The sequence below is a fragment of the Betta splendens genome, chromosome 9 (assembly GCF_900634795.4).
Source record: "Betta splendens chromosome 9, fBetSpl5.4, whole genome shotgun sequence".
Classification (NCBI taxonomy): Eukaryota; Metazoa; Chordata; class Actinopteri; order Anabantiformes; family Osphronemidae; genus Betta; species Betta splendens.
This window is the reverse complement of record NC_040889.2, coordinates 30088371-30152581: the sequence shown is the minus strand read 5'-3', so window position 1 is coordinate 30152581 and position 64211 is coordinate 30088371. Positions and strand designations below refer to the sequence as shown.

Genomic DNA, 64211 nt, shown 5'->3' with positions numbered 1-64211 from the left:
ACGCTGATTAAGCTGCTGACGTCAAAAAGTTGACTACGGCCAAAACGATGAAAACGATGATGAAAACGAGAAAACGTTGACAAAGATTAAAACGATGACAAAAGATGGCGATTAAAAGATGATGATAAAAAGATGACCAAGGTCATACTATGACAATATTAAAGAGATGACAATGATTCAAAGTTGACCACGTTTAAAATATTAAAAAGTTGACCAAGGTGCATTGTTGACAATCATAAATAAGCTGACTATCTTTTTGATTTGAAGAAAGTATTTGTAAATAATTACCTACTGTGTAATAGTTTAATAACTAGTAGAAATTTACCAGTCAGAAACAAAAATCTTGCCATTTAAGGTAATAAATTACATTGGTGCTTTTATTTTGAAAGGATTTAGAGGTTGTGTGTGGGCGATTACTAAACTATAAAATAGTCATTAGATAGTCATAGTTTATCATTCAATAGCAAGAATAGCCCTATTAAAGCAAAAGATTTAGATTTAGCCCTTTCAGAATAAAAGCACCCTAATAAGTTTGAGTGTCTATTTACTGAACTCTAAAGTAGTCTCCATATAACGATTGGTAAGTATTCAGAACCACAAATTTTCTAATCAATCTTGCCATTAAAGGTAATAAATTGTAATTGGTGCTTTTATTTTGAAAGGATTTAGAGGAAATGTGTGGGGGTAATAGCATAACTGTCAATTAGTCTTTAATTACCCATTAATAATCATAATTACCCATTCAAAGGCAAAAACAGTGCAGTTAAAGCTAATAATTGGCATTGGTGCTTTTATTTTGAAAGGATTTAGAGGAAGCACGTGTGGGTAATTACTAAACTGTTAATCTATCTTTAAATAGTCATAATTACCCATCTAAAAGTTGAAATATTGCTATTAAAGCTAATTATTTGGCTTGGTGCTTTTATTTTGAAAGGATTTAGAGGAAGTGTGTGCTTAATTACTACACAATCCAATAGTGTAGTTGAGTAATCAGTAACAAGCATGGAACTGCTGTCTACACTGAGCATCAGCAGTTTGACCTGTCAGTGAAAATCTGCAGCTGCGCCGTCGCCATGGAGACGAAAGGCGGGAAAATCAGGCTCACTCTGCTCTGTAAAAGCAGAGTTTCACCCTGTATAAACAGGCTTGTTCCAGCTAAACCATGATAGTTATCACAAAAATTATTTCATTTTACGAGTCCCAAGGCTTCAATGAGCAAATGGTGTGAATTTTATGTTTGAGGATAAAAGCTTGTAGCCACAGTGGCAATTTCAAAATATGTCTCCTCTGTTTTTCTCCCCAGACGTCTGCCGAAAATTATCATTAGAGTCTATGGGAGAATTTCGGGATCTCTCTGCGCTTTGAGGTTGATAGCGACTAAAGTATAGGTCTGAGGGTATATCCAGACACATCATTAGAAAGAAGACAAGTATGACTACGATTTAGTGAAGTAATTATGTTGATAGAGTAAAAATTGTGGCTGTAGTGACGAGTTAGAGACAGAAGTTCTGTCTTAAAAAAGCGCACCTTCTCACTGTAGCTGTGACATCACACACTCTAACTGACCCAATACACACTAATGGAAAAGCTGAAAATTTAACAAAAACCACACCATATTTAAACGCTCACAAGTCGAAAACTATAAAAGATACGAGGACGCTGATTTACACGGAGAACGCTTTTGACGTTGAAATGACGTTTCTACGCCAAAGTATGACGATGACAGAAGCTGACGAAAAGAGGCAAGTTGACAAAAAGTTGAACGATGATTCCCATAGACGACCATTATAAAAAAACGACGAAAAACGTTGAATAACGTTAAAAGTTGAAAAGCTGAAAATGTGAAAAGTAATAGCCCCCATCCCCTAAAGACGACACACATTTAGAAAGTTGAACGGCGATTCTACGACGAAGCGTTGAGACGATGAAAGCGACCGAAAAACGGGGCGAAATAATAAGAATAATAACTAGAAAAAGTAATTTCTCGAGAAATTACGTGGGAGAGCTGATCTGCTGCCGCAACGATGACAAACGCTGATTAAGCTGCTGACGTCAAAAAGTTGAGTACGTCCAAAAGTTGACTACGGCAAAGTGATGAAAACGAGAAAACGTTGACAAAGAATAAAACGATGACAAAAGATGGCGATTAAAAAGATGATTAAAAAGATGACCAATGTCATACTAAGACAAGATTAAAATATGACAATGATTCAAAAGTTGACCAAGGTAAAAAATATATCAAAGATTAAAAAGTTGACCAGAGTGCATTGTTGACAATCATAAATAAGCTGACTAGCTTTTTAATTTGAAGAAAGTATTTGTAAATAATTACCTGTGTAATAGTTTAATAACTAGTAAAAATTTACCAGTCAGAAACAAAAATCTTGCCATTTAAGGTAATAAATTACATTGGTGCTTTTATTTTGAAAGGATTTAGAGGTTGTGTGTGGGCGATTACTAAACTATAAAATAGTATTAGATAGTCATAATTTATCATTCAATAGCAAGAATAGCCCTATTAAAGCAAAAGATTTAGATTTGGCCCTTTCAGAATAAAAGCACCCTAATAAGTTTGAGTGGCTATTTACTGAACTCTAAAGTAGTCTCTATAACGTTTGGCAAGTATTCAGAACCACAAATTTTCTAATCAATCTTGCCATTAAAGGTAATAAATTGTAATTGGTGCTTTTATTTTGAAAGGATTTAGAGGAAATGTGTGGGGGTAATAGCGTAACTGTCAATTAGTCTTTAAATAATCATAATTACCCATTCAAAGGCAAAAACAGTGCAGTTAAAGCTAATAATTGGCATTGGTGCTTTTATTTTGAAAGGATGTAGAGGAAGCACGTGTGGGTAATTACTAAACTGTTAATCTATCTTTAAATAGTCATAATTACCCATCTAAAAGTTGAAATATTGCTATTAAAGCTAATTATTTGGCTTGGTGCTTTTATTTTGAAAGGATTTAGAGGAAGTGTGTGCTTAATTACTACACAATCCAATAGTGTAGTTGAGTAATCAGTAATAAGCATGGAACTGCTGTCTACACTGAGCATCAGCAGTTTGACCTGTCAGTGACATCTGCAGCTGCGCCGTCGCCATGGAGACGAAAGGCGGGAAAATCAGGCTCACTCTGCTCTGTAAAAGCAGAGTTTCACCCTGTATAAACAGGCTTGTTCCAGCTAAACCATGATAGTTATCACAAAGATTATTTCATTTTACGAGTCCCAAGGCTTCAATGAGCAAATGGTGTGAATTTTATGTTTGAGGATAAAAGCTTGTAGCCACAGTGGCAATTTCAAAATATGTCTCCTGTGTTTTTCTCCCCAGACGTCTGCCAAAAATTATCATTAGAGTCAATGGGAGAATTTCGGGATCTCTCTGCGCTTTGAGGTTGATAGCGACTAAAGTATAGGTCTGAGGGTATATCCAGACACATCATTAGAAAGAAGACAAGTATGACTACGATTTAGTGAAGTAATTATGTTGATAGAGTAAAAATTGTGGCTGTAGTGACGAGTTAGAGACAGAAGTTCTGTCTTAAAAAAGCGCACCTTCTCACTGTAGCTGTGACATCACGCACTCTAACTGACCCAACACACACTAATGGAAAAGCTGAAAATTTAACAAAAACCACACGATATTTAAACGCTCACAAGTCGAAAACTATAAAAGATACGAGGACGCTGATTTACACGGAGAACGTTGAAAGATGATAGACGCTTTTGACGTTGAAATGACGTTTTCTACGCCAAAGTATGACGATGATAGACGCTGATGAAAAGAGGGAAGTTGACAGAAAGTTGAACGATGATTCCCATAGACGACCATTATAAAAAAACGACGGAAAACGTTGAATAACGTTAAAAGTTGAAAAGCTGAAAACGTGAAAAGTAATAGCCTGCATCGTCTAACGATTACGCACGTTTAGAACGTTGAACGATGATTCTGCGATGAAGCGTTGAGAAGTAGATAGCGACCGAAAAACCGGGCGAAATAATAAGAATAATAATAACTAGAAAAAGTAATTTCTCGAGAAATTACGTGGAAGAGCTGATCTGCTGCCGCAACGATGACAAACGCTGATTAAGCTGCTGACGTCAAAAAGTTGACTACGGCAAAACGATGAAAACGATGAAAACGAGAAAACGTTGACAAAGATTAAAACGATGACAAAAGATGGCGATTAAAAAGATGATGATTAAAAAGATGACCAAGGTCATACTATGACAATATTAAAGAGATGACAATGATTCAAAAGTTGACCAAGGTTAAAAGATGTCAAAGATTAAAAGGTTGACCAATGTGCATTGTTGACAATCATAAATAAGCTGACTATCTTTTTGATTTGAAGAAAGTATTTGTAAATAATTACCTAACTGTGTAATATTTTAATAACTAGTAGAAATTTACCAGTCAGAAAACAAAATCTTGCCATTTAAGGTAATAAATTACATTGGTGCTTTTATTTTGAAAGGATTTAGAGGTTGTGTGTGGGCGATTACTAAACTATAAAATAGTCATTAGATAGTCATAATTTATCATTCAATAGCAAGAATAGCCCTATTAAAGCAAAAGATTTAGATTTAGCCCTTTCAGAATAAAAGCACCCTAATAAGTTTGAGTGGCTATTTACTGAACTCTAAAGTAGTCCCATTAACGATTGGTAAGTATTCAGAACCACAAATTTTTTTAATTATTCTTGCCATTAAAGGTAATAAATTGTAATTGGTGCTTTTATTTTGAAAGGATTTAGAGGAAATGTGTGGGGGTAATAGCGTAACTGTCAATTAGTCTTTAATTACCCATTCAAAGGCAAAAACAGTGCAGTTAAAGCTAATAATTGGCATTGGTGCTTTTATTTTGAAAGGATGTAGAGGAAGCACGTGTGGGTAATTACTAAACTGTTAATCTATCTTTAAATAGCCATAATTACCCATCTAAAAGTTGAAATATTGCTATTAAAGCTAATTATTTGGCTTGGTGCTTTTATTTTGAAAGGATTTATAGGAAGTGTGTGCTTAATTACTACACAATCCAATAGTGTAGTTGAGTAATCAGTAATAAGCATGGAACTGCTGTCTACACTGAGCATCAGCAGTTTGACCTGTCAGTGAAATCTGCAGCTGCGCCGTTGCCATGGAGACGAAAGGCGGGAAAATCAGGCTCACTCTGCTCTGTAAAAGCAGAGTTTCACCCTGTATAAACAGGCTTGTTCCAGCTAAACCATGATAGTTATCACAAAAATTATTTCATTTTACGAGTCCCAAGGCTTCAATTAGCAAATGGTGTGAATTTTATGTTTGAGGATAAAAGCTTGTAGCCACAGTGGCAATTTCAAAATATGTCTCCTCTGTTTTTCTCCCCAGACGTCTGCCGAAAATTATCATTAGTGTCTATGGGAGAATTTCGGGAACTCTCTGCGCTTTGAGGTTGATAGCGACTAAAGTATAGGTCTGAGGGTATTTCCAGACACATCATTAGAAAGAAGACAAGTATGACTACGATTTAGTGAAGTAATTATGTTGATAGAGTAAAAATTGTGGCTGTAGTGACGAGTTAGAGACAGAAGTTCTGTCTTAAAAAGGCGCACCTTCTCACTGTAGCTGTGACATCACGCACTCTAACTGACCCAACACACACTAATGGAAAAGCTGAAAATTTAACAAAAACCACACCATATTTAAACGCTCACAAGTCAAAAACTATAAAAGATACGAGGACGCTGATTTACACGGAGAACGCTGAAAGATGATAGACGCTTTTGACGTTAAAATGACGTTTCTACGCCAAAGTATGACGATGATAGACGCTGATGAAAAGAGGCAAGTTGACAAAAAGTTGAACGATGATTCCCATAGACGACCATTATAAAAAAACGACGGAAAATGATGAATAACGTTAAAAGTTGAAAAGCTGAAAACGTGAAAAGTAATAGCCTGCATCGTCTAACGATGACGCACGTTTAGAACGTTGAACGATGATTCTGCGATGAAGCGTTGAGAAGTAGATAGCGACCGAAAAACGGGGCGAAATAATAAGAATAATAATAACTAGAAAAAGTAATTTCTCGAGAAATTACGTGGGAGAGCTGATCTGCTGCCGCAACGATGACAAACGCTGATTAAGCTGCTGACGTCCAAAAGTTGACTACGGCAAAACGATGAAAACGATGAAAACAAGAAAACGTTGACAAAGATTAAAACGATGACAAAAGATGGCAATCAAAAAGATGATGATTAAAAAGATGACCATGGTCACACTAAGACAAGATTAAAAATATGACAATGATTCAAAAGTTGACCAAGGTAAAAAGATGTCAAATATTAAAAAGTTGACAATCATGAATTAGCTAACTAGCTTTTTAATTTGAAGAAAGTATTTGTAAATAATTAAATAATAAATAAAAATAAAATAATAGCAAATAAAAAATAATAGTTTAATAACTATTAAAAATTTACCAGTCAGAAACAAAAATCTTGCCATTTAGGGTAATAAATTACATTGTTGCTTTTATTTTGAAAGGATTTAGAGGTTGTGTGTGAGTGATTACTAAACTATAAAATAGTCATTAGATAGTCATAATTTATCATTCACTAGCAAGAATAGCCCTATTAAAGCAAAAAATTTAGATTAAGCCCTTTCAGAATAAAAGCACCCTAATAAGTGTGAGTGGTTATTTGCTGAACTCTTAAATAGTCTCATTAAAAATTGGTAAGTATTCAGAACCAGAAATGTTCTAATCAATCTTGCCATTAAAAGGTAATAAATTGTAATTGGTGCTTTTATTTTGAAAGGATTTAGAGGAAATGTGTGGGGGTAATAGCGTACCTGTTAATTAGTCTTTAAATAATCATAATTAACCATTCAAAGGCAAAAACAGTGCAGCTAAAGCTAATAAATTGCATTGGTGCTTTTATTTTGAAAGGACGTATAGGAAGCATGTGTGGGTAATTACTAAACTGTTAATGTATCTTTAAATAGTCATAATTACCCATCTAAAAGCAGAAATATTGCTATTAAAGCTAATTATTTGGCTTGGTGCTTTTATTTTGAAAGGATTTAGAGGAAGTGTGTGCTTAATTACTACACAATCCAATAGTGTAGTTGAGTAATCAGTAATAAGCATGAAACTGCTGCCTACACTGAGCATCAGGAGTTTGACCTGTCAGTGAAATCTGCAGCTGCGCCGTCGCCATGGAGACGAAAGGCGGGAAAATCAGGCTCACTCTGCTCTGTAAAAGCAGAGTTTCACCCTGTATAAACAGGCTTGTTCCAGCTAAACCATGATAGTTATCACAAAAATTATTTCATTTTACGAGTCCCAAGGCTTCAATGAGCAAATGGTGTGAATTTTATGTTTGAGGACAAACGTTTGTAGCCACAGTCGCAATTTCAAAATATGTCTCCTCCTTTTTTTTCTCCAGACGTCTGCCAAAAATTATCATTAGAGTCTATGGGAGAATTTCAGGATCTCTCTGTGCTTTGAGGTCGATAGCGACTAAAGTATAAGTCTGAGGGTAAAGCCAGACACATCATTAGAAAGAAGACAAGTATGACTACGATTTAGTGAAATAATTACGTTGATAGAGTAAAAATTGTGGCTGTAGTGACAAGTTAGAGACAGAAGTTCTGTCTTAAAAAAGCGCACATTCTCACTGTAGCTGTGACATCACGCACTCTAACTGACCCAATACACACTAATGGAAAAGCTGAAAATTTAACAAAAACCACACCATATTTAAACGTTCACGAGTCAAAAAGTATAGAAGATACGACAACGCTGATTTACGAGGAGAAAGTTGAGCGATGATGGACGCTTTTGAAGTTGAAATGACGTTTCTACGCCAAAGTATGACGATGATAGACGCTGATGAAAAGAGGGAAGTTGACAAAAAGTTGAACGATGATTCCCATAGACGACCATTATAAAAAAACGATGAAAAAAGTTGAATAACATTAAAAGTTGAAAAGCTGAAAACATAAAAAGTAATAGCCCACATCTCCTAAAGATGACACACGTTTAGAAAGTTGAACGACGATTCTACGATGAAGCGTTAAAAAGTAGATAGCAATCAAAAAAAGGGCGGAATAAGTAGAAGAAGAATAATAATAATAATAAAGACCGAAGATAACAATAGTGTGAGAGCTGTTCAGCTCTCCCACTAATAAAGAGCGAAGATCTCAATAGTGCGAGAGCTGTTCAGCTCTCCCACTAATAAAGAGCGAAGATCTCAATAGTGTGAGAGCTGTTCAGCTCTCCCACTAATAAAGAGCGAAGATATCAATAGTGTGAGAGCTGTTCAGCTCTCCCACTAATAAAGAGCGAAGATATCAATAGTGTGAGAGCTGTTCAGCTCTCCCACTAATAATAATAAAGCTTAGAAAAACAATACAGTGAATGCTTTGCAGCATTCACTGTGATAATAAAGCTTAGAAAAACAATACAGTGAATGCTTTGCAGCATTCACTGTGATAAAGCTTAGAAAAACAATACAGTGAATGCTTTGCAGCATTCACTGTGATAAAGCTTAGAAAAACAATACAGTGAATGCTTTGCAGCATTCACTGTGATAAAGCTTAGAAAAACAATACAGTGCTTTGCAGCATTCACTGTGATAAAGAGCGAAGATCTCAATAGTGTGAGAGCTGTTCAGCTCTCCCACTAATTAAAGACTAAAACTACATTTTGACAAGTCGCAATTCCAATATGATATCTTTATTAGTCAGACATCAGTGCCGTGCAAACGGCTCCTCTCTAAAGCTGGAGAGGTGGTGAGAATGTGATTAAAGTCATGTTCTGTGGAAAAATAAAATGAAATAAAGGTCTTTGATTAAACTAACGGACAAACATGTCTCCTCAATGTATTAATAAAGGCAAAGTTGCCGAAGAACAAATACAGCTCTAATAACATCGGACATCAAACATATTTGCCACATCAAGGCTACTTATACATTATTATCCAGAGAGAAACACAATTACACACCTTTGAATAATTAAGTTTTATTTGACAATAAAACATGGACTGTGATCCTGAACAACCACGTATCAGAGAGGGTTTGATGGTCAGTCTGCTCAAGCAGTTCTCACGCACAACCAGCAGATGTCGCTGTTCTGACTGTGTCGTGATGGTGTCGAGCAATGTGTCGATTTCAGTACTACTGTGTCATAGTTGCTCAGTGATTCATGAGGCTTCGATTTCGCCATCTCCACAACCACCTAGAGCGCTTGGTTACTACCACGGAGTACACCAGAACAGGAAGGCGGAACATCTTTCTCTTTTAATTTACTGGCTGGAGGCGAGCACCGCCCAACCAGAGCTATAGCTTACAAACGGCAGGCATTCCAATGATAGAAAAATTACAATCATAATTAAAATAAGAAGAGCATATTAATACAATATCATAAGGTCACCAGATAAGCGTTATAGGATATGTGGACACGTGTGGTCATTATATTTCGACAAAAGAAATACCCTTCAATGTAAAAGAACATGTTTCCTCAGCAGATAAAGCATTAAACAACCCCAAAAGACATGTAAAACCAAACATTAGACATAAACTACTAAAGCCTAATTTTCTGTGTTCCCCTTTCTGTGTGTTTCCTGTGTAAGTGGCATACAGTATGTAATGGTACCATAATAAATATTCAGTTATCGTTTAGATTCCTCCTGCTTAATCTCAGCAGAACTTTATTTTGTTAACCATTGTTTTTTTTAGCACAACAGAATTCGTCCACACGGTGTCGCTAATGAATCGCGTCTGCGCACTCCCGAAATGCCCGGATGTTATTGTAGCTAGCTGTTTTAGCAAATCGGCTAGCCGCTGCGACGCCGCGGACATCTGCCGCATCGGGTACTTAAGGCTCTTTTGACTCCCATTCCCCATAAAAACTGGTTTTAAACGTCGGTATCTTGACGGTTGTTATTTATGATGATAGAATTTAATTAAACATCTAACTATTTTTAGGTCTTATAATAAAAATTTCAACCGATTTGGCGGGACTAGATCGGGTTAACAATACGACGAGCTAGAGGCTAAAGCAGCGAGACACAGGCTAGTTTGTTTTTTCAGGTAGCTAACTTAGCTTAGCAGGCCACAGCGGCTGTCATGGAAGACAAATCTTTTACTAAAGAATTAGACCAATGGATCGAACAGCTAAATGAGTGTAAGCAGTTATCGGAAAACCAAGTCAGGACGCTCTGTGAGAAGGTAAGTGATTTACAAAAACTACAATTTAATTATGAGTCAATCGACCTCGATCTCTATGTGGCCTATGTCGAGAAAGCGGCCCCGACTAATTTCTGCAACGAGGCAATGGCAACGCGGCTATTATTTGCCCCATTTTTGATCAGTCACCCTAAGGTCGCTTGGCTTTGACACCAAGGCCGTTTGTAAATCTCGTACGTTTGGCCGGGCCCCAGTTCCACCCTTCTAAGCCGCGTTTCTGTCTTTAGTTCCCAGGGAGTCCGTGGTTTCTGGGCGAACAGGCCTATGCTTCGCAGCTCTCGCTACTTTACTAGCAAATAGACGAGGCCCATTTTATAGCCTGCTTATGTACTATTGATTTCCGAGCACAGACCAGCATGTCACATATTCAGATCTGGCGTTCATGTCGTTTGTTTAGAGGGTAAACACAAGTGGTGATGCACTGCTTTGCACCGCACCCTTTATTGATCGATCCGGTTTTTATTGCATAAACCTGTCAGACGTCACTTCAGGTGTGCCTCAGCCTTTAAAGTAACTCGTACGGAACATTTTGCTCACTATTGACCTTCAGTGTTGTTATAACGCGTCTTTACATAAAAGGCCAAAAGCACATTACCGAAGAACTGCACATCCCCCTTTCTGTGAGAAGGAAACGAAGAACCGCCGGTCTGTGAGCAAAACCCAGAGAACGACGTTGAATATGTGACCAGTGAAATATGGACGACTGTTAAAGATCGGAGTAGACGCTTTAATGTAGGAATGGGCTTCATGGAGCAACACAGCCTAACATAACGATTATTAGTGGAACCCATGACGTTTAGCTGCTCCTAACGAGTAACCGTGATTTATCCTGCTGGTCTCGTTATAAAACTCGAACACATTAAACCGAAAAACATGTAGAGAATCTTTAATAGACCGCCGACCATATTTCTCATTGCGGTAGATTTTTCAAGCTGCAGGCCTCAACACGTTAAAGTAATCTATCTAGCTCACGGGGTTAAAACATTTGCACTTTGTCATGTCACTTGATCGGTTTATCTGAGATGTAGTAGGAAAAAAGATGTCAGATCAATAAAATTAAACGATCTTTGTTTTTTCCCTTAGGCCAAGGAGATTCTGACCAAGGAGTCAAATGTTCAGGAGGTGAGATTTCTTCTTGCCATCTGAGTCGTCTTTGTCACCACAAACCTATAATAATTAGTTTCCAGCCACGCACAGCTGTTATGTCGGGTGCCACAGTATCAAATGTGTAAAGGAAACAGAGAATTGGATTAAGATCACATTTAGTGTTTTTGCTGGAACAATTACTTATCGTTAGTAAAACATAGCTTTCGCCAGTGTTATTTCAGGTAATGCATGAGGTATTGTTACGTAAGTAAGCAACACTAAAAACTGGTTTGTGTTCTGTCAGAATTGGGTTACCACAAATGAAGACCTGCCGGTGCAGGTTGTTATAAATAAGATCCATAGTCGATGAAGACATTAGTGCTTAGTCACAAACCAAAGTGTATCTTAAAGAAAAGATTGTTTCACTTGAACAAAGTGTGTTTGTTTCCACATTTTGGAGAAGAATCAAGGGTGTGTGTATTTTCAGTGTTTTTCCTTCGGGTGTGTGTGGAAGTGAAAATGTCTCCACAGTCTGAACAAAATCACACCCTGTTTACACTGCAAACTGCGTCTGCTGAGCTCGCACACTTTCTTCTTTACAAGCAGTTCTTAACTCTATGTGCTGATGAAATTTGGTTCATTGTTTTTGTAGTTCAGCACAAGTGTTTTTTTCTATGCAATTTCCATTGCATAGACATTTAGTGTAACTCTGTGGTGGTTGACTGTGTTTATTAAGTGTAGTGAGACAACAAGTATAAGTCTAAGAAAAAGTATAAGAATTGTTTTTCTTTTCAGATTGATATTTGCCTTAGTTGACGAATATTAGAAGCCAATGTCAAATGATTGTGGTAATTGTACAGACACAATATTGTGTTGTTGTAAGTTCAGTATAATCATGTAATGGAATGAAAAGTATTACATTTTGAAATATTACTGGAATTTTTAATCCTATAAAACTGTGCCAGTCCAGTTTTCTTGCCCGCAACATTTACCTCTTAATAATTACACTGGCAGCAAACAATCCATAGGGGGATGCTTTATAGTTCCTATTACTGCTGCTGTTACCTCCCTCTGCACAATCACCTTATGGTCTGTCAAAGTTGTCTCAACCCACAAGTGAACCAAACGGAACAAGCATTGTAAATAACTATAAATGAAATATATTGAGGGCTTTAAAGGAATACTTTACAGCTAAAAAGCAAGTTGTTTTATGAAAATTGGATATTTTCTTAGCCAAAAGGTGCAAAAACGTTTACTGTGGTTGATCTGTGTCTAGAGAAAAGTGGAAAAAACAGCAGTATTGTGTTGTGGCTGAAAATGGTCAAATCCTACAACACACAGAATGCGCTAAGACGAGCCTCCCAACCTTCATTGATTGGAACATACCTGACTGCAGGGCTTGTAACTCCTCCAGCTTACAGACAAACGTTGGGACATTGCTTTATGCTTTTGACAAAAGGTTATATCTTAAGTGTGTTTGAATAAAGACATCGTTTCTAAGTCATTCAGCAGCTTTTTATTTCGAATCAAAGCAGACAGTTGTTAGAAAGCCACAGATTGTTCAATTAGCCAAAACCCTCTTCTTTTCTTCATCTGCTGTTAGTGGCTGGAACAACAAGACATTTGTCACTCCCAACGGTCTCTGTGACGATACGCGACCGGCGGATATTACCTACAAAAGGATGAAATGAATTATTAAATTAGTATTAGAGTTGCTGCCACCCAAATTAATGCACAGGCTAATATTAGCAATGTAAGCTAGCTCTGCACTCTGGCCCATACAAGTAACCACGAATATCAGACTGTACTAATACACTGTAGAACTCGCTGCATCCTGAACAATCCTAAGGCCATTAAATATCGGTGTTGTATGTGAGGAAAAACAATGGCTGGCACCAGTTGCGCTCCAGCTGGGGCAGATACGGAGGAAACCAGGAAGCACTAGTTGTAGTCTGTGAGCCCCCGGAAAGTGGCCAGAGCAGTTGAGAATGTTGTGTTTTACATCATCTTCAACTGACCTGGTGACTTAATGCAGAGGAATAAATCATCATTTTTCTGCGTAGAAATTATAGAGTAAGCTGAGTGTTCCTTCATTCTTAAATATGGGTCATCGCTCACTGAAAATTGAGCATTGAGTATTCCTTTAACCACGGTGCAGCAGACCCTGTTTTCAAAGTTGACATCTGAGGATCAGCATCTTTTTTTCAGAGCTTTAGCCACCATGCCTGATCATATATTAGTTATCTATAATTAAAAGACACCCTGTTCTGTTTATTAAGAGCAGCTGTGATACAGTGAAATAATCTATACAAATAATGAAACATAGAAATCAGTAATGTGCAGCATGTTTTCGTGTCTTTATTGAAATGATAACTTCACCTTTTTTATAATCTACTTTTGGCCTCCTACAGGTCACGTTTAGTTTATTTATTGTTAAGAATAACAAATACAAATATGACAAACGTATGAAAAGTGCAGGATGTTTAGGTCTTGACCTCATTCTTCATGCTTATTCTTCTGTATGAGCTTCTATTTACAGTTTGTTTTTCTATTCAGAAGAATAGTCAGAGCTGAGTTAAAGCCTTACAGGCTAATTTTACGTTTGTGGTTCTTTCCCACTGTTGAGCTGCTGTGTCTGTTCAGTGGCGATGACCCTGTGCTGATGTTGCCTGTCTCCTCAGGTGCGATGCCCGGTGACGGTGTGTGGCGATGTTCATGGTCAGTTCCACGACCTGATGGAGCTCTTCAAGATTGGAGGCAAATCTCCTGACACCAACTACCTGTTCATGGGAGACTATGTTGACAGAGGCTACTACTCTGTGGAGACAGTCACGCTGCTCGTCACGTTAAAGGTAAACGCTGTTTGTTAACTGTAATGCCTCAGTGGGTTTTTATAAAGGCTTTAAATCAATTAGCCAGTCTCATGTATCCTGTCCCGTCCCAGTGACATCAGCCAAAATCCATCTAGTATGAGGATGGTTGTCCTTAGACAAAGTACAAAGTTGAGCTATAATGCTTTGATTACAGTAGATTGTCTGTCAGGTAAAAGCAACGCAGATGAAGCTGTTGCTGAAACTCCCTGTAAAGAATGCACCAGTTATGTTCTTCTGTGAAATGTGAGTGGCTCAGCCTAAAAACGCCTACACCCGACAGAGGCCTGCAGGGCTCCTCCGCTACAGCTTGTGGTTTTAACACGCTTGTGTCACACAAGTAGCTTTATTTTTGGTCACTTCAGCCACTCGAACATTATTGTTTATCTTGGCTGTGGTTTAATACACACTAGGGCAGCTAACGATTATTTTGATAATCAATTAATCTGTCGATTATTTGTTTGAATCATCGAAAAAACAAAAGTAATATTACTTTTGTGTTTTCTAGCAAAACGTCAAATATTTGATGTTTTACTTATTCTAAATTTGAACTCCTTAAATTTCAAAACACAAAGGCGGGTGTTCGAATATTAAGACTTAAAATCCAAAATATAAATAAACAAACAAAGCATAGAGTTTTGTTGTTTTCTTGTGACAATCTGCAGCAGCTCCATTCACCTGACTGTGGGAGAAGACACGGGAACAGACACCTGTAAACTGCAGTGACTGCTCGGCTCCTTTTGGCTCTGAGGCAACCGTGACAACCACTAAAAACCATGTCGTCATATTTTAATGCTGCTGTTACATTTAGTGTCTGCACTGTTTTAAGTTGCACTTTTCTGTGGTGGCGCCGTTCATCACTATGGAGCCAGCTCATTATGCGAACTAATTTTTTACACAGAAAATGGATTAACTGTCAGCAGGAGTAAGGCTGCACCCTACAGTAGTTTCGTCATCTGAGCAATAAATATTAAACAAAGACAATGTTAACCTGCGAATAATGCAAGGTTCAAGTTCAAGTACTACAGCGACAGGAGCAACTAATAAAGTGTCGTCACGTGACGGATACATAGCGTTTGTTACAGCTGCTACATCCAGGACATTGTTTTCTTCTACTGTGCTTTACAAACCACGAGTTCTGCATAACTTGCAGGTTACTGTTAAGGTTGCAGGTTAATATTTAATGCAGATGAAGAATTAGGACCCAGCCTTTTTCTAGTTGCTTGATTATTTGATCCATTTTCACTGCCATTTTGCCAGCGTCTGCGTCATTTTGTCGTCACGCTGCACCATAAAATGAGAAGCCCTGATAATGGAAAATTATTATCGATTATATTGATTTGTTGTTGCAGCCTTCCATCCTTTGAAAAGCGTCCACCCGAGTTGTGCTTTAGGTTCTCTTGTCCTGCTATGGTCAGTGAGCTGCGTGGGGCTGCTATTGAATTGAGTACACGATGATGTCTGCGGATTATTGACGCCAGAGGCCGGTGTTTAAGTGGAGACAGTTGGTTAAAGCTTTAGATGAATTCATTACTAAACCCCAGATTTGCTACATTTCCAGTTCAATTTCTTTGTAATTCTAATTGCTCTTGTCCGTCAGGTTCGGTTCCAGGAGAGAATCACCATCCTGCGAGGGAACCATGAGTCACGGCAGATCACACAGGTCTATGGCTTCTATGACGAATGCCTGAGGAAGTACGGCAACGCCAATGTCTGGAAGTACTTCACAGACCTGTTTGACTACCTGCCGCTCACTGCACTGGTCGATGGACAGGTGGGAGGATCAGTCAGTTTGTTTGTGTTGACATACTATCGCTGACCTGTGGGTGTCGTTGGCAGCAGCCTCGTGTTTGGTTACTGTTCCTCTGTTAATACTTCATTAACTGTCAGCTTGTCAACCACGGAAATAGATACAGTACCTTGTCAAAGTATTCAACCCCCTTGGCATTTTGCGCGTTTTGGTGCCTCACAACCTGGAGTTAACATGGATTGTGAATTGAGTATTTGCATAATATAATTTACAGAATATGCCCACAACTTTGAAGATGTTTTTATTTTTTTATTGTGAAGCAAACAACAAGTAGTGCAAAACTGCTCCAGCTCCATCAGGTAGGATGGTTTGTGCTTGTGAATAGCAATCTTTTCACTGTGGGGATGGTGTTCTTTGGGTGATATGTTGGGTTTGTGCTAGGCATTGTTTTCTTTGATGGCTGATAAGTTCAATTTTAGTCTCATCAAACCAGAGCACCTTTCTTCATACATCCTGCGAGTCTCCCACATGCAAATTCAAAATGTGCCATGTTGTTTTTTGAAAGTAATAGCTTTTTTTTCTGGCCACTCTGCCATAAAGCCCAATGCTATGGAGTGTACGGCTTATTGTTGTCTTATGGACAGACACCACAGTCTCTGCTGTGGAACCCCGCAGCTCCTCTAGCGTTACCTTTGGTCTCAGTGCTGCCTCTGATTAATGCCCTCTTTGCCGGTCAGGGAGTTTTGGTGGGCAGCCGTCTCTGTGCAATGTTCCTTCCATTTGTTTATGATAGATTTGATGGTGCTCCTGGGGATCAAGATTTGGATATATTTTTTTAATAATATAACCCTGAGTTGCACTTCTTAACATTATCCCTATTTTGTTTCAGATCTTCTGTCTCCATGGAGGCTTGTCTCCCTCCATAGACACTCTGGATCATATACGAGCTTTGGACCGTCTGCAAGAAGTTCCACATGAGGTACTCCCACGCACAGCACAACTTGTTGGAATGCTTTGCGAGCTAGCTTTTATAGTCTGTCTGTGACTAGTTCAAATGATTTCAAGCAGAATCCTTCCTTCACTCTGACCTGTACATGAAAGTGAAGCTACATGGCTCATTTGATGTATAATGTTAAATTACTACATCTATGGCTGAGAGCTTTTGAGTGTGACTGTGCTGCCCTGGTACTTAGGGCCCAATGTGCGACCTGCTGTGGTCGGACCCAGATGATCGTGGCGGGTGGGGGATCTCTCCTCGAGGTGCTGGATACACCTTTGGACAGGACATCTCTGAAACCTTCAACCACGCCAATGGCCTCACCCTGGTGTCCCGTGCCCATCAGCTGGTCATGGAGGTTAGCTGTCAAATCTAAAGAATGTGGTGATATTTGTAGATACAGATGGAGGGTCTTAAAGCAGCCCAGTTTTTTCATGACAATGTAGTACAATAAAGCGCAAATTGATCACGCTATGGTTCAGATGGTGTTCAACTGAAGCCAATGCTACCACTCTTACTGTCTGACCTGTCATGACCTGAAGTCTTAAGTATTTGATGTGGTATTTTATTGCATGTCATGCTGACTTGTGTACTTGTGTACTACTGAAATCACCTGATGCATGTTGTGTACTCAGGGCTACAACTGGGGCCATGACAAGAACGTGGTGACCATCTTTAGTGCTCCAAACTACTGCTACCGCTGTGGAAACCAGGCAGCCATAATGGAACTGGACGACACTCTGAAATACTCTTTGTAAGTTCTGTTCAAGATGTTAAAATGTCAGGTTGAGTTATTTACTGATTGTATCAAATAACAGTTTGTGTGCAACATGAAAAATAAAGAGTTCCGCTGCCTTAAAGCTGAAGGTCTAGTGCGCAGACTTTAACAGCTGCAGTTAAGCAGCTCCGCTGCTTCCACTTCATTTTCCCCTTAGCCATGTAGAACACGTGGTCTTTATTGTATTACATTCAGTATTGAAGGGCAGAGGGTGCGTTCATACTGTATCTTTGAAATGTTTTGTGATGGAGCAATAGACGTCTCACTGTAACCAACCTTGTATGCCTCACCAGCCTTCAGTTTGACCCCGCTCCTCGCCGCGGTGAGCCCCACGTGACCAGACGCACTCCTGACTACTTCCTGTGAATGTTGATGCCATCCCGTCAGTCATCCACGAAGCTCCACCCTCTCTGCACCCCCTGCCCCACCTTCTCATTTGGATGGAAAAAGAGATATTATTGATGATACTGTACCAGGAAGAATAGAAATAATTGGCTGATAAGATTTGAATAAAAAGAGAAGCTTAAAGTGGCCCCTAAACAGTTGTTTTCAATATGTTGTCATTAATGCTGTGCTTCTTGGAAAACAACTCCCGCAATTATAGTCTGTTTTTTTTTTTTGTTTTTGTTTTTTTGTTTATTACCTGTTTGAAGATGAGATAATAAAACTACCAACGTGGACCAAATGTGCCATATTCTTATCCTTTTACAACTTGTACAACGTGCAAAGTTTCTTTTTCTGTTGATTGTTTTTTTTTTATTTCTTTAGAACAGCACTAAAACCCGACCTACCTGACATCACACATCTCATGCATACAGTACCTGCTTTTTCTGTTGCAAGATCATTTTTAAAAATCGAGGGGGAAAAAGTTTGCTTCAAGTAGTACAGCTGTGAGTTTTAGCTGCCAATGGCCGCAGCCGGTGGTCATCTCGGCAAGTATATTACTGTAATTTGAATAAAGACAACAGACGTGAAATAAAATATCGCATTGACGAACTACTGGGCTGCGTCTGTCTCATTGGTTTGATTATTGCTTCAAGGATGCTTGAAATGCTGCTGTTCAAGTCGGTTGAAATGTAATTTTTGTTTTGTTTTTTCTAGTAGCTGTTACATCGCGATTGAAATGGAAGAAGGCCAGAGCTCAGTTTCTCAAAGTAATTAAGTAGTATTTTTTTTATTTAAATTAGTAAATCCAATGAAAAGGTACGTTTTTCGCGGATTTTAACTGAACTATCGCGATAATTGTCGGAAAGCGTTCAACGAAGTGTTTTGTGCACTCCGCTACTTGGAAATTCTGCCGTTACCGTTGTCAGCTGGTGGGAGGTTCGGTTTTGGGGTGTCTTAGGCAGGTTCGGCCCTTCATTATCTGGTAGATTCACATTTAACTGCTGGCCCATATTTTTGTTAGTGCACGCTCAGTTAGCGGTTAGCTTAGCTCGCTAACTAGCACAGTAAGCTAAAAACATCAGCTAGAGACAGGTTCCCAAACCCTTATATGAAACACGGGTATTAATTATCGAACTGTAACAGACGAATGGTAAAGTATAAGCATACATTTGTTTTTGTAAAGTAGCCTGTGTCTCCAGAACAATTATAATATTCACGCTCATGTAGCATCAGGCTACTGCTGCTTTTCCATCCGTAACATGAGCCGGTGGAGGAATCAAAAGCACTTTATGCCTCGTGTTATGTTGCAGAATCATATTCACCTCTTTGGTGAAGCAAGATAATCTTGACACAGCGTTATATCATAATAATAACGTGATATATTAATAACGCATCGACTAGCTTTGAACCTACTTGTCTGTAAATATAATCCATAGTTAGAGTGAAGTGATGAAACTACGGCCCACAGACTGGACTTCCCAGGAGCTGTTGCCCATCAGGTTCATCTGACGCCATGAGGGCAGTGGTGCTGCCTGTCTGATCTCCGTTGGCCTCTATGGATGATGTGGTTCTGCACTGTCGGCCTGGATCAGCTTCTAGGCTCAGCTTTCTGCTGGAGACTGCAGAGAAGGTTCTGGAGCCATTCTCATGTCGGACTTCTCCAGTCTTCACCTCCTGGTTTCCTACCTCCGCTGACCACCAGCTGCCCATTAGACCTGCCAGACCAGCTCCTGTCGTCACCTCCTCCACGGACAAATTAACTTTTGAACCAATCACCAGTGCCTCTGTAAAGACACAGCAAAGCAAAGATGCCATGCGTGGCTCCGAAACCCTGGACAAACTCCTACCATTTTCACACTTCAATAAACCCCGGGGTCGGACCAGACTGTCTCCTGGGAAACAGCCAGAGAAAGATAAAGATGGCCACACTGCTACAGACTGTCCGATCAAACGGTCCTGGAGCGTGTTTTCACAGAGAGGAGTTCTGCTGCAGAGCTCCCAGTCTTTGTCCAAACAGTTCACCCACGTGGTGTCCATCCACAGCCTCCACCTCCGCCAGAGGGCCAAGTGGGCGATCAGTGAGGTCAACTGTGGGGCGGCCACCAGCATCGAACAGGTCAGTGCTTGGCTGTGGCTCTTACTTGAGTGTGACCTGGTGCATTTTGTTTTCTTCCATAGAGACACTTCTTGGTTAATCAAACAATTCTAAACATTTGAAGGACTCATCTCTGTTGTGGATACTTGCTGGTTTTACCCTTAGTAATAAACCACATACTGATCAGGCCCAGTCAGTCATCTCCCAATTATGGCTCCTGTTAGTGGAGACCAAACCATTACCGTTACCATTATCAGCTGACTATTAATAAAAACCTCCGAGCTTTATTGTAAACACTGAACGCACAGTTTACGACTCCGGGTCTTTTTCCACTGAGGGTACTGTCAGTATTCTGACACCTTCATCTCATCAACACAGTCTCAGCAACAAGGTGTCATTATAACTGACATGGAGTACACAGATATATGCTCCAGAGTTCATGAGCGCCTTCATTTCTTGCAGAGGCTCAGACTATTGTGTGTGTGTAAAAAGATCATGTTGATCTTCTACAAAGCAGCTATTGAATCTGAGGTATGGTATCACTAGCTTTGGGAATTTAACGGTTAAATCAGGCACGCAAATCCTTGGCCTTGTCAAATTGACAGGGACAATTATGGTCACACCTGCCTGTCATAGTCCACAGAAACTGAGCAGGCCCTGTATAGACAAGCCAAGAATATTGTATCTGATGTGACACATGTACTGTACTCTGAATATCATCTTATGAATTCAGGGAGGAGATACAAGGTTCCTCTGTGTAGACTAAACAGGTATAAACACCTTTGTTCTACTGTCAATCGAAATACTGTAATGTATGTTGCGACTATATTTGTGTTATGAGGTGTGGCACATTCTCTATCGAAAGAAAGAATTCTCTCTTGAGAGACAAATGAAGGGCCTTTGAACTTGTGCCCTCACCCTCCACATCTTCTATATCTTTTCCTCCAGCCCTTGGTACTTCTTGATCTTCTCGTGCTGCTTCTTCCTGATGTTGCTATCACCTGGGATCTATCACTACAGCCTTGTTTTCTTGTTTGTCCACCACTACTGTGTCTGGTTGGTTGGCCATTACCAGCTTGTCAGTCTGTACCTGGAAGTCCCACAGGATCTTAGCTCTGTTTGGCAGAACAGCAAACAGTTTGGGTTTTAGATGCAGTTGTAAGTAAGGAAACAATCATTGTGTGAGTGTTTAACCAGGTGAAAAGGTTTGGGGCCTCCACACGTGGTTCCATTCCTGGATTACAGTTTTTTCTGTGACAGAAAGGACATTTGAGAATTTCTAAACATCCTTCCTCTCTCGTCCTTTTCTCCTTTTGACATTCCTTCACCTCGCTAACCTCACCATCGTCGGTTCTCCTCGCTGCAGGTGTGGCGGAATCTGACCCGATTTATCCAAAGAGCCAAGCTGCCAACATGCAACGCCAACATCCAGAGGGAGCGGGCCGAGATCTGGGTGTTCTGTGATGTTCTCCATGCTGAGCAAGTCGGGCATTTTCTGAAGGAACAGCTGCAGCTGTCGGGCAGGATCAGCCTGTCCGTGCACAGACTGGGGAACATCTTTAGCTTGTAGAGCTGGAGTCATTCATGGGTTGATGACATGCCCAGCTATTGAAACACTGCAAATGCATTTTTTTCATGTCTAAATAAAAAACAAACATTTCGGAAAAACCTCTTGAGTGAGGTTCCCATAATTCACTCCTACTTCTGATGATATTTACACTTTAACATGTACCACAATAAACCTGATTATTCAGCGCAGGCCGCTTAATGTAACTGTGTATGTAACAATATTTGACCAAAGTACCAAACCTTAATTGTGCTTAAGAATTTACCTCATTATTTAATAAAGTGAATCAAAGCCACAAACACAATTGTCCCCTTGAGTTTAATCCCAGTCTGTGTTGTGTATCCATGCAAGTTGGTGACAGAAGGATGTTACATCCATCATGGAGAACCCCTCCATGTTACTGTTGTTTTTTGTTTTTCATGCTGTCACACTGCTGCTACGAAACAGAAATTTCCACATTTTCCCCAGAGTCGTAAAGTCGTATCGTATACAGATGTTCACATTAATGTGTGATGTACATAAATGAATAGAATATTTTAATGAAGACTTTTTAATAATAAATGAAATTTTAGTCGCGTTTGCACCTTGTTAACGGTAAGTAAGATCTGACTGAATGAGGGCAGCTCACAGCACAAACCGATCATCATCACCACCATCATTGTCATAACCTTTATCACCATAATCATCAACATCACTGTCATTATTAGCACAATCATCATAATCATCACTATTGTCATCACCACAAGGATGTTCTTTTACTTCCATTCAGGGCCGAACCTGGGCAAGTTTGCGCCCTAGGCGAGACCATGATTTAGCAATAGCATATTAATTTGAAAGCAATCAGTACTTAGTTGTGTAGAGCCATTGTGTAAAACCTTGCATTACAAACGGTGCTGCTAATAACTAACCATGTGCTATAAATAACACGAAGTGATCCCACTAAAGAGAGAGATAACTCCTGAAAATTTAGTGTTTAATTTGCTGGCGGTCCCGACGTGACAAAGAGTCTTATTTTGACAGATCTTGCCGGAAGCGCTTTTAGTCTTTGGATGACGCACACTTTACGCTGTTTGGTCTTGGACGGATGAACAACGTCTGTGTTCATCTTGAAAACAAGCCTGAAAACAACGGGTTATTTCTGGTTCGGACTACATTTGGACCTCGTGTATGCTGACTACTCAATGATGGCGGCCACTGTTTGCTCTGCCGAAAGCGTTTGTTGGTGAAAATTAGACAAAGGTGAGCCGAAGCAGCGTCTGGCTAAGCTAACAGCTAAGCTAACTGACACAGACCGTCATTGTCGTTTCCGGTTTCCTGGAGGAATTCACGGTCTGATCATGTTTGGTCGCGTATCACGATGTTTACAGTGCTAATGTGTTCCGGGTTAAAATGTATTTGTATCACTCGTAGAAGGTTGTATTCGAGGAATGACGTGAAACGAACATCGATGCGTTATCATTACTAAACTTACCGATTTATAGACCTAACATGATCCAATGAAGGAGGAGGATAATGGTGATGAACGTCATCAAATCAATCAAGTCCGTTTAACGTGGACTGAAAACTACCAGAACTGTTGTTGGCTGTTCATTTGAACATAGGAGTCTGTAAGGACATTAGCCCGACTCGTTTCTGCGTTTGGAACGAGGGCGGACGCCTCAGCTGAAACAAGCACCAGTAACTGATGGAATCAGGATGTGTAACTTGGCATTTATTAAAACTAAGCTGTTATTAAAAGTATTAAAATAGGTTGTCTGGCGCGTGATCTGCGAACTGCTTTTATCATGAGATGCTTTCGGACGCGTGGGGCTCAGCAGCTTCCTGGGGGAAGCCCTGCACCGCAGCTCAGACTTCTTCTGGGTTTAAAATAAAACATTAGGACTTCCAAAGTTTTTTTGATTCGTTCACTCAGACTTGATTATCTACTATAGCGCCACATAGTTCAGTCAGTAGTGTATTTCACGTTTCTTCACTGTTTTTTGAATGATCCTGTTTGTTTTCATGAATCACCTTGTGCTGCTGACGCCCTTTGCAGCCCCTTCCCCTCACTGCTAAACCTCGACCTCCTCTCTCCTCCCAGGTTGATCCACCACCTCCCCAGATGTGGCCTCCACCTTTGCTTAGACTCCTGTTCATGAATGGCGTGGACAAATTGATTGAGCGGCTGTGGCTCGGATTGGAGGGATGACATGGAGACAGGGGAGACACAGGCTGATGGAATATTTACCTAGTGTAGTGTCTCCACACCAGATCCCTTTAGAAGAGTAAAAAGTATTTTTTTATATATATATATTTCAATTCCGAGCTGTGTTTATTAGTAATTGTGAAGCCATAATCAGCTGACAGCAGCAGACGTCAAGATGAGCTCTGAGGGTTTTCAGTACAGAGCACTGTACGACTACAAGAAGGAACGGGAGGAGGACATTGACCTGCACGTTGGAGACATGCTGTTGGTCAGTAAAGGAGCTCTGCTGGCTCTGGGCTGCAGCAGCGGAGCCGAGGAACAACCATCGGAGGTCGGTTGGCTGCCGGGATTTAACGAGACCACACAGGTAAACACACACGGCTGTCACAGGAAATTGGACCGATCATTTAAGTTTGACTAAGGCTTTGACTCTGATGTGAGCGGAGGGGCATTAGGAACAACATGACACGCAGGTCATGCGTTGCTTCAAATCATCACTAGTGGATGAAGCTCAATATGCACCTGCTAATTTTTCACTTTTCAAACCCAGTTGATGCAAGTTTATGATTAGATTTGGTTTCCTTCGGCAACACGTGGTTCAAGAGAAATAGAAACTCTGACCTCAGATCTGTTACTCTGACGGCTAAACAAAGCCTTATCTCCTAACAGGAGCTTTTTGTTCTGTTTGGAGCTAAATTTAAACCTTGGTTGCTTTTTAGAGGAACTTGAAACTGCAGAAGTAGATGCTTGGTGAATAGTAAGTTATTAACATGATGCCTCTTATGCATAGTGATGCAAGGGCGGAACTTGGCAGCAGTAATGACTTTAGATGTTGGTCCCAGAGTTGATCAGAACCTTGTTGATATGCAGCGTTTTCCCGTTGCATGTGGCTCACTCTTAAAGGCTCTGTGTAAGTTTGTGCAGCATGTAAAATGGAGCACATAGTGTATTGAAAAGATGCTGCAGAAGTCGGCTAAACGACACATGTGCCTGCTGCCAAAGCTTTCAGCTGTTCAGGCGTTTGGAGGAAATGTACCCAGGCATACAACCCACACTCTTCTGTGAAAGGTATCCCCACACTTCACACTGTGGCTTGTAACATCCTGACTCACTCGCTGTCTCTCTGCAGCACTTGAAGGTTTTATGTTGCAGCGTTTTGCCAGTAACCCTTGCACCACCACCACCCTGTGCTGGTTCAGCCTGATCTTATTTTTGTGAATGTCAAATGTTTTTTGGTTTTGCACTAAAATTACAATCTACATGAACTATCTGTTAGGAGCTGATGCAGTTTGTCAATCACCTTGTGATATGTACGTAACCCCCCCCACAGGATAATCCAGTTATTTTTTTCTAAAGGTGTCATTTTTGTCTGTTTGCTACAACAGCTACACCCAAGTCGTCCTACAGTAGCCAGAGGCAGCTACGCTTAGGTCTCAACATGGTGACGGTTCCAGTGTCCTGTCATTCTGCTGTAGTTGAGCAATGTCATCTACTGAGACATTATTTATTAATATTTATTGTGATGTCTGATCTCACTTGACCCCATATGGCCGGCAGGAGAAGGGCGACTTCCCGGGGACATATGTGGAGTTTGTTGGCAGAAAGAGGATGTCACCGCCAACTCCTAAGCCCCGCCCACCCAGACCTCCATCCGCAGCATCAGCACGGACAGACTCAGAGTCCGAGGGTGAGTAAAGCTACTATGTCCATGATGTGAAGACAACAAGTCTCTGTTCCCAGTACAACGAAAGTAAAATGAATTCTCTGCTTTAATAAATATAATATATAAAAAGTTTTGTCTTTGTTGGGACCCTGCTAGCTGTCGCTGTGTGAGCAATCCAGGCATCACTCAGATCAGATCCTGTCACCTCGGTGAACACACAGCTTACATTGTCAGAACGGTATCGGAGGCATCGTTCTAAACCCATGGCTACTGAGTTCTGTCAGGACTCTGCTGTCATCTGGACTGGAGGTTGGGGTACAAGTACTGGTAGAAACTTCAGTTTGAACAAGTCCTTTACTACTGCGGCTGAAGGCTGATTCAACCATAGAGCTCTAGATTATAATAGTAGCTGCAGGAAGCATCTGAATTAACTTTTCCCACGGTGTGGGCTTGTGCCCAGCTGTTGGTAGCTTTCGTCTCTTCATCTTGCTGCTACGTCAAAAAACTTTATTGATCCCTGAGGGAAAGTGTAATGTGCATACATGTACCAAATTTCTGCATGGAACACATACACACATTCATATTCAAGAGAACCTAATACTGATCAGCTGTGGCTGAAGGGGCTCCTCTGTTCAGCCACACACTGTGTGGGGGTGGAGGTGTTGTCTATAGAGAGGAGTTGGACCAGCATCCTCCTCTCAGCTACAGTATGTGTGGGGTCCAGCTCCACCCCCAGAACAGAACCAGCCCTCCTGATCACTTTGTCCAGTCTGTTACTGTCTGCTACATTACACATACATACACTGGACCCACAGACTCATAGAACATCCTCAGCTGGAGCTGCAGACGTCAAAGGACCTGAGCCTCCTCAGGAAGTACATCCTGCTCTGAGCCTTCTGGTTCACAGCAGAGGAGTCCTTTTTCCAGTCCAGTTTATTGTCAAAGTACACTCCCATTTTTAATAGTGAGAGCGGTGACAGCACTCCCAGATTTCCTAAAGTCTATCACCAGCTCCTTGTGTTTAATGGTCCATAAGCTGATCCACTCTAAATAACTTTGCATCTGTGCCCTTCGTTCCTACGACTGTGACGATGTCCTGTAGATCATGCTGATTTATGTGCACGGCGGTTAAAAGTAACTTCCATGTGACTGGGTCCTACTGTGACTACCCTACCCCTCAACGTCTACACAAACAACAGGCATGTCTGACATTCTGTACCAGCAGGGAGACCTGCAGCAATAAACCAAGCCCTTCCTTTTCTCTGTATCTGTCTCTGTTCTTTAGGCTTCCTTCTGCCAGATCTACCGGAGCAGTTTGGACCCCCGGACTCAGCCCCTCCCCTCCTCACCAGACTGATGGAAGCCATAGAGATCAAAGGTACCAATAAGTTGAATGTGAGGTTCTGCTCTCGATAAAGGTCATCAACCAACAACTCTAAAAATGTGCATGTATCACTGACAGATTCTGCAGTTCTTGTTTTAAAAGCCGTGCCTGGAAAGGTCCACCACATCTGAGCAGCTTGTGTAGTCTAGACAGCATAGTCACTGATGGTTTGTTTATCGATACCTGTGTGCAGGTCTGGACAACCCCAGTGTGTACCGCAGTATGAGTGGAGGAGGCCCAGACACACGGCAGCTGGTCGACACCGGTGAGAGCAGAAGATGGACCTGACCATCTAGAACAATCTGCCCAGACTTTTCTCGAGCCACAGTTAATAACTAGTGTGGTTCCTCCCCAGATCTGGAGCAGCTGGATGTGTCAGCCCTGTGTGATGGGGTGGTCCGCTTCCTACAGGATCTCCCGGGTCCTGTCCTGCCATCTGTGCTCCAGAGTGACATGATCCATGCAGTACAAGGTCACCAAATCCAGACCCCAAGACTGATCTTGAGATTACTGCAGTGGTTTGGCTTGAGGCTCATGGTTCTGTCTTGTTTCTGCTGGCAGAGGTGCGTGACCTGGAGGACTGTGCTCAGGTGATACGGGGTGTGGCGGCTTCACCAGCGTGCCCGGCTCAGTATGGCCTGACCCTGCTCAGCGTGGTTCGACACCTGGCCCGGCTTTGTCTGCACGGTCCCAGAAACCAGCTGAGCCCACGAAGCCTGGCTGAGCGCTTCAGTCCGCTGCTGTTCAGACAGGCTGCAGGGTGAGCATCATAACTGTAACGCAGCTGTAAACATCCAACGAGTTTAGGTAGAAGCTCTTACTTTGCCGGTGATCAGAAGGACAAAGAAGATGAAGACTCAGAACGAGGTTTAAGCAGTGTTCGGTCTGTTGAATTGGCGGAGGCGTCATCTTTGTGTGGTGCTGTTACCTTCCGACGAGCCAGACAACGCTTTGGCTTTTCTGTGGGATGTGGGTTAGTCTTGCTGATGGGACGGCTAGGTCCGGCAGGCACCGGCTTAGGGTCTGCTCCTACCGAAGACACACATCACTAGAGAGTCATACAACGGACCAAATACGTCCTGGTTGTTATAAACTTTGCTTCGTAGCTGTTGTTTTAACCCCCAGTGTGTGCTGGGTAATGGTGTCACATGGTTGTACCAAGAAGAAGTCCGATACGCTGCTGTCTCAAGCCATTAGAAAGAGACAGTTTGTGCTGCAGCGACCCGGTTCTGTGTGTGAGCTGCAGTCACGGGACATCATTGCCCTTTAATCAGTCTTTGTGATGTTGCTGTTTCTGACTCTGGTTCTTTTCTCATCAGGTTTGAAGCTACTCTGGATCCTTTGGTTCAGGTCCTGGAGGTTCTAATAACCAGTGAGCTCAACATGATCCAGGCTGCACCAGGTAACAAACACACCCATCTCATGAGATGTTTAGCTCCAATGTTTATCCTGAGGGAGTCTGACGGGCCCTAAACCAGACGCATCCACCTGCTTTGCCAGCATTTGATCTGGGAGGGCTGAGATTGTTCAGACAGAAACCTTCCAACCAGGAACGAGTCCTGATGCTGTTGATGGTTTGTTAAGGAATGTTCTGGACCAAAAATTATGATCATTGTCCGACTTAAATAACACAAATACCTTGTGTTGTGTCTTGTGGCATCAGACCTGATGCTACCACTGCGCCATCGCACATTTGTCCTTCTAACTCTGGGTTGATGTCAGGTCACTGCTGGAAGGCACCTGATTGATATTTAGTTGTATGTTAATGGCATCTTGTACATTCGTTCCCAGAGCTCTAGGATGTTGAGGACGGTCGTAAATAATAAATCAGAATGTTTTCCAGTAAAATCTGACTTTGGACCAAATGATCGGTTTGAATTGATGAACTAGATGATGATGTCCATGTACAACACTCCGTCCAGTTGTTCCCATGTGTGGAGGAACAATGTTGGATGCTTCGCCACAGCACCGGTTGTCTGATTAGACTGAACCCACGGACGGACCCTCCTCTGTGACACAGCCGGGTGCCAGCACACGCAAACACACACGGTCGTATCTGTTGGTCTCTGACGAACAGTCAGGTTGAGCAGCAGCTCAAACTATGACATCATCCATCCAGGGATGCAGCGGAGGGGAGGGGAGGGGAGGGGGCGTTGCCTCGGTGATCTTTCTGCCGTCACAGGATTGGCTGTGGGCACCAGTGATGTCACACATCTCCAAGCTGCTCTCCTGAGCTTTGAACTGAGCTGAGAGAAGGAGGGAGACGGGCACAGACAAAGTTGAGTCCTTTTAAATGTGCAGCATCTGAAGACGATGCCTCCGACTGGATAAATGGAGTCGGAAGGAGCCGCTTTTTCCTCCTGAGTCAGTGGAGGTGCAAAGAGAAGGACACTGATGTGAAACAGGACTTGATTTAGGCAGTTTTCTACTGGAGGTTGAAGCTCCGTGTGCGGTCTTTGGGGATGACGTCAGCTTTTCCCAGGCAGGTTCACAGCTCTGCGCTGTGGACAGGTGGCCACGGCACAACAGGGGCCGCGTTAGCGTTTCTCTCTGAAGCGCTGCAAAGCTTTGAGACGCTTTAGAAGCTGACATGGAGCGAGACCAAGGAGGCGGAGCTGAGGCCGAACCAGCCAGAGGGCGGGACAGGATCCGCTGCTACATTAACATGCAGAGTCCAGGTAGGCGTCAGATCTGTAGCTGCTCAGGATTCATTCAGCGCTGGTCCACTTGGACCTTTAGCTGCTGTAGTTTTCACCTGACTTCTGTTCAGGTGGGAACGTCACGTCCACACAGTCCTCAAAGCCACTGACCGCTTAAAGCCTAGAGATTCTACTGTGACTCTATAATGTCCTCGGTTTTGATTTGTAATGCTTACAAATCTGCAAGTTTTTCTTTTTTGCTACTGTTTTGAGATGAAGTCACTCAACAAGATGAGAAAAAGCATCATATTTAACAAGTTCTGGGTTAACGGGGGCACAAACGATGCCCAGATCTGAGCAGATGTGACCTTAACCCCACTTTCTCTAAGCGATGGCGCCTCGTCAGTGTAGACTAATTAATGGTCACTAGTGACTCTCCTTATTACCTTCCTTTCTCGTTGCCTCTGTCACAGCTTTACCTCCTAAACCAGTGAAGTCATCCACTCCGGTACCTCCCAGTAGTTTCAACAACAGCATGGCTCTGCAGGACGCCGAGTGGTACTGGGGAGACATCTCCAGGTAACACACACATGTAGCTCACCTGTTACGAGAATAGACATACATAGACTGTGACGCAGCTGCTGCAGGGGAGAAAGGAGACGATGCTGGAGGCGAGTGTCAGTTCTGGCTGATGTGTTTGTAGGGAGGAGGTGAACGAGAAGCTGAGAGACACGGCCGACGGAACATTTCTGGTCCGAGATGCTTCTACGAAGATGCACGGAGATTACACCCTGACCCTGAGGTACACAGTCCTGCTGCGGCAGTGGCTACACAGCATCCAGTATCACGTGTTGAGCCAAAGGCAGCTTTTATTCCTTATTATGAGGCAAACGTTTGCTGTTAATAATTTGAAATGTCCAGCAAACTCTAACATTTCTAACGTTTAACGACATGTGTGGCTGCCTGCAGGAAGGGAGGCAACAACAAACTGATCAAGATCTTCCACCGGGAGGGGAAGTACGGCTTCTCAGACCCTCTGACCTTCAGCTCAGTGGTGGAGCTCATCAACCATTACCGGCACGAGTCTCTGGCCCAGTACAACCCCAAACTGGACGTCAAGTTGCTCTACCCGGTCTCCAAGTACCAGCAGGTCTGTGCTGCCTGGTTCTGGTTCCCAGAATCCACAGCAATAACGGGTCCATTAAGAGCTGTGTTGTGTTGTATTTGTTCAGGACCAGGTTGTGAAGGAGGACAGTATAGAAGCTGTGGGCAAGAAGCTGCACGAGTATCACCTGCAGTACCAGGAGAAGAACCGAGAGTATGACCGGCTGTACGAGGAGTACACCAGAACCTCGCAGGTACCAACTACCAACTTAAAGGACACTCTGCATACACCTTAAAATAAGCCGGTACGCCAATGGCACCGCATTACATCATAAACATGTTCCTTACTTGTAACAACAGCTGCTGTGTTTTGACTGACAGGAGATCCAGATGAAGCGAACGGCCATCGAGGCTTTCAACGAGACCATAAAGATCTTTGAGGAACAGTGTCAAACTCAGGAGCGCTTCAGCAAAGAGTACATTGAGAAGTTCCGTCGGGAGGGCAATGACAAGGAGATCCAGAGGTAGGCTGTTGTCATGGTAACTGCATGAAGTCCTTTAAGAGTTGCACTTAAAAAAAAGCCTAGTTGCCATAACGACAACCTGCTTCTAAATGTAAACTGATATTAAAACCCGGTAAACGCTGGTGGTCGGTTTGAACCGAGTCGTTTGATCTGCTCCTCTGTTGAAGGATCATGGAGAACTACGACAAGCTGAAGTCTCGGATCAGTGAGATCGTAGACAGCAAGCGTCACCTGGAGGTGGACCTGAAGAAGCAGGCCGCCGACTACAGGGAGATCGACAAGAAGATGAACAGCATTAAGCCGGACCTGATCCAGCTCCGCAAGACGAGGGACCAGTATCTGATGTAGGTCTTACCCCGACACGCCAATGCAGATGAAGCCTGGAGCCCATGAGTTACACTAACGTGCTCGGTGTCTGACAGGTGGCTGATCCACAAGGGAGTCCGTCAGAGGAAGCTGAATGAGTGGCTCGGCTTGAAGAACGAAACCACCGAGGAGTGAGTTTACCTTTGGTCCCCCCTAGTGGCAGCACAGAGTAGCACACGGGGTGACGTCATGCTAACTGGGTCCTCTCTCTCAGCGAGTACAGTATGGTGGAGGATGAGGAGGACCTTCCTCACCATGACGAGAGACTCTGGCGTCTGGGGAACCTGAACCGCAGTCAGGCCGAGGCTCTGCTTCGAGGGAAGCGGGACGGGACCTTCCTGGTCCGGGACAGCAGCAAACCGGGCTGCTACGCCTGCTCTGTGGTGTAAGTGTCCTCCTCAGCCTGGGCTCTTTGCTCCCCGCTGCTCGTTCTCACCTCTGTTTCTCTGTTGTGTTTAGGGTGGATGGAGAGGTGAAGCACTGCGTCATCAACAAGACCAGCACCGGCTACGGCTTTGCAGAACCCTACAACCTGTACGGTTCTCTGAAGGAGCTGGTTCTGCACTACCAGCACACGTCGCTGGTCCAGCACAACGACTCGCTCAACGTCACGCTGGCCTTTCCCGTCTACAGCCAGCGACGGTGACCACCAGCCACGGCTCAGTGGACCGAACGTACTGACCGGAAAAGCTGCGTCGACTGGGACTTCAGGGCTTTAGATTTAATGCATGTTGATGCTTTTTCTTACCTATGGATGCGTTTTCCCGACCTTGGCTCGCCTGCAGCCAGACAACAACCCCACAGACGAAGCAGCCGGGCGGGTTTCCTGTTGTCCAGGCCTCGGCTGAGGAAACCAGACCCACTAAAATCCAATCATCCGACTTCTCCCGATCATTTCTAAGTTTCCAACTGTAGGTGGTGAGGTGTCGGAGCTGGTCTGAACTGGATGACTGCAGCCGAACTCATTAACACAACGCATTCATTGACTCGTGTCAGAGGAGGCTGAATCTGATGAGGGCGAATCTACAGAACCATGCAACATCACCTCATCCTGAGCTGAGGTCCGCTGACATTTTCACCTCAGTAAAGATCAGCACAGTCGTCCAGTGAATTTGAAACTGAGTCTAAACTCTTTTTGACCTTTTGTTGAACACTTCATTTTTCCACATTGTTGCTTAGCACATTCATGCTCATTGTTATTGGTTATTGTGTTTCCTTACTAATGTTGTGATTTCTGAAGCGACCGGGTTCATGGTGACGCTGTGTTTTCTGACACTTCTTTTAGATTCAGTGTTGAGACAACTTGATAAAGATGAAACCAAACTCGAACATGAACCAAATGTGTAAATAGTGAGTCATTAAACTTTGAGGCCTGGAATAAACATTTTGACGCTTATACGATAACTGTCTGGAGAAACGCTTGCCTCCTCCCGTTTTCTGCAGACCTGTGACGCTCCTGTGGGTCTTTAGGTGACGCTACCTGCTGGCAGACACACGTCTGAACAAAGTTATGTATTAAACCAATTAACCAGAAGTAATTCAAGGTGTGTTAGTCATGCAAACTTCCGCAGTGACTGTAGTGCATGGACGGTGAGAGATGGTGATGTGTGTTGGTAAAAGTGCAACAAACTGTGGTAGGTTGAGGACAGAACAGAGAGAGAGACACCAAAATGATGCCACAGATGCAGCAAGCAGTTTTCCAGCTCCACCTACCAGCTGCTTGCAGGCGTGAGGAGGAAAGGGCGGCAGAGCAGGAGGGTCGTCGGTGATAAACGAGCAGGTTTTTCTAGATTGTTTTAGCTAAAAACTCGACACAATGACCAAAACCAGGAGGTAGACAGAGCCACTGCCCAGCGTTTAGTCTGAACCCTCCTGCCTGGATGAAGGGGTTAGCTGTGGTTTTACTTTGACGGCCACTTCTACGTCAAAGAGTTTGTGCTTGTCTGGTTTAATGCCTTTTGACTGAAATAAGAAACTGCATCTGTCTTGACGTTGCATCAGGCAGCTTGTCATCGTTCTGTCACTGCAGGATGACATTTGACCTCTGATTATGGATGAGCCATTTCTTTCTTCACACATGAACGTTCACGTTTATGGAGTGTTTTAGACAACTTCACCTCCATGGCTGAGTGACATGTTCACAGGAAGCGCTGGCGTGTTCAGCCTCAGGGGAATTGTGGCGAAGGATCTGGGGTCTGTGCTCGTCGTACTCGTACCTCTGCATGAAGGTGGGGAAGGAGGCCGTCCAGGCCCGTCCAGGCCCGTTGGTTCCTCTCTGGGGGAGTGGTGATCTGCCGGCGAGACATGAACAGCTCATTCGATACAGGGCTCACCAGCGGAACCATGACCGGACTGGTGGCTCCTGTTCATTGGACCAGGTGAGACTGATGCCGAGGTGGTGCCACGCACACCAACCGCTACAGATTAGTTCTCCCACCCAGTTCTCTGGTTCTGCACATGCTCTGACCCAGTCATCTTGTCAGCCATCGTGCATGTAAAAGAGCTGTGCCATCAGCTTTGAGGTGGCGACTACGTACGGCTCACGTTGGGTCGGTCACCGGTCAGCTCAGCTCAAACACATATATAGAATAACTGCCCTATATGAATATAAAAATATTATGAAGTTCTGCCAAGAATTGTCCACAGTACCTAAAGAACCAAGTTACTGTAATTATTGATGACATTTACAGATATGAGCCGGGAGAAATTCCCCCAGAACCTTCCTCCGGTACTGGTACCATCCTGTTGTGTAATTATAACATATAGAGTTATTGTTTTTTGTGGTTCATTGATACAGAACAGGACGTTCTCCTGCACAACGAACACTTGAATCCAGCTTCATGACTATGAACTGTCTGCGAGTGAAGGTTCAGACACAATCACTTCCTCCTCAGATCAGACTTTGACATGTTACACATCAGGTTTGATCTGGTTTATATGTTTCATGAAGCGAAAATGAAAAGACCTTTACATGGAACCAGTTCTCGCACCACAGAACCTTTATTTGACAAACAAGTGACAGAACAGAGCAGACGCTGCGTTCACTGTCAGGATGAAAGCGTTGGACAGACGCACCACCGTCCTGAGAACGCTTCTGTTCATGTCAAAGTTGAATGTTGAGCTTCAGGCCTCTCCAGTTGACTTGTCTTTACCTGCAGGAACATACAGGGACGAAGGTCGTCATCATCATCATCATCAGGAGTCGAGACAGACAAAGAGGAGAGTCGTGGTTTAAAGATGGCGGCTCAGCTCGAGCTGCTTCTCTGAGTCCTGCTGCTGCTTAAGGCTTTGGTGAAAATGCGAAGTTTGGTGATTAACACGAACCACCAGGAGGAGCAGTGGCTGTTTAATGTGGACACCAGCTATAATGTGACATTCCTGCTGCAGCTGTTTCCCTGGAAAACATCCTAACGGCTGGACACCAGGTGTGACACATTCTTTGGGGTCATTACTGGGACCAACTGGTTTGCTACAGCAGGAGACAGTGGTGATTATTGGCAGAGTCTGTTCACTTGGCTTGTTAGTGCTGGTTCCACTGGTCGAGGTGTTTGTAGCTGCTTAGTCTTTGTGGTTGTTTCACTGAGCTGCAGTTTGATGAGGAGCAGCAGACTTCACAGGAGGGACATTACAACCACTGTACAGCTGGACCCACAGGAGGACGTAACTCACAGGCCCATCAGAACAGAGCGTGATGGGGCTACAGACACTGGAGCCACATCTAATCCTAAAAGCCCATTGTTCACACATTATAGTGGGAGATCCTTCCTCCCCGTCCTACAACCTGCATCTGTGTAGTACAGTACATCTGTATATGTAGGTACATAGAAAGTAATTTGATATAAAAGTGTGTATATGTATACATATGTATATATATTACCTATCTGCCCTGATAATACTTTTTACTATTTTTAATTTCCCTTCTATCTATGAAAACAATCATAAGTGGGCAAAGCCATTTCCCCCTTAGATTAATAAAGGTTTTTGACTCTTGACAAAGACATACATTTGACTGCAGCCGGTGCGGCCGGTGCAGGTTTGCTGCAGCTGTAGGTCACCTCCAGGTATCGGGTCTGCTCCTTACAGGGATATTCACCGAACACACGCTCGGTTACTGGGACCAGGCAGGACCTCCTGTTGTCACAGCTGCACACACACAAACCCAGAACCAGAGCGTTACTGCAGGAAGACCTCCTCCGGAAGCTGCTCAGACATCAGGCTGAAGCTGCTCTTACAGGTCCTCCACCACCATCTCAGCCCAGGGGAAGGAGCAGAAGACCCCGGGGCCGTCGTCCGGGTGGCGTTTCCCCTCCCCACACCTGGTGCCCACGCCCACCTTGAACAGGACGTGCCCCAGCTTTATCTTACTGCCAACATCTGCAGGACAAGCGGGGTGAGCAGTGAGCTGCATCACAGGTCGGACGCGGAGCATCGGCCCCTCACGTCCAGCGACACGTGACCGTGCAGCACTTTACACTCAGTAACTCAAGCCTTCAAACTCTCAAATGACTGCGCTCAGACATCAAGACAATACAAAGCAAGTGGCTAAGAAGGAAGTGGACACAGACTCACCACAGGACAGCTGAGCGGTGGCGTTGTGACAGGCGAAGACCACGGCGGCCTCTGAAAGCACAGGGCACCAGCATCAGCGTCCGCTAGCTCGTAGCCAGCAGCCGCTCACCAGAAGCCACTTACCAGCAGCAGGAGTGCAGCTCCAACAGGCAGCCAGCACTGGAAGAAGAGAGAGGAGTCAGCACAAAGCAGTCCAAACCCAAGGACTGGACCTGCAGGCGACGCTACTCACAGGCGACGGCCAGCAGCCTCAGTGGGAACATGGTGCCGCCGCGGGTCCACAGTGAACCGGCGTCTGGACGAGGAGGCTTTTAAGCAGACATGCAGACGCCCCCCGGCCCCAAAGCGGGCCTCCGGACCCGGATGTGATGAACATGTAAAACCACAGCTTCAGGACCTTTAACACTTGAAGCTCCAGCTGCTTCGAAGTCTCATTAAGACCGAGCCTGAAAACAACATCTGGATCTGTTGAGCTTTGGGGAACGGGCTGGACTCACAGTAACGACACAGGGTCCGTGATCCCGAAGGTTCTGTTCGAGGTTTCAGAGCTTGTACTGATGGATGGAAGATGAAACGATGGGGTAGCAGGTCCAGCTGCCACTGAACAGAACATTTGGGGGAACCTTCCAACACCAGCTGATCCCACCCCTGGGATCAGATCAGGAGCCCAACCTGAGCTTTAATACCACATGCGGTAAACGGGCCGCGGACCCGTCCCGACCTGCAGCGAGCGGCAGCGTTTTCCAGGGGCCCCAGGCTCATAAATACCAGAGCTCTGCAGCAGCTCATAACTCATGTGCAGGAGGCCCAATGTTCTGATCGGTTCAGAGCCGCAGCCTCTAGCCGTCACTAACAGTGTCACCACAGCAAAGCCAGAACCTCGACTGAAGGCAAACACGGAAGACACAGTCTGAACCCAGTGGGCCGGGCCCAAAACCAGCCAGTGGGTCAGTGGGTGTCAGCAGAAAACAATGGACCCTCTGACCTGCGTCATTGGGCTGACGTGGGTTGGTTCCTCCAGCTTTAGGACCGGACCGTTTACGTGTTCTGGCTTGGTTCCACCTCGCGATCGCCTCAGCGCCTGCAGTGACGGGAGTGGAGGCTTTGATCCTCGGCGACGGGCTCCTGGCGCCACTGTGGCCCGGTCCGGCCACAGTCAGACCCGTCTGCAGACAGCTGGTCTCAGAGCAGCTGATGCTAACGAACCCGAGAACCATTAACCTGAGCCCCAGGGTTTAAAGGGTGCAGGACGTTCTCATCAGGTTTTTCCTGACTGATCCCAGATTCAAAGCAACTCCTCCCAGTGTTGGAGCTGAGGCTGGTTCTGCTGCGGGTCTTAGAGAAGTTCTGTGGGGAACGTCTTACTGGAAGCGGCCGTGTTCCTCAAGGAAGAACACGTCTCTGGTTCTGATACCAGGTCCCAGAGAGGGGACGGCGGCTGAGAGCTCCATGAACCGTCTGAATCTAAAGGACAGGACTGAAGCGTGAACACACCGACACTGGAAGAACCTCGAGCTCTGAGATCTGTTCACACATTTGGTTCAAATTGTGAAGCACAACTATGCAGAGTTTGGGTGAATATGATAAGATTCACCATGTCACCAGTTTTAAACCCATCAGAGCAGAACCTGAGCCCGGTTCTGGAGGTGAGCCCCGGAGGCTCCGGCGTTCCCTGTGGAGCTGCTTCGGTGCCGTCCTCCTGGTCCGGAACACGTTCAGCTCTGGACTCAGGTCCTGTGGGATCTGAGTCCACAGCAGGAGGAGTCGGTGGAAGCTGTGCAGCAAATGTAAAACTCCACCACGGCCACAATTAGCGAGAGCCAAGTGCAACAAAAGACCAGTATCACAACACAAACACAAACAGAGCAGAGTATGATGACTTGTAATGACTTGCTATTTAAACCGCCTTTCCTACACAACGCTTTCTGTGCAGCAGGTGAAGAGGAAAAGACTCCAGACCGAGGACTGTGCTGCTGGAAAAAGTGCAGACGTGGAACGAACTCCTCAGGAAACACCGTCCTTGGAAACAGGTTCAGAGCGGAGTCTTTGAAACATCAGTCACCAAAGAATGTCAGAAAGCTCAGGGTGAAGTGGACGCTCATCCTGCTGTTCTCTGCTTGATCCAACTTCATCCCATGGAGATGATGAGGCGCATCAGTCTGTTTGGGAAGAAGAGTCCCTGCAGCATCATTGACGCTGCACAGAAAAGGCCTGCCATGAACAACTGTGGTGGAGGATAACACATGCTCAATAACTATGACAAACAGAACCATGTGCAAGTTACCCAGTTAAAAGCAAGACCAGCACCACGGTGGAGCACAATGGACGCACACGCTACACTAGCAGACGCTGCAAGAGGCTGCGGCAGCGATACAAAAACACGAGAGAAGAAGAGAGAGCAGAACTCAGAAAACAACATCAGAATCAGAATCAGAATCAGAATGGAGGAGAAGGGAAACGAACAGGACAATGAAGCAGTGACGAAGCTTAAAAAACTGAAGGAACTAATTGATGAGACCGAAAAGAAAAACACAGAACAAAAAGACAACTAAAAGACATACAGGAACAAATAAATCCAGATTCAGTCAAGGAAAAGGACCTGAGTCAGAGCAGGATAAAGAAGAGACGAGAAAAGGAATGAGTAACACAAACACACAATAGAAAAAAGCAGCTGTGACGCATTTGAATCCAGTTTTATGTTGCACAAATTTGTAAAAACCGCTGGGTTGCAAATACTGATTGTAACGTTTGAGAATGTTGTGTATTTCCATGAACAATGTATTTGTGTCTGTGTGTAGTGTTAAATAGTCTCATTATGGCTAACATCTGGCTAACACAACATTCCTTCAAGCAGAGTGTTATTATTTCGGAGGGACCCTGAAAGCACCACAAAGGAAGAACGTGCAGTGTAGGAAGAGAAAGTAATGAGGAACTCAGTGACGGTGTTTTGCATAAAGCTTCACTTAAACGCTGTAACAAGGTCAGTTATTATGTAGGTTATGGACATCGTAGAGCTACAGTATTTTGTGCTTAATTGCGAAGTTAACTGTGTTAATGTAATATTCTAACTACTTGACGCAGCGCATATACGGTCCATGTGTTTTATTAGGTTGTGCAGTTTATTCATCCAGCGATAACGTTGGTTTGAGGACAATGAATGAATAAAGAAACATTAGACCTTCAGTAAAGCTGTGATTTTCTTGACTGGACAACATACTGGCCGACATTATTTCATTGGCCAAACACGTTTAATTAAACCACATCTAATGTTTAATGGGGGGACGTTAAATACGACCTGCAGCGTTTTTATGCAAAGAATTCACCGTGTTATCACACGGACAAAACTGCCCGTTATAAACGGGGCTTTCACATTCTATGGCGCTCGTGCTGTACTATAATATGAAGTAGACGCCCGGTCACAGACAGATCATTTATGACGTGTCTTTTCTGTGTCCTCGTTGCTGCGCTTTGACATTTCACTTCTCACCCTGTTTTTTTGCCACTAAATAGTTTGATGTCATAAAGAAATGCTCACAGACACAAAAACCAGGAAATGGTTGCATATAAATCTAGAATGAACGGAACGGAATCGAAAGCGTTTGAGAATACTTTTAAATGATGCTTGTTCAACTTAATCCAGGTTTAACATTGGCACTTTATTGAAAGCAGATCGCAGCAATTCAGGGGCAGAATTACTCAGTCTTCATTTTCTTTTAACTACAACACGAGTGGCGGTAAAACTCGATTTGTGTAGATCATGCACAGACATTTGGAAAATGTTTGTGCTATAAGTAACTTAATATTGAACACTTTGGAGAGAGAGAGAAACCGCCACCGTTAGAAAGGGAGCGTTGATAATGAAAGAAATGTGCACCTAAACAAGTTACTTTAACGACCACTGTGATACATGTCCGTGGAACAGGTCCAAGTGAGGACATCACGTAATGACTGAACTGACTGATGAGCTCAGTTTAAATAAATATGACAATAATGAATATATATTTCACTATAAGCAATATTCAGAACAGAACCACTATGTAATAAACTAAAACCTATTGAAATTATATACATTATTTACTGTATCCCATCCCCATCAGCCTGTGGCCACACTGGGTAGAGCAACCACCCAGCACCATGGATGAATTGGTACCACACTGGTTGTGGCTCGCAGTCACAACTCAGTTGACAGATCTGAAAACGAAGCTGCAGTGGAACAAGAGAAATGTCTCTGGACACAAAACACCATCCATGGCAGAGAACAGCTGAAGCGGTGCGAGGAGCGGCTCAGCGGCTGTGACGGCGTCGTGTGAGCTGCACATCGGGCGCTTCACGGAGAGAGAGACAGTAAGTGGACTTCATCATCATCATCATCATCATCATCAGAAAAGCGGATGATCTGACCCTGATGAAATCACTGATTCCTGACAAGATCCCAAAAGGAGAAGGACAAAAGAAATGGAGGAAATAAATGAAGGATAAGAACAGAGAGCAGAAATGAAGAGGGAGAGAAAATTGAGAACAACTCAAGGAAATGGAGGAGAAGATCAAAAAGGAGCGAAGAAAGGAGAAACGGAGCAAAGGCTTCAAGCTCAGAAGAAAATCAGATCACAGTCAAAAGAAAAGTAAAGGATGGAGAGGGAGCTGGAGCAGAGCGAGGAAACACCAGGTGGAGCTGACGGCAGCAGCGGGACATCTCCAATGAAAAGGAAGCCGATCAACGGTCTGCTGATCCTCAGTAAATGAAAAGAACGCGTCACACCCACTGGACTCGACCCGACTCCGATCCATGTAACTGCAGCAAATGAGACATAGATGTGTTTCTACACAAACGTGTGTTTTGTTGTTCCGTATGTTAAATATGTTCAGTCACCTCTGCTTTTATTTTGTAGGATCCAACCTGCAGCTAAAATAAGGTTTTACCTGAACGTAAACCTGATCAGCTGTTCCACATTGCGCTGCTCGGTTCAGTTCTGGGCTGTTGGACTGTGGCGCCCTCTGCTGGTGGACCGGGGACGCGTCCGCAGGAGCCCGGGTTTTATGACTTTGTTAGTGGGTGCGGGTTCACTGTCCCAGTAGAAGCGCAGCCCAGTCTCTGTCAGTGACTCCTGGTCTGTTTGGTCCACGAGCTGAACTTAGCACTGCAGGACTAAAACAGGGAGCTGCTGTAGGTTTCGCTTTCAGGATCTTTTGCCGTCGTTAGGTTCAATAAACTGAACAGCGAGGAGACGATCGTTCTCAGGATTCTTTTAACACTGAATAAACAGGAATCATTAGCAGGTTGTTATTTAACTCTTTAAGTGTCATGAAGCCGGCTGACGGAGCTGCAGGTTTCAGGCCTCTGCATGTTGCTCCTGGGGTTAAAGGTCACGGCGAGGAGGCACTCACAGGACGCGCCGCGTCCGTGTGTGGCTGCTTGTGACTGCGTCAGACACGCCTCCATCAACAGGCCCCGACCGGCCGTGGAATGTGGCGGCTGCAGGCGAGGGCCCCGGACCGGCGCCGCGCTCGCGTTCTGCGGGCTCTCAGACTCAGGCCCAACGTGTCGGTATCAGGGTCCGAACGGAGAGCGGCGCGTGTTCACGGGTTCGAGCGGCGTGGGCACAGCTCTATTACTGCTGCGGCGGCGGCTTCGGCTGCGGTTCCTTCATCCTGAGCGTCACCGCTGCAGCTACGTCCATATAAGGAAGCAGCAAACACTCTGCTGCACTTCCACCCGCCGCCACACTTTCATCATCACAACACTTACGCTGAGCGTGAAGTGCGAGTTCAGTTCCAGGCTGCTGCATTCTTCACACGATGCAGGAAGGACAGGTAGGAAGCAGGTGTGTCGCTCACAGGAATGTCAGCTGCAGTTAAGTCCATACAAGGACACGAGGGAAGAAGCCTCAGCCTGACATTCGCTGGGCGTGGCCACACCTGGCAGGTACAGCGGCAGTCCTGGAATCCTGCCTCGCCATTGGTCAGAAGCCAAGTTACAAAAGGAAAAAGGTTAGAGGAAAAAACGTCTCTCAATCTAACAGTAAAACCAAAGAAGAAGAGAAATGAAGAAAATGAAGGGTTCCAGTTCAAATAAAGTCTAATGTCACAGACACAAACCAGGTCTGGTTCTGTGCTGCAGTACTGCACCTGCGTTCTGGTTCTACTGGTTCTGCTCCAGGTCCGTTTGGACACGGCGGATGGACGCTGCCTCGGCTGCTGGTCCAGATCCACATGAAACCAACAGAGGCAAAGCGTGAGGTCCCTGATGTGAAGCATGAGATGAAGGTGAAGGAAGAAGCTGAAAACGTCACATCAACGCAGCTTCTGTTGAACCTTTGGATCAAACAGACTAATGATGAGGCTCAGCACCAAGTGAAACGGAGGCAGATGTTGATCAGCTCAGACACAGTCAGGTGAGTCGACAGGTTCCGTCAGATAGAAGCCACTTGTTTTTGCAGTTTTCCAGCTTCATCCTGCGCCGCCGTGCTTTGGGTTCCGTCCTCTGGTCTCAGGCTGAAACCTCCTCACGTCCACGGGTCCTGGTTCTGTGGGCCTCATTCGTATCAACACCTGAGCAAAGATGAGCCATCTGAATGTGGATCAGCCGACGTCGATGAGTGAGGCTCAAATCCAGCATCTTCCTGAAGCAGCTTCAGCCTGAAACCAGAACCGGTTCATCTGATGATGCAGCACCAACACGACCTTCATCACTTTACAAGAACGGTTCTGCTCCGCAGACATGACACCGTCGCTGCACAGCTGTCAAACCAGCAACGCGCCGATCGGAGCCACCAGCGGAACCCAGCAGAACGCGGTGCCGCCAGATGTTCAAACCAAAGCAGGCGAAACGGGCCCGCGTGAGCGTGAGCGGCCGGTTCCGCAGACGGCAGGCCTGTTCATGAATCAGCTAAATGTGGAAATAGGGAAGTGGTGATTTCAACAGAAGCGCTTCAGCTGAAACAGGCAGACGCCGTGTGTGCTGGTTCCACCAACGCTTGGACCCAGGAACCGCTGTTCTGGTGCTAAAGGCTTTAGATGAGTCAAACAAACATCCCAACACTAAGCAGCTCAAGGGCCAGATTATTATAACCAGTGCCCAGAGGAGCTGAGTGTCTGAACTCACCAAAAATAATCAGTCACATTCAAGGTTTGATTCAAATCAACGCTGCTTAATATTCTGGATTAAATATGAGGTTTAATAGAGCGGTTCGCTTTGTTAAACACTTTTTTCCACATGACACATTTCCAGCCTGTAGCAAACCTTCCGGTCTAACAGGCCAATCACAGCGCTCCTTCTCTAACACGCTTACCCCACGTACGCACGCACGCACGCACGCACGCGCACCCTGCGGCTCTTCTGTGGCGCGGAGGGAAACAGACGTTTTCCGCCTGCTCCCCCCACCCCTGTGACAGATGCCCGCTCCAGCCAATAGGAAGGCGAGTTTTGGCAACCTGCTGGCGCATGCTCACCTGCACCAATGAGAGCGTTCGCTAAGAGAACGTTACCTTTTATGGACAACGCACGGGGCGCACGAGACGCAGATAAAACCGGCGCGCGTTGTGTGGTGATGCTGCATTTACCGAGCTCAGCTGGGGCAGAGGACACCTGAAGACCCGACCGACCGACAGACAGACACACACCTAAGACTTACCTGCTCAGGTACGAACCATCACTAGTGCTTTAAAGTTGTTGTTTCTTTTGACTGTGTGTAAATATGAATAAGTTGCAGGATGTCTGCTAAACTGTGATTTGGTGGCCGTACTGGTTTCCAGTCGGTCGCAGGTGAATGAAGCGTCTGACTGTGTCCAAAAGCCCGTTAAACCGCTTTTCTTTTGTCTAATGTGAGACAGCGAGTTGAAGATTTAAAGGTTTGACTTAAGTGTCTGAAATTAATTCGTTTCACAAAAAGCGGAAACCTGACTGCGTCTGAAGCAGGAAGCGGCTGCAACAGACTGGACCTGAGAAAGTTTGGCTGGTTCTTGAAAGTTTTATTTTATTAAGGTCGCAGTGGTTTAGAACCTCTGACCAGTTTCTAATAATTCTGGTTCCGTTAAGTGCTTTGGGTCAGTTGGTTTTTGAACCGTCTACATCCAAACGCAAGAGCCGCATCACACACTTCCTGGTGCCGCTCCCACGCTGACGTCACTCAGCACCAAATGACCCGTTGCCGCGTGAGTCGGGCTCGTCCCACATGAAGTCGTTCGGTGCAGCGAGGGAGCGGTTTCTGTTCTGCTTCGACATGTTGCAATGTGCGGAAGGGCGAGTCGGAGCTGGGTGAACTGCCCCACCCCGGGGGGGGGGGGGGGGTTACTGGATGCAGGAAGTAAAACCAGTTCAAAGGGAAGCAGCCACACTGCAAACGTTGCATCAATGGTGCCGCAAGTGTAAACCTCTGGCTCAGATTGGTTGATGTGCTGTTTAACCCTTTACATGCGTCTCCTTCAGTCATGCAAGAAGACGACGTCGCCGCCCTCGTCATCGACAATGGCTCCGGCATGTGCAAAGCTGGCTTCGCCGGGGACGACGCCCCCCGAGCCGTGTTCCCCTCCATCGTGGGTCGCCCCAGACACCAGGTAAGGAGCGGCGCCGGGCCGGGTCGGGCCGGGCCGGGCCCAGCGGAGCGCGGGCTGACGCTGCTGTGCTTGCAGGGAGTGATGGTGGGGATGGGACAGAAGGACAGCTACGTGGGAGACGAGGCCCAGAGCAAGAGAGGCATCCTGACCCTGAAGTACCCCATCGAGCACGGCATCGTCACCAACTGGGACGACATGGAGAAGGTGAGGCCTCGGCGCTGCCGACTGGCGCTTCTGCGGGACTCGCTGCGACAAAGCAGGACACTTGATGCCCAAAATGTGTCCTGCAGATCTGGCACCACACGTTCTACAACGAGCTCCGAGTCGCCCCCGAGGAGCACCCGGTGCTGCTGACCGAGGCGCCGCTCAACCCCAAGGCCAACAGGGAGAAGATGACGCAGGTGGGCGAGCGGCCTCGCGTTTCACAGCCTGTGACGCCACGTGTCAACTGACTTGACGTGTGTTTCAGATCATGTTTGAGACGTTCAACACTCCAGCCATGTACGTGGCCATTCAGGCCGTCCTGTCCCTTTACGCCTCCGGTCGTACCACAGGTGAGACACGCGCGGTGCCCTCTAGTGGCCGATGGAGGAACTGCAGCCTGGCCTCGGCTGAACGCCGCTGATCCGTGCCCTTTCTTTCAGGTATCGTGATGGACTCCGGCGACGGCGTGAGTCACACCGTGCCCATCTACGAGGGCTACGCTCTGCCTCACGCCATCCTGCGTCTGGACCTGGCCGGCAGAGACCTGACCGACTACCTGATGAAGATCCTCACGGAGAGGGGCTACAGCTTCACCACCACTGGTAAGTCAGGCGCTTTGCTTTCCAGAGTCAGGCCTCGTTGGACCAGTAACGAACAGAACCTCTGACCTGCAGCCGAGCGTGAGATCGTGAGGGACATCAAGGAGAAGCTGGCCTACGTGGCTCTGGACTTCGAGCAGGAGATGCAAACGGCCGCCTCCTCCTCCTCCCTGGAGAAGAGCTACGAGCTGCCTGACGGACAGGTCATCACCATCGGCAACGAGCGGTTCCGCTGCCCCGAGGCGCTGTTCCAGCCGTCCTTCCTCGGTGGGTCAATGCTTTAATGTCTGCAGCAGCGTCTTGGTTGAGGCTGCATTAACGCGAACGTGTGATCCCGGCAGGAATGGAGTCTGCTGGCATTCATGAGACCACTTATAACAGCATCATGAAGTGCGACGTGGACATCCGTAAGGACCTGTACTCCAACACTGTGCTGTCGGGCGGAACCACCATGTACCCTGGCATCGCCGACCGCATGCAGAAGGAGATCACTGCTCTGGCGCCACCCACCATGAAAATCAAGGTATGAAACCAGTGCTGTTGACCCTCCAGTGTGACTGGGTTCTGGCGCCCTCTAGTGGCTGCTGTTCTTCACCCACGGACTGTCCCCCGTCTGTGCTTCAATCCTCGATCGCTCACGACTTTGCTCCTCTTCTAGATCATTGCTCCCCCTGAGAGGAAGTACTCCGTCTGGATCGGTGGCTCCATCCTGGCCTCCCTCTCCACCTTCCAGCAGATGTGGATCAGCAAACAGGAGTACGATGAGTCCGGCCCAGCCATCGTCCACCGCAAGTGCTTCTAAAGGCTCGTCCTGCTCTGCAGAGAAGCTTGATGCTGTGTCGTCTGTTCGTCCTGTGAACACAAACAAGTCCACGCCTTTTACATTTGTTACAGCTGGGCAGACTTTCCACCTGCTGGACTTTCAAACATTTCTGAACGTTAGTCTAACTGTGCTCGGCTTTTCGCTCCTGGTGATAAACTACTGATCAGTGAATATGGTTATGTCTGTGTCCCTCGTAACAACCGGGTGCAATAAATCACGTGCACGTCACTACCCAGCCTTTGTCATTTGTCAGCTGAGCTGTATCTGTGCTCTTCAGGAGTGTTTATAGTTGTCAATAAAATGCACCATTTGTTTACAGCTGTTGGTGTCTGTTACTGTGTGAGTGACGTTAGTCACTGGTTGATCCCAGCTCGTTAGGGAGTGTTTCACCTGTAGTTCATAGCAGTGTATTAACTAGTTTGAGCTGGAGGAACCCTTGCAGCAGCATAATCCAGACATGTGAAAAGAGCCAGTGCTGCTTCAGTTCAACCCCAATGGACGCAGTCCAGCTCTGCTTCAACGGTTCAGTCACCCTTTATTGGATGATGTAACGAGAAGCTAATGCTCAGACCAGCATCCAGGTATTGAACAGTTTCAGGTGTGACCAACACCTGTCATGCAGAGCTGACCTCTATTCAGGAGAAAACTGCTCAACCTCTGTCCTTCCACAGTAAAGTCAGCCTCCTGCTACTTGACCTAAATACACCAGTGCTGCTGAAAATATTGTCTGTCTTGGTTTTATTTTCATACAATGGCCGTAAAGTAGTTCTTTTGTGACTCTTGGAACTTGTTAAATCATTGTCTTCATGCTAAACTATGGTTTCTCCAGCTGTTAACGGTGCTTGGTCTGAAGGTGAAGTGACTGGACTGCTTTTTTATATTTTTAAAGCTTTGCAGGTGAGAGCTGGTAAGTTTAGGGTGGATTCAGTGCATTTGGCAGTACGATGGATGTCTTCATTTTCACAGTGATATTATTAACTGTCGAGAGGGCGTTGAGGAGAAGCCGGCTACACTCCGCTACATGCCTCATCTTACATCTTTAGGGCTTTTGGTTGACATTACTGTAGTTCAGAAGCCACCAGATGGCGCTGTTACCCCAACACACTGTGGTCAAAACCATCCTTAGACAGCCTCTGTTCTCATTTCCACTATAAATCTCATTTTTATTTTTAATCTCACGTTGGGACAAGTGGTTATATTTTAACATTGTGTTTGAATAAAGACATCGTTTCTAAGTCATTCAGCAAGTTTTTATTTTGAATCAAAGCATACAGTTGTTAGAAAGCCACAGATTGCTCATTTATCCAAAACCCTCTCTTTTCTTCATCTGCTGTTAGTGGCTGGAACAACAAGACGGTTGTGGCTCCCAATGGTCTCTGTGACGATACGCGACCGTCCGATATTACCTACAAAAGGATGAAACGAATCAATCAATATTAATGGTAAATATTAATATTGAATTAGCGTTAGAGTTGCTGCTAGCCAAGGTAATGGGTGGCAGCAACTAATCTGAGTGTCCCTTTATTCTTAAATATTACTAAATTACTAGTCATAAAAACTGATAAAACATTGTTGCAGTACGTCCGTTTAAAAGCAGTGAATTTACAGCAACAACTATTCAGCACAGAAAGATCAGAATCAGCTTTTGTATTGCATTAAGTATTGTATTACTGCAGCAGATAAAACAAAGACAAAACAGAAAAAAACACACCTGACCATTGCAACAGTCACACAATTGATGCCTTAGAACAGATATTTAAGACACTTGAAAATCATGACAAGGGTTGTGCTACTACTGGTTAAAGCACAGAGGACCAGTGGAGTTGTCCTCTTTATTTTGCGTTTCAACTCAAATAGTTAATTAATCGACCGTCTCCTCGCGACACACAACATGAGGCATTCAGAGGAAACCCGTAAAAAGCAATGCTTGTCAGAAAATGCAAATTGAAGAACAAAAATAAGACACGGGCAAAATTATACACTGTGGGGTGTTTGTGAACCCGACACCGACCAACAATGAACACTGCATACATGAATTGAACAAAGCGCATTTAAAGTACTCTAGTCTCCCACAGTTGCCTGATAGGAAAAACAAATGCACTGGTCACTGGAAAAACAACGGAACCTTGATATATTTCATTGTCAAACGTTCTATGAACCGACCGGTTCATTGTTCGTTTATTCTAAAACTCTTGAGTCTTAGAATAAATGTAAAGTAGTAGTTATCTAGTTTTAAAGAGAACGCACTTTTTACATGTGGTTATTTTGAGTTTAAATAATAACTGTAAATCTCTGGCTGCTATTACATTCTGTGACCAACAGCTTCTCTACACAAACACTGAGTTAACGGTGGGTTTCCCACACAGGTTAGGATATCACTTTTGAAAATGGAAAATACACAATACTTTATTTCACACATCAAATTAAAATGGTTTATAATATGACACAAACAATAAACAAAACAAACAACTCCAAAACCAAACACAAACAAAGCGGCAGTGGCTTCTATTGCGCTCTCCGCTGCGTCCGTCAACACGCCCGCCGGTGACCGCACCCGTCACACACCCACACTCGCCGCTGCTGCCTGGACTGCAGGCGTGACCGGAACCGGAAAGACAGAGAGAGACCCGCCCACGTCTCCACCTATTAAACTCCGACCTACGGAGGGTAGTTTAGGAACGGGCGTGGTCAGCACCCCGATACAATTCAATAAAATATATTCTATTTATTAAAACACTCGTGCATGATCAACACAAACGTGTTAGCTTCATCAAGCTAACACACAACAAAGCTACGTTGAACACAGCTCGCCATCAGGTATCAAAGTGAAGGAACCCACTGGTGAACTCCGTGTCTTCCGCGCTGTGGGGCGCGTGGGTCTGTTAATTAGCATCAGGTGCGCGATCTGCTGTCGGCAGGTGATTCACGGATCCATTTAGAACCGGATCCCCCAAAGACAGAGAAGGCCAGTTCCCAGAACAGAACCGGTACCTCCTGGTGCCATCCTGACGTCGGGGTGTGTGTGAGGACCCGGTTGGTGCTGCCCCAGAGTTGAGCGGTGAGTTTCACTTTTCTTTCACGGCAGGAGGACAAAAGACACAAACATCTTCATCTAAGAAGGAGGAACAGACTCTGTTTATTAAGCTCTAATTCATTGGCGTCATTTTATCCTTGATTGAAGGTCTGCAGAGATTCATGAAACAAACAGAGCCACTATGATTAGAGGTTTTTAGTGCAGCACCTAATAAAATGGGGAAGGTGACAACTGGGCCGAGCTCAGTGTGGGGCCCTGAATGTAACAGGAGCACCTATAACTAGTTCTTTTACAATTAACTAAATGACACATGTTTTCTCACATTTATTTAAATGTGCAAAAGTCAAAATGTAAATGTTTAATATAAATGTTCAGAGCGTAAACTAAATATTCACGAATGTGCAAGTAGACTCTACCCCTACCCTCAAACAGCGCTGGTCTCAGATCAGAGACGCGAACTCAATCACCTCAAACAGTGCGCGCAAACCCCGCCCACATCAGATCTGGAAACTTTTGTTTTTAGCCTGGACGTAACTTCGGCTAGCTAGTATAGTTAGCTAACTAATTCTCCACCGGCGCCACAGAAATATTCTTTTTAAACCTACTTGACTCCTCATTAATGGTGTTTACGACAGAATGGCAGTTTGAAGCGGAGCCTCAGCCCGCACACCTGCCGTTACAGCCCGTTCAATCTCCCCCAACGGGAGGGAGTCGGAGCTGGCGGCCATGATGGCTTCGACTTCAGGCTTCTCTCCAGTATTTTGGTGCGCCGATCCAGAGTCAGATGTGGGCGGAGCTATGCGTACTGTTTGACGTGTTTGAGTCCGCGTCACTGATCTTAGACCAGCGCTGTTTGAGGGTAGGGGTGGAGTCTACTTAAATATTCATGAATATTCAGTTTTCAGATTTAACAATTACATTTACATTTAGACTTTTGCCCATTTAACTAAATGTGAGAAAACCTGTGTCATTAAGTTAAATGTGAGAAAACTAGTTACAGGTGCTCCTTTTACATTCGGCACTCCATAGCTCATATGGGTCGGTACATTTGGCCTGCTTTGACCCGTGTGAGTCCGCTGGACCTACACTGGGCTGGTACTACGCGGTCGTGCTGTTGGAGCTGAGGACATTCTGGACTGCAGCTGTTTTTGCGTGTGTTTTGCCTTTGTAAATAAAACTGTAGATGCAAATTTATTCCTGATGGCACCTGATATTAAGAACACGGTCCAGTTGTAAAATACTGGCGTTCTAGGCCCGCTTTTACGTAACGCTATGCAAACCAGAGGAGCCGTTGCTGAGCAGGTCGGCTGCTCACAGACAAACGACGCCTGCTCCACAGCCAAGGTAGGTCCAGCCTGAGGCTAGAAGCCTAGAATCTAAACCACCTGCCATGGGAGTAGTATTTCTAAAATGGATCCTGATACCAGAACCAACAGCAGAATCTATTGTCAGCTATGTTCAGGAGAGATTTGAACTAAAATCACCTGATCCTTCATCAAAATGTTTCTAGAGAAATTATTCAGCATCAAATATTGTTTTCTGGTTTATAAACTTTTCCGACCATTTAACTGTCTGTTCTACTTCTGTTCTAACCAGAGAAAAGCAGCAGTAAAGTGATTCTGGCTCCAGAACTTTCCCACTGTAACGTATTAGTTTCTTACTGTGTGTGTGTGTGTGACCTTTGACCTCCTGGTCCTGCTGACGTCTCCTCACCGCAGCTCCTCCAGTCATGAACCCCTACGGAACCACCAGCCTGACCTCTGGACCCTGTGATAATCCGTCCTCGTCCAGTCTGGTGCATCCTCCTGTGATCCAGACGGGTCATAGCTCCGCTGTGAACTCTACCTATCGGGCCTCAAATGGAGGCCAACAAATGGTCCAATCACCGAACCCTGATCGCTTCACTTTGCCGCTTCCGGCCACAGACTCTGGCTTCAGCCTCAGCCCAAGGTCTCAGTTCAGCCTGGCTCCAGTCTCCACTCAGTCACATGTTCCCTCACCGAACCCGTATCCTCCCCTCGACGCTCCTCCCACCTGCCAGATCTCCGTCATCCTCCCGTCCCCAGAACCGCGCCCCCCCCTCACCGCTCAGTGCTCCGAGGAGTCCTGTCCGGACCTCGAGTGCTCCATCTGCTTCAGCCAGTTCAACAACATCTTCCGCTGTCCCAAGATGCTCCACTGTAAGCACACGTTCTGCCTGGAGTGCCTGGCCCGGATCAACGTCAAGTCCACCGAGCCCAGCGCCATCCAGTGCCCGCTGTGCCGCAGCTTCACGCCGCTGCCCTCCCTGGGCCTGCCCAAGCTCACCACAGACCCGGACGTGCTGTCCTTCCTGCCGGCGGCCATGCAGAGGGTCTACAGCATCCGCTTCCTCCGCAGCAAAGGGAAGCTGGAGGTCAAAAGGTCAGTGTCAGGGGCCGGGGCCTCGCGTTTCCGCAGAATTTAATACCTGAGGGCTGGTTCAGTCTGCGATTGTTTCTTCAATGCATCACATCATCTGAACTCCTTCAACCTGTGAATCCACTGCAGGGTCTGCAGACATGTTCAGGGTCGTCTCCTCCGCTGACAGTAGGCGTCAGATGGGTATTGTTGCTCAGAATCCATGTGGTTCTGAAGCATCCACACTCTCACTGTTTGACCTCATGTTGGCTTTCAGGCAGATGTTTGTTTCTAGTGGAGGAAACATCCGTGACCTGTTGTTAAATGTGGCCTTTTATTTCAGTGCATCACAAACCGAAATAGTTGCATCTTAAATGATCGTCGTGATTCCACGACTTGGAAGCAGAACTGACACGAAGACTGCTCAAGTAAAAACCCAGAGTCCAAAGGTCACAAGTCTGATTTATTGGATCAAACTTGTCTGGAGTGAACCTTTTTATTGGATGTCGATCACAGTTACTAAAGCATAACTTTGATTCACACTGTTCCTTTTTATAGAAATGTCAGGTTGAAATCTCACTGCATTTCTCATTAGGGCCCATGAAGGTGGTCATCGTTGGGGTCAGAGGTCGCTCTCGTCCCTGAGGTCAGGGAACCGCTCGCTGGACGTGGGGCTTCCCAGCCCGCCCCTCGGGGGTCGCCGCAGCGAGGCCGGCGGCGTGGGCGGAGCCTTGTTCAGCCTGACGGGTCGGCCGGCGTGCCGGGCCTTCCTCCTGACGTCTGTGGTGATGATGATGATGCTGCTGACGGGCGTCATCATCTTCCTCATCACCCACAGCAAAACCTAACATGTTCTAAGATTTAAAGGGGGGAAAAATACCACAACTCGCATCGTCTCATCTGCACCCAGTTAATCAGCATCGACGCACTTAGCATTAATTTCACAGCCAACACTCTGTTCAGGCACTACTTTATTCTGTTTGAAGCAAAAGCCCATAACCTTAACTCAGACCTTCCTCAGCTCAGTATCAGGAAAGGAGACGGCTGAACAAATCAGAGTCTGACCACTGACCCAAGTGTCAGGAACCACCGAGGCAGGAGGTTGGAGACGGTTTAAGGCTCCGGTCCCTGTCTGCTTGTGTTTGAAGGCACAGCCTCTGCTTCTAAACAGGAGTCATAAAACGAGCTGAGCTGCGTAGGTGGAGGAGTTGTGCTGAACTGACCTGAGCCCAGGCCCGTCCCGTCAATGGATCTGTGACGTCCTTCACATGAGAGGAGTTTATTTCGGTGCTCGACTGAAGGTTTGCCCTGCAAATCAGACCCGGAGCTCATCTGTGGAACATTTGTCTGGAGAAGAAATGTTTTATTCACTTTTATGGACTGTTTTTATTCTCTGTCCAGTTTCACCCACTCGTGTAAAATAAAACCTTTTTTTATCTATTTATGTAGCTGTTTTAGCAAAGCTGGCACTTTCACATGTTTGTCTTAATAAATAAAATCCTTGTTAATGTATTTGTCATTTTTAGGTTACAGGGAAAACTCAGTTTTAAATGCTTTTAAACGAGTGAAGTTTAAATGAGGAAAAATGAACAAACATGAATTTACGACTGAACTACGTGTGGAGTAGTAGAGTTAACTGGTTCTGTGGTTTAAACCCATCGAACGTTTCTCTTCCTGTAGAACGCGACTGGCTGCAGATCAGAACCTGTTGAGGTTTCGAGCGTGTTTTCGTTCCCCTCTTTCTGCAGCGCGGCGGCACCGATGGTTCGAGGTCGGAGGCTTTTGGGTCCGCCTGTTTGTCCAGCAGGTGGCGCTGCTGACGCCTGTCCTGTGATTTACACCAGTTCTATGAGGAGCCTAAACATTTCCAGCTCAAACACGTCCACGTCCACGGACACGACCCGCTTGGACTGGACTCAAACCAGAGCCAAGGTCGAAGCTGTCGTCACAATCTAAGACGAGTGTTTGAATAAAAGCTTCACTGAATGAATCATGTTTTCAGCTTCTTTTCTCAGACGCTGATCCAGTTTCCTCCCTTTGAGTCCAGTTCTGCTAAGTTCTGTCTGCAAGTAACGTGTCCTATATGGTGTGTTTTTATAGGTTCATGTCACACAGTGACCTCAGGAGCCAAAGGTCACAGCAGGTGTCTGCTCAGTGAAGCTTCATGTATCAGCTTTCACTGACGGTCTGTCTTGTGTGTGAGCAGGTTCCCATTCTTTTACTGCATCGCATCCAGAACATCAAGGTCCATCCTGAAGGTGATGAGGATGAGCCTGTTTCCATGAAGCCCACAGCTTGAAACCCGCGAACCAGTCAAATATCTTGCCGTCCAGCGACCCAGAACCAACCAGTCACTGGAGACAGGTGACCGGAGTCAGATCCCTCTGTGCTTAAAGCCGTGGTGTCTGTGGTCAGGTTGGACGGGACACGGCCCAAACAGAACCAGGTCTGGGTGTGTGGCTGCACAAGCCCAAAGGTGGTAATAGAGATTAAAGCTGAGGGTTGACGGGTTCTGGCCCGAGTGGAATCTTACGGCCGTCCCAGAACCCAGAAAAGACAAGCTTCCTTTAGCGGCAGGCCTCATGTGAGCTGAGGACAGAGCCGGGCTGACGTTCTTTGACCTCATTCAGAACTGTCCATGACACACAGACACACTTTGTCTGTTATGGAAACAATGTCCTCATTGTCTCCTGATGCTGCCAGTTTCCCAGGATGCAGTTCTGTGCGTGGGCACGCAGCCTGAACACACAGCTGGTCCACGGTCTTGTTACCACCTCATGTTGGTTCTGTAGGGTTCTATGGGTTCCTCCTCACACTAATAGACAGCAAGAAACAGAAGCAGACCCGACTGACTCTGTGTCTGGTGGTTCTGGTGGTTCTGGTGGTTCTGGTGGCCATAGCTCTGCCAGAGGGAGGAGCTTGAACAGTTTGAGTGTGGGGTCAGCGGTGAGGTTTGCTGCCGGGTTCCTGAGTCTGGCCCGGTACAGGTGTTGGTTGGAAGGAAGCTCGGTCCTGATGATCTTCTCTGCTGACCGGACCCCCCTCTGCAGTCTGTGTCTGTCCTGTTTGGTGGCTGAACCAAACCACACAGTGATGGAGGTGCACTTCAGGTTCTGGGAGCTCGTGGACCCGAGGAACCTGAATGAGTCCACGGTGGACACTGTTGTTGTGGATGGTGAGGGGGGCAGGCGCTTCTTCACCGTCATCCTCACAGTCTTGAGCGTGTTGAGCTCCAGCTGGTTCTGACTGCACCACTGGACCAGCTGCTCCACCTCCTGTTTCTATGCAGACTCATCACCGTCCTGGAGCCCAACGACGGTCATGTCGTCTGCATAGACGGGTTCCCTGAGGTGCAGTCATTAGTGTACAGGGAGAAGGGGGGGTGCTGATGCTGCCAGATGTGACGCTGCCCAGCCTCAGCCTCTAATAGTGTGATAACAGCTTGTTGGGGCTTTTATTTTGTAGTTGTGTCTGTGACATTGAACCTTGTTTTGGTTCCAGTTTTCCTGTATTTGATCTTCAAACAACCTGTGGACATGGTTCATGGTCAAACACAGACGTTTGTTTGCTTCCATATTTTCTCTTCACTGATGTCAAATTGAATGTAAAAACAAACAGAAAAATGTGTTTTATAAATACATTTGCGCTCACTTTTTAAAATCAGAAACTTAAACGTCTCAATCACAGTGTTCACATCCGTTTCTGGGTTTGACCTTACACCTGTTTGACTCCGTGAATCACACCTGAAATTCAAACTGCAACACTATGTCAGTCCTAAGCTTTGGGAGCTTAGAGGCCTCAAGGGCTGAAACTGGAGACAGAATCTGTGAATGATGCCACAGAAACATGGCACTGCAGCTTGTACACACACACACACACACACACACACACACACACACACACACACACACACACACACACACACGGCCCTGGATTAAAGACCAAGAAGCCACAACAGTAAATTAGCAGAGTGACTGAGAGCTGAGCTACATATGGCGATGCCTTCAGGTGCAGCCAGTAATTTGCATAGCTGAGGTTTCCCTTCTGTTATAACCTGTGTGATGTCCTGCACGCTACCTCCACCTCCCACAAATATTCAGCCTGGGGCCAGAATACAGAACCTCCTCTGTCTCACTGTGGTTCCGTCCCGTGTTAACCCACCAGAGTTCAGCCTGGAGGATGAAGCCTGCACACAAGTAATTTGCTCTTTGCACGGAAAGTCAGGAAAATGTTTCCTGAGCAGGAAAGGATTAAACCAAGCAGACAGAAAACTGTGGCATGGCCACTGAAGGCAGACGAGCAGAGACTCTCGCTCTCACAACACAAACCCCAGAAATAGAAGGGAAAGATTCTGAGGGAGCCTGAAGCAATCATCAGCTCATCCGGGCAATTCACATTCAGAACAAACACAAATGCCTCAAAGACTGAAAGAATTAAGGTTTGAGCCGAGTTCTTCAGATGTGAAGTAATTATTTTGTTTTTCTCCTAACAACGACTTATCAACACAACCGGAGTTGCTCCAGCCTCGGGCACCACTCTAAAATAGATCCCAGCAGGGATCCAGTCACAGGTTGTGTTCACATAGACCCGCTGTTTGTTTACCAGTTGCCACGGCAATCTGTCTTGAGGGTCAGGCAGCTCCTCCTCTGCCAGATTCATGCTCTGTGGTAACACTTTCACCTGAAACACACTTAAATAGCGACGTGAGACAAAGCAGCTTCATCAGAACAAACACGTGTGGAACTGGAACTGTACAAATCCATGAGGTCGCCAAAATAAAAGCATATAAGTGGGTGTTTTTCATTTTTTCATTGCTTGGCTCAAAGTCCTGTTTCTGTTCTGGTACTACAGCAGGTGAAGGTCTTTGTTCCCACAGTGGACCGTCAGTGACGTGTGCGTCAGTGATGGAAGGTCACGCTTTTGTTCACAAAACACTCAACAGGTGAGCGGAGTCTGAGCCTCCACTGATCGGATCAGCGCTGGTACGTTCCAGTGTCCTTTAACCTACTGGCTCCACAGTCTCAAAGCAGAACGTGACCTTTGGTGGCGCCGCCTGTTGATGTTTGTTAGTGAGCTTTAGCATCACACTGTTGTTTTCCAAGTAGTTTAGCTGTAAATCATATTAACCGCAGTGAAAGAAGCTCAACAAAAGCATCAGTGTTCACCAGGTGAAAACCTGGAAGTGATGCTTTCACTTAGCGAAGACTAAGTGGATTCCTAGATTCATGTGTCAACGCCAGCGCAGGCCAGAAAGTTCATACCTGAGGAAAGGAGTCAGAGCTGCTGGGAACGGCGGTGGCTCGGAGCTCAGCTCGTCTGTTAGGACTCAGGGAAAGTGAAGCAGACTCAGGGTTGTGTAAGATCCGGCCTTCAGAGCCTCGTCAGCTTCTGCTTCATGCTGCTTTGTTTGCACTGGCTTGGTAACAGGATGCCAATGTGCTGCTTCACAGCCGCTCAGAGCCCAAGGTTCGGCCTCGGCTGCAGCGAACAAAGGCTGGAGGCACGTCGCAGCTTGAAGTCACATTTGTTACAGCTTAATAACAGATCCGGGGTCCGATGGCTAACGCCCTGCGGAAAGAATTCACAAGATTCCAGTTCTATTCCAGTTGTGCTTTTGGTTCCTACTGGTAAAACCAATTATATCCACTGAGAATCAACCATCTAATTAGAATTAGATAAGGATTTCACCCGTAAACAAAGAAAAAACGAAAACGAGGCTAATGTCAAATGTAATTTTACAGCAAAGCGTCTTGGAGCTCAGCTTTGACTGCTGCTACTGTAATGATTCAAAGCACCTTATTTAGATCCCACTTCACGGATCCAGATTTCTACGATGCTGAATGAAAACGTCACTGAGGAGCCGCGAGCGTGGTTCTGTTTAGTGGTTTCATCTTCTACATGGAGCTGTGTGTGGTTGGGGGCATCTCCAGGGGTCCGGTCCATCGGTCGTTAGGTCATCAGGTGTTCAGGAGCTGTGTGATAGACAGCGGCGTCCAAGGATGGAGTCCTGCTGACTGCTTAGCTTTTCAGTTTGGATTTTACTGCTGCTCCTGTTTGATTCGTCGACTTGAGCTTCTTCATTTAATTTACGGGGCAGAAGTCCTGTGACTCCAGACTGATCCATGTGGTCCAGACCCTCAGAGGCCGACTGAGGGTTTGGACTCAGTGAACTTGGCTTTTAAAGGCTGGAGGCGCGTGAGAGTGACGAGCTAACGAGAGGAAGGCCTCTTTAGCAGCCTGGTATTTACTTTTAGTGCGGCACGAACGTCCAGGACCGGATCCAACAGCCAGTAGGGTCTTGTTACAAAGCTGTAGACAGACGTGCCCCCTCGAATCCAACGCTCAGTGTGAGCAGTGAGGGAACAGGCCCAACTGCGTCCTATCGCCTTCACTTTTTACACACTCAACCAAATCCCTTCGCCAGAAAACCATTAACATCTGCTGGGCTCAGTAGTGAGAGCCAGGCCGACTGATGAGAGTGGAGCCATGATACAGAGAACAAGAAGTGTAGTGGGTCATAAAACAAGACACACGGACAAAAACTAACTAATAACGAGTCACACAAACAAAGAATACTGCTTAAATACTAACATCACACATTGGACATGACTACTCACACATGGGACAGGGTTAACGCACAGCTTACAACTTATAAAACAGACCGACGCAACACGAGGAGGGCAAACTAACAGAACAGGTGTAGCAGATCACAGTAATCAGTACAACAGGAAAAAACAGGAAGTCACATGACGACAAAACCCAGACAGGACTGAGAAGAAGCGCCGCCAGCAGGACGGAGGCCAGGTCTGCTGTCATGTGACACCAGGCTGAGCTGTAGCAGCGCCTCACGCCGTCGGTGGGAAACACAGTGAAAGAGTACGAACCCGTACTGTAGGTTCACCTGAACCAGAACAACCAGGACCAGGACCAGGACCAGGAGACCAGAGGAGACGTCTCATCATCACCTTTTAATATTCCTTCACACAAACATTAGTAGCACATAGTTACGGGGGCATTTTATCCAAACAAACGGAAGCAAATACACAGATGAAAACATCACCTAAACAAAAAAACCCATAATGAAACCATTCCTCCAATCCCCACAGAACACAGAGCATCCCTGTAACCCTAGTGAAATCAAATGTCAGATACCATTTTGTAGCATCTGTACTCTCAACCTTGCAGCCACCGTGCTTCTGAACAGGAGTTCCACATCTGAACGCCCCGGCCCCTTCGTCCTGTTGCTCCTAGTAAACCAAAGCTCATTTTCACCTGACCTAAAGGAAGCTTAACACACAGACCCTCTGACCCTGGGACCCTGGAAACGAGACCAAGGATGAAAACCTTCCCTTCAAAGCACCAGGAAGCCAGAGGCCTCCTGTCAAAGAACAGCCCACCCAGTGTCCATCAAAACGAGCTACGTGTCTGTTCGTGTGTGATCCTTCACTGCAGGTCTGCAGTATGCTTCTCTGCAGGGGGCTTCTACATGTTCCGCTGTGCACCTTCACCGCTACCCAACAAAGGGGCTTCTTCGAAAGGACAGCAATGCCCCATCTCCCTCGCCTCCGTCCCCTGTAATGGCACGGCCAGTCCGGCAGTTTGTCCTACGCCACAGCTTCTCTAAAAAGACCAGGCCGGCCGGCACTCACCTCCTCATTCACTTCTGCAGACATCTCATCCATCTGGAGCCCGTCCTCTGGTGATCCAATCTGCATCTGCCATCAGCCCCTCCAACTTTGCCCCCCCGGCCGACACCAGCGCCCCTGTACACTCGCTGACAGAAGACTCCTGCACTGGAAAAACAGGGGCTCCTCTGCCACACAAGCGTAAAACGTTGTGTTGATCTCCATTGTTCAACTCCACACCCGAATCAGCAAAAACAAATGTTTATCATATTGCAGATTCATTACCCTGCAGGAAAGTAAAACTGTGGCTGTTTCTCTCCACATTTGCTTGTTTCTGGACACCAACTTCAGGTCCACGAGCGGCTTTGTACATTATCACGCCATTCAATGGTCATTATCAGTGGTTATCAGCCCATACGTATGAGCCGGTAGGTGCCCATCTACCTTCTGGCAGCGGTGAATAGGTGCAGTAGGTCGTCGTCATTGATCCGTAAGGTTGATCACGGCTCGGATGATTTATCCAGCAGAGTCAGTGGGGGCGCTGTTGAGCGGTTGTTGTTCAGACGGGAGGATCGTAGTTTTAGATTTTGATTTATTAGTGAGCATAACTTAGCAAGTAGCTAGCGGTATTGTGTTAGCTAACTGTAACCTGAACCCCCCACCTGTTATCCAGACCTAACCCTAACCACAATAACCTCTAAAGCTGCTTAACATAGCAACCTAGCTAGCTGTTAGCTGTTAGCTGTTAGCGAGTAGGGAGAGCGGGCACCTACTGGCCCGTACGAATGCGCTCATAAGTTCTGATCAGCCCATTTGTAATGGCTGATAACATCCAAAACGAGTGGAGCCACCAACCCCTGGCCTCCCTCTGCCAACAGCAAATACAGCATGGCCGCCCGAGTCCAGTGCGCCAGTCCACTAGCCCCTTCTGGACTCCTTCACTAGTGTTTCTGCAGGCTCCATCACAGGGAATTTGTGCCAAAGCATAGCAGCCAGGTTATTTACCACCAGGTCCCTTCCCCTATGAGAAAACCGGAGGCGGCTGCAGGACCACTTAGACAGTCGGGCACTCACCTTATTAACCAACCCCTCACAATTTCTGTTATGAAATCCCCCATTGCCTAAAAAACACCCAGGCTTTCAAAATGCTCTGTGCCCCATTGCAGCCCTGTTGGTAAAACTGGCTGTGCTTTACCTCTCCATTTTCCCAACATGAAGAAAAGAGGAAGAGGAGGCAAAGGGAGGAGAGGAGATGAGGAGAGGAGGAGAGGAGATGAGGAGAGGAGACCAGGAGAGGAGAGAAGGAGAGGAGCCAAGGACAAGAGAGGATTGAGGTTTGTTGAGGTGTAGCAGTGTTGTCTGTTTATTTCACCTTTCTTCACAGGAGGACCTTTCTCTCTTCAGAGAAGTGAGAGTGTCAGCGTGAGTGTTGCTGTTCGTCCATGAGCCCAGTATATGCAAACACCAGCAACTCACTGGTTCGTGAATCAAACCCAGAACTTAGCGTCTTGATGTCGGTGCTATGCAGCAAAGCTGAGCGCTCCTACAGGGTCCGAACTGAACTAAAGGCTCCGAGCAGGATGTACTTCCTCAGGTGCTTTAACATCTGCAGCTCCATGCTGAGGATGTTCTATGAGTCTATGAGGGGCAGCAGCATGAATGTAGCAGACAGGAACAGACTGGACAAAGTGATCAGGAGGGCTGGTTCTGTTCTGGGGTGGAGCTGGACCTCCTACATGCTGTAGCTGAGAGCAGGACGCTGGTCCAACTCCTCTCTATAGACGACACCTCCACCCCCACACAGTGTGTGGCTGGACAGAGGAGCCCCTTCAGCCACAGCTGATCAGTATTAGGTTCTCCACAGAACGCCACCGGAGAACCTTGCTACCAAGTGTGTGTATGTGTATAAGTGTTACCATTTTAATCTCTCCCACTTCCTTGTACCTCAGTTAACACATGCTGGATTCACTTTCCTTTGGACTCACTCATTCTTCATTCACTCATTCTCCAGCTGCTGGACGATCACGTCGGAGTTAGAAATCTTCACATTCATCATGACTGAACATGTGGTGGGAAATGTGATGCAAAACTGAAAAGAGAAGAGGAGCAGGAGGAGGAGGAGGACTTTTCCCGTGGAGGACCAGCAGTTTGCGTGCAGCTAAAAATAGGTTGAACTCCCAACCAGGAGGATTCCAGCTGTGGGTGGGGTCTCGTAGGCCCCAGGCACAGGGACAACACCTACTTTGAGCATATTTAACCAGCGAGGAGGCTGAATCCCAGCTAGACCCGAAGGAGGTGGACCTTTAGACAAGGAGCGAGCGCAGAGAGCGATGCAGAACGAGGTTAGACAGAGACTCAACAGATCCGAGCCGAGATGTGCAGAGCGGCGCTGGCTGGACATGCACGGCCTCCTCCTCCTGCAGACCTCCTCCCCTGGCCTGCAGCTGTCCAGCACCTCCTCCTCCCCCCTGCGCCCCCCCGCTCCCAGGCCCCGGCGCTGCCGGCGGGTCCTGTACCCAGACGGGCAGAGACCAAGGGCCCCACTGAAGGAGGCCCCCGACCGGGCCCTGCGCTGCCTGCTGCTCCTCTCCGCCCTCGTCCTCTTGCAGATCTGCAACGAGGAGACGCACGCCTGCACAGGTCAGTGATCCGACGCCGATGCACAGCATCAGCACTGCTGTTCTGGTCATGAATCCAGCTGGAACAATAATTCACAGATGAGCCCCGGATGAGTCCAGACCCGGGGAGGCAGCTGCAGGAGGACGCGAGCCTGGAGGCGGTGCAGGGCCAGAGCAGGGACGAGGCCTTGGGCCCCTGGACACCGGGTCGACTGAGGGTCCGACGGGTCGCAGCCTGAGCACGAGGAGCCGCTAACTTAAAACTGAATGTCTACTATTTATTTTGCTGCTGTTTGTATTAAAGGGTCTTTATAAAACATGATCGTTGGTGGTTCATGCTTCATGGTGTCATACGATGAACCAGTGAATGAATGGGTGAAACTTTGACCTGTCAGAGGTTCATGTGGACGTAGACTCTGGTTTGGAGTAAAACGTGTTTATTAAGTAACGTAATAGAAGTGAAGGGGGTCTGGTTCTGATCCGATTGTGCCTCACTTCAACAGGACGTGGCCTTTTTTGGAGCGCGTGGAGCGACCGCTGCTCGTCTGACAGACGTAGCGTGGTGGCGGCGTGTGTCAGGACAGGTGTGTACAGGTGTGTGAGGATCCGGTTCCCACGGCTCTGAGGAATGGCGGCCGTGCTGCGGTTCTAAGCGCTCGTTCCTGTCACGTCAAACACGCTCAGCAGGAACGTCCGCCTGCATCGTTCTCATTGTTCCAGTCAACCTCTTCCTTATTCCACGGCGCTGCAGTTTCTGTGTCGCAACAGTGAAAGAATGAAGGTTGTGCTGAGGGTGAACTCCGGCTCGACTTCAGCTCAGGCCTCGTCAGTACACAAAGATGAGGTTTAACTGGACCAGAACCACAGAAAGCAGCCGCTGTCTGCCCACGGGGACCTCTGTTAGTGGAAGTGATGTGACCTCTCGCTCTGGTTTTTCATCCGTTCTGTGGAAGTCAGCTGATGATTGTGCAGCATTTCCACAGTAAATACGACGATGTTTTATTACTTCAACACGTACCGTCTTTACTCATCTGCTTCTGTTTATGTGCGTATTTCATATTTGTTTCACATTTTGTCTAAGTGTAAAATTCAGCATGTGACTGAGTCATGGTCCAGCTGTTAAACAACATCCTTTAGGGTTTAGTTCAAGCCGTTAAGGCCGAGCTGTCAGACTGACGTTGGTTCAGTCACCAGCTGGATGAGCCAAGAAACACCGCAACAACGGGAGAGGGAGCAGGAGGAGGCGCAAGAGGAGGAGAAGGACCAGCAGGAACAGGAGGAGCAACGGGAGCTGAAGAAGCAGGAGGAGGAGGAGGAGGAGGAGAAGGAGGAGAAGGAGGAGGAGAAGGAGAAGCAGGAGAGGGAGCAGGAGAAGGAAGAGGAGGAGGAGAAGGAGAAGCAGGAGAGGGAGCAGGAGAAGGAGCAGAAGGAAGAGCAGGACCAGCAGGAGCAGGAGAAGCAGGAGAGGGAGCAGGAGGAGGAGCAGGACCAGCAGGAACAGGAGGAGCAACAGGAGCTGAAGAAGCAGGAGGAGGAGTAGGAGGAGGAGGAGGAGAATCAGGAGAGGGAGCAGGAGAAGGAGTAGGAGAGGGAGAAGCAGGAGAGGGTGCGGGAGGAGGAGAGGGAGCAGGAGGAGAAGCAGAAGGAGGAGAAGGAGAAGCAGGAGAGGGAGCAGGAGGAGGAAGAGGAGGAGGAGGAGGAGAAGCAGGAGAGGGAGCAGGAGGAGGAGCAGAAGGAGGAGAAGCAGGAGAGGGAGCAGGAGGAGGAGCAGGAGGAGTGGCAGGAGCTGGAGAAGCAGGAGAGGGAGCAGGAGGAGGAGCAGGAGGAAGAGCAGGACCAGCAGGAGCAGGAGAAGCAGGAGAGGGAGCAGGAGGAGGAGCAAGGGCAGGAGCAGGAGGAGTGGCAGGAGCTGGAGAAGCAGGAGAGGGAGCAGGAGGAGGAGCAGGAGAAGGAGTAGGAGAGGGAGAAGCAGGAGAGGGAGCAGGAGGAGAAGCAGAAGGAGGAGAAGGAGAAGCAGGAGAGGGAGCAGGAGGAGGAAGAGGAGGAGGAGAAGGAGAAGCAGGAGAGGGAGCAGGAGGAGGAGCAGGACCAGCAGGAACAGGAGGAGCAACAGGAGCTGAAGAAGCAGGAGGAGGAGTAGGAAGATGAGGAGGAGAAGGAGAAGCAGGAGAGGGAGCAGGAG

The 64211-nt window shown here is 46.0% G+C and overlaps 5 protein-coding genes and 2 long non-coding RNA genes across 15 annotated transcripts; 5 read left to right on the top strand and 2 right to left on the bottom strand.

Annotated features, from left to right (window-relative positions):
• Positions 1-9802: 9802 nt before the first annotated feature.
• Positions 9803-18710, top strand: LOC114862288 (serine/threonine-protein phosphatase 2A catalytic subunit beta isoform). The gene is made up of 8 exons (XM_029162444.3): positions 9803-10212; positions 11314-11352; positions 13998-14168; positions 15787-15960; positions 16826-16915; positions 17130-17291; positions 17569-17687; positions 18005-18710. Exons 1-8 carry the CDS (start codon positions 10111-10113, stop codon positions 18075-18077), a joined length of 930 nt encoding a protein of 309 aa, XP_029018277.1. The 5' UTR covers positions 9803-10110; the 3' UTR covers positions 18078-18710.
• A 55-nt stretch (positions 18711-18765) lies between these two features.
• zgc:101664 (uncharacterized protein LOC450064 homolog) lies at positions 18766-21861 on the top strand. Of its 6 annotated transcripts, none has more exons than XM_029162446.3 (3): positions 18766-18914; positions 19535-20214; positions 21560-21861. In XM_029162446.3, the coding sequence occupies exons 2-3, from the start codon at positions 19654-19656 to the stop codon at positions 21761-21763; spliced, it is 765 nt and encodes a 254-aa protein (XP_029018279.1). In that variant the 5' UTR covers positions 18766-18914; positions 19535-19653; the 3' UTR covers positions 21764-21861. The 6 variants fall into 6 exon arrangements, with proteins under 6 accessions (XP_029018279.1, XP_055367070.1, XP_055367071.1 ...); XM_055511095.1 differs by having other exon boundaries at positions 18866-19056; XM_055511096.1 differs by having other exon boundaries at positions 18866-19060; positions 19581-20214.
• A 931-nt stretch (positions 21862-22792) lies between these two features.
• LOC114861410 (phosphatidylinositol 3-kinase regulatory subunit alpha-like) lies at positions 22793-33023 on the top strand. Of its 3 annotated transcripts, XM_029160568.3 has the most exons (18): positions 22793-22999; positions 23841-24312; positions 25503-25632; positions 26894-26986; positions 27186-27257; positions 27348-27464; positions 27554-27752; positions 28312-28394; positions 30105-30210; positions 30335-30433; positions 30601-30781; positions 30864-30989; positions 31117-31259; positions 31427-31603; positions 31682-31756; positions 31840-32010; positions 32085-32281; positions 32327-33023. In XM_029160568.3, exons 2-17 carry the CDS (start codon positions 24121-24123, stop codon positions 32269-32271), a joined length of 2151 nt encoding a protein of 716 aa, XP_029016401.1. In that variant the 5' UTR covers positions 22793-22999; positions 23841-24120; the 3' UTR covers positions 32272-32281; positions 32327-33023. The 3 variants fall into 3 exon arrangements, with proteins under 3 accessions (XP_029016401.1, XP_029016400.1, XP_029016403.1); XM_029160567.3 differs by having other exon boundaries at positions 32085-33023; XM_029160570.3 differs by lacking the exons at positions 22793-22999; positions 23841-24312; positions 25503-25632; ... (3 more) ...; positions 27554-27752; positions 28312-28394 and adding an exon at positions 28413-29670 and having other exon boundaries at positions 32085-33023.
• A 6806-nt stretch (positions 33024-39829) lies between these two features.
• On the bottom strand, positions 39830-42884 carry LOC129604524 (uncharacterized). Its single transcript, XR_008695468.1, has 2 exons — positions 41115-42884; positions 39830-40986 (listed from the first exon to the last, which is right to left on the bottom strand). It is a non-coding gene; the product is annotated as an uncharacterized LOC129604524 (long non-coding RNA).
• A 787-nt stretch (positions 42885-43671) lies between these two features.
• Positions 43672-46691, top strand: LOC114861411 (actin, cytoplasmic). Its single transcript, XM_029160571.3, has 9 exons — positions 43672-43833; positions 44620-44747; positions 44823-44951; positions 45038-45148; positions 45217-45301; positions 45392-45553; positions 45626-45817; positions 45892-46073; positions 46209-46691. The coding sequence occupies exons 2-9, from the start codon at positions 44622-44624 to the stop codon at positions 46350-46352; spliced, it is 1131 nt and encodes a 376-aa protein (XP_029016404.1). The 5' UTR covers positions 43672-43833; positions 44620-44621; the 3' UTR covers positions 46353-46691.
• Positions 46692-47608: 917 nt separating this feature from the next.
• LOC129604523 (uncharacterized) lies at positions 47609-59167 on the bottom strand. Of its 2 annotated transcripts, none has more exons than XR_008695466.1 (3): positions 57582-59167; positions 57048-57354; positions 47609-47779 (listed from the first exon to the last, which is right to left on the bottom strand). It is a non-coding gene; the product is annotated as an uncharacterized LOC129604523 (long non-coding RNA). The 2 variants fall into 2 exon arrangements; XR_008695467.1 differs by lacking the exon at positions 47609-47779 and adding an exon at positions 52236-52640.
• Positions 49004-53387, top strand: LOC114861412 (uncharacterized). Its single transcript, XM_029160572.3, has 3 exons — positions 49004-49431; positions 51126-51810; positions 52382-53387. The coding sequence occupies exons 2-3, from the start codon at positions 51137-51139 to the stop codon at positions 52632-52634; spliced, it is 927 nt and encodes a 308-aa protein (XP_029016405.1). The 5' UTR covers positions 49004-49431; positions 51126-51136; the 3' UTR covers positions 52635-53387.
• Positions 59168-64211: the final 5044 nt, after the last annotated feature.

Excerpts from the sequence above, each read along its gene's own strand:
- LOC114862288 (XM_029162444.3), top strand. The coding sequence starts at position 10,111 with ATGGAAGACAAATCTTTTACTAAAGAATTAGACCAATGGATCGAACAG. Across the intron at positions 14,169-15,786 it reads CGCTGCTCGTCACGTTAAAG|GTTCGGTTCCAGGAGAGAAT; the intron begins GTAAACGCTGTT and ends CTTGTCCGTCAG. Across the intron at positions 17,688-18,004 it reads GACACTCTGAAATACTCTTT|CCTTCAGTTTGACCCCGCTC; the intron begins GTAAGTTCTGTT and ends ATGCCTCACCAG.
- zgc:101664 (XM_029162446.3), top strand. The coding sequence starts at position 19,654 with ATGGATGATGTGGTTCTGCACTGTCGGCCTGGATCAGCTTCTAGGCTC. Across the intron at positions 20,215-21,559 it reads CGGCCACCAGCATCGAACAG|GTGTGGCGGAATCTGACCCG; the intron begins GTCAGTGCTTGG and ends TCCTCGCTGCAG.
- LOC114861410 (XM_029160568.3), top strand. The coding sequence starts at position 24,121 with ATGAGCTCTGAGGGTTTTCAGTACAGAGCACTGTACGACTACAAGAAG. Across the intron at positions 30,782-30,863 it reads CGGTCTCCAAGTACCAGCAG|GACCAGGTTGTGAAGGAGGA; the intron begins GTCTGTGCTGCC and ends GTATTTGTTCAG. Across the intron at positions 30,990-31,116 it reads AGTACACCAGAACCTCGCAG|GAGATCCAGATGAAGCGAAC; the intron begins GTACCAACTACC and ends TTTGACTGACAG.
- LOC114861411 (XM_029160571.3), top strand. The coding sequence starts at position 44,622 with ATGCAAGAAGACGACGTCGCCGCCCTCGTCATCGACAATGGCTCCGGC. Across the intron at positions 44,748-44,822 it reads TGGGTCGCCCCAGACACCAG|GGAGTGATGGTGGGGATGGG; the intron begins GTAAGGAGCGGC and ends CTGTGCTTGCAG. Across the intron at positions 45,818-45,891 it reads GTTCCAGCCGTCCTTCCTCG|GAATGGAGTCTGCTGGCATT; the intron begins GTGGGTCAATGC and ends TGATCCCGGCAG.
- LOC114861412 (XM_029160572.3), top strand. The coding sequence starts at position 51,137 with ATGAACCCCTACGGAACCACCAGCCTGACCTCTGGACCCTGTGATAAT. Across the intron at positions 51,811-52,381 it reads GGGAAGCTGGAGGTCAAAAG|GGCCCATGAAGGTGGTCATC; the intron begins GTCAGTGTCAGG and ends ATTTCTCATTAG.